This window comes from Monodelphis domestica, chromosome 5, assembly GCF_027887165.1.
Source record: "Monodelphis domestica isolate mMonDom1 chromosome 5, mMonDom1.pri, whole genome shotgun sequence".
Lineage (NCBI taxonomy): Eukaryota > Metazoa > Chordata > Mammalia > Didelphimorphia > Didelphidae > Monodelphis > Monodelphis domestica.
Genome location: NC_077231.1, coordinates 66,441,626 through 66,513,714, shown reverse-complemented (window position 1 = coordinate 66,513,714; position 72,089 = coordinate 66,441,626). Strand labels below are relative to the sequence as shown.

General features: G+C 36.9%; 2 protein-coding genes and 2 long non-coding RNA genes across 7 annotated transcripts in view; 1 reads left to right on the top strand and 3 right to left on the bottom strand.

Moving 5' to 3' along the window:
• Positions 1 to 2,871, bottom strand: part of LOC103095653 (uncharacterized) — a 6,867-nt gene extending 3,996 nt beyond the window's left edge. Inside the window, exons 1-2 of the long non-coding RNA XR_001624709.2 lie at positions 2,685 to 2,871; positions 22 to 335 (exon numbers count right to left, since the gene is read on the bottom strand). This is a non-coding gene — a long non-coding RNA (uncharacterized LOC103095653). The remainder of the gene's footprint in view (positions 1 to 21; positions 336 to 2,684) is intronic.
• A 10,153-nt stretch (positions 2,872 to 13,024) lies between these two features.
• On the bottom strand, positions 13,025 to 46,499 carry ALX1 (ALX homeobox 1). The gene is made up of 4 exons (XM_001364420.4): positions 45,814 to 46,499; positions 42,027 to 42,331; positions 38,403 to 38,531; positions 13,025 to 13,670 (listed from the first exon to the last, which is right to left on the bottom strand). The coding sequence occupies exons 1-4, from the start codon at positions 46,043 to 46,045 to the stop codon at positions 13,350 to 13,352; spliced, it is 987 nt and encodes a 328-aa protein (XP_001364457.3). The 5' UTR covers positions 46,046 to 46,499; the 3' UTR covers positions 13,025 to 13,349.
• A 22,277-nt stretch (positions 46,500 to 68,776) lies between these two features.
• The window catches only part of LRRIQ1 (leucine rich repeats and IQ motif containing 1), a 295,150-nt gene continuing 291,837 nt past the window's right edge, over positions 68,777 to 72,089 (bottom strand). For all 4 annotated transcript variants that reach the window (XM_056798583.1, XM_056798581.1, XM_056798582.1 and 1 more), the window contains one exon: positions 68,777 to 69,806. Coding sequence is in view for 3 of the 4 variants with exons in the window: in XM_056798581.1 (XP_056654559.1) it covers positions 69,688 to 69,806 (119 nt within the window). In the remaining variant the exon portion in view is untranslated. The remainder of the gene's footprint in view (positions 69,807 to 72,089) is intronic.
• LOC103095121 (uncharacterized) overlaps positions 71,477 to 72,089 on the top strand; it is a 21,929-nt gene continuing 21,316 nt past the window's right edge. Inside the window, exon 1 of the long non-coding RNA XR_001624706.2 lies at positions 71,477 to 71,536. This is a non-coding gene — a long non-coding RNA (uncharacterized LOC103095121). The remainder of the gene's footprint in view (positions 71,537 to 72,089) is intronic.

The window sequence follows — 72,089 nt, the reverse complement described above, 5'->3', positions numbered from 1 at the left end:
CTAAGTCAGCCTTTTACTCACCACAGTGACGGCCTAAAAAGATAGCAGTCTGAGGTCTCCTGCACGAACTCCTCCAGGGTCAAGTTCCACAGCTAAGTCCGAGTGTCTGTATTCCAGTCTCTCCTAAGCTCAAGAAACTGATCCTCCAGGCCAACTCCACATCAGAGTTCTTCCATCTATCTGGCCTCTGTGGTTCTTTAAAGATCTTTTTCTCTTGTGTCACCTCCTCTAAATTTCATGTCTACCAATCACAGCAGATGCTCCTCTCCAGGGCTACACATTCTTTCACAGGTGGTCACAGACCTCCACTCAATGCATGAAATGGGTGTTCATACCTGTTTTGGTTAGATCACACCTTTTGTAGTTAAAATGGATAGATCTACTTTAAATACTGAGTTAACACTTTGGGGGATTAAAATCTAAAAATAGATAGGGATTTACAATTCAATTTTCCCAATAAAGGAAGAGCTAAGTACCTTCATTGTAACAATGGGAGATAGCTAAATCCAATCTTCACAAAGTACAGAACTTTACAAATCTTTAAACACAATATGGTTGTTAATTATTATTACTATTTTTTATTAATCACATATCAAAATGCAACTAATGATCTGACAAGATATTTTGTTTGTTTTTTCATAGGCAAAGCAAAGTATGTTTCTGGAAATTGATAGTTCTAGGAAGCATGACTGCTACATTACTCCCTCCATTTTTCAGAGCCTTCTCTAGGGTAGACTAATATGAGTAATCTAATAAAGTGTGTCTAACTAAACTTACTAAGCATTAATGTCATGAACCTCTCAAGTTTTCATTTTTTCTTTTTGAATTTTCATAAAGGCATTTTGAAGATATGATATTTTCACTCTAGTAAAGGTCTGGTACTTATTAACTGTATGAACCAGGTCAAGTCACTGAACCCTCTTTGCCTCAGTTTTCTCATCTGGAAGATGGGCTGGAGAAGGAAATGGCAAACCACTCCAGTATTTTCACCAAGAAAACCCCAAATGACATCATGAAGAGTCAGACATGATGGAAAGAAAAGAACCCAGCAATAAATGACTCTCACGATGGCACAATAGTAAGAAAAATACTTTTAGAAAGCTGAGTCCACTGCCTTGGATGCAGGATCTGAATGGAGCACAAGTATACAAAGCAACTGCTATGGGAAAGCATCATCCTACATGTGGGAATTCAAAGATAGAAACAAAACAGCCATTGCTTTCAAGTTGCCTTGGTTCTCCTGGAAATGAGGAGGTAAGACTAGGTTATCTCTAAGGTCATAGAATCGTTGATTTAGAGGGGAAAGGGACATGGGTCAGCCCTCTATATTATTTAGCTAAATCATTGTTTGGAGTACCCCAGGCTTCCTAAGGTAACTAACATAGGGAACAATTTTGACCCTGTTTTCCTTAGGGTTACATCACTTCCTTTCACAATAAGAATATGTTGAGTAGTTATCTCTGGGAATCTGAACTCAAACAATAAAACTAATTCAAAGTAGACCTATTCGAATTAACTGACCTATCCTCATTTCAGCATTGTGGGGTATCAGATATATATGACTCAGAGGGTTTGTTGCTGTCATTCACTTGTGTCCAATTATTTAAGATCCCATTTGAGCTTTTCTTGGCAAAGATACCAGAGTACTTTGTCATTTCCTTCTCCAGTTTATTTTACAGATGAAGAAATTAAGGCAAACAGAGTTAAGTGATTTGCCCAGGGCCACACAGCTAGTAAGTGTCTGAGATTGAAATTGAATTGAGGAAGAAGAGTCTTCCTGATGCCAAGCCCAGTTCATGGGTAAAGGGAATTCTCAAATATGGAAAAGACCTCTGTTACTGTGAGTGGGCAATTCTCTGGAATGTATATATTTTTTTAATCTTAACCTTCCCTCTTAGTATTGGTTCCATGGCAGACCAGTAAAGGGTAGGCAATAGAGTTTAAGTAACTTGCTCAGAGCCACAAGCAAAGAAGTGTCTGAGGTCCCTTTTGAATCCAGGATCTCCCATCTCTAGGCCTGGCTCTCTAGCCATTGTACCACAGAACTGCCCCCCTGCAATTTAGCAGTAGAGAATTAATTGTCCATAGAATAGAGAAGTTAATTTACCTTTCCATAGTCACATAGCCAGAATGTATCAAGATTAAGACTTGAACCATGGCTTCCTGATTCCAAGGCCAGTGCTATTTCTACTAGGCGACATTGTTTCTTCTACTTTAATTAGTAAAATAAAGGGCAACATATGTATTTCAATGTTTACAAAACCTCAAACAAGTCTCCTATGTATTGGAATAGTCCTAGTTCACCTCCTGGCATTATTGCCAACAGGTTCTTAATTGGTCTCTGGGTTTCATTCCTTCTCCCTTCTTCAGCCCATCCTCCACCTAATGCCCAAAGAAAGGGATTTTCCTGAAAGTCCAGGTCTAACTATGTCACTGTCCTCATCAAAAAGCTTTTGCTGAGAAAAAAAAAAGAAAAAGAAAGCTCTTGGTGGGTCCCTATTGAATGAAACACAAATTTCTCTGTCTGGCACAATGGCTCCCACCTACTTCCCTTCACACTTTCTACATTTCAGCCAAACTGACCTATTTGTGGTTCATCCTATGCTCTTGGCTATCTAAGACTCCTTACAAACTGGCAAGTGGTTATCAAGTGGCTCTCCACAAAGAGAAAAAATACTGCTCACCCACTCTGAAATTCATCCGCATTATTGACATTTTCTGCACCCCAGTTCTTGAGTCTAGACATCATCAACAACAACAAAAGCAAGCCTTGATTTGTAGCGTTTGCCTGTTTCCAAGGGGAAAAATGTTCGCGGTAGAAATGTCACAATGGGTTCTCCCCAGACTATGGGAGCTAACTCAGCACTCTATGCTTTTATGATTCCCAAATGAGAGGCAATGGCGTCCTGCCTCCAGCACTGACTGGAGCAACTAGCTGTCGCCCCCTCAGGTGCTCAGGAAACTCTTAGCACTACAAATTACAGAGAAGGTGCCAATTGGCACAGGTAGAAGTTTTTCAACGGGCACTTCCCACATGAAGAAATCTCAGACGAGATTAAAACCCCACATACTTGGGAGATGGGAATACCGAAAGAAAGCAGTCCCTTTTCTTCCATTTTATTCCAGCAGAGAACTGTCTCAGTCCCACAATGAAAGAGCTTGCTAAAAAGTGAGCCATCCAGTTCATATTGACATCATTTGCCTGTCTGTGTCTGGGAGATGTTAGCCTAAGAAGCTTGACTGGGTTGGTCACAACTGAGTGATTTCCCAACTCATTTGACTTCGTTTTGTGGTCAGTATAGACACCAAACCATGCTCCCCAAGCAGACGGCTTGATAGAAGTTCTCTTGCAGTGGGAAACCTCAAAGGGAATTTAATTCTTGCCTTCGTTATTTCCGGATTGTCTCAGGTAGGCGGCGGACCTGGGAAGTCGTCACAAGGTAGCAGTCAGAACAGCTAAAAACCACTTACTTCCAAGATAGTCTGGGGAGGAAGGCAGCCTCCCCCGAAGGAGTTTGTTTGTTAATTGCTCTGGTCCACTTTACAAGGTCAAATCCATTCTCCTAATGATGAATTTCATCTGTTCTGGTGGAGAAAGAAATGTTTTCTTTCACTTCTACGTGTGGTAAGAGCTCATTCATCTCTGTAAGTTCTGAAGAGAAATCTAGCTACATCAGAGAGAGAAGAAGTATTCAGAGGGCAACTGATGGCCAGGAAGATAGATTGAATTCACTTTCCTGGGACAGACACTCAAATGGTAACAAGTGATAGAAAACAGCTCTATATTTCAGCATGATGTGTGTTCTCTCCTGATGATTAAACCCCCTGTGGGCCATCTGCGTTTAATGGGTTAGAACTACTTTGTAGCTGCAGTTTTTTCCTTCCCTCACTCTTATTTATTTGAGGGGAGACCAAACTGCGCTCTTTAAAAGTACAGCATGTAAGAAACCCTGCCAAGAGAATCAGAAAGAAAAGGCAAATTTATTGCCCAATGTTGTTTTAAGCATTTAGCCGTATAAATAAGGAGTGTAGATAAATGTGTACATGTAGACGCATAAGTGACTCTCTGTTTATCTCAGTTACATTATTTGCCGAAGTCCCAGGGCAGAATTAACCCAATTAGTTTACATAATGGCTAATACTGGCCCTCAGTTAAGCTATTAGGGGACGTGCAGGACTGATATTAGACAGGAGAGGGTGTTCTTTCTCTTAATAAGGTAACACTTAGAGAGGTTGGGGCGGGGCGGGGGGGGGGGGGCGGGAAAGGGCGCTTCCATTCATTCTGAGAAGTGGTTCCTACAGATTAAAATCAGAAACAAGTGTCAGCAGTATTGTACCGAGATCGACTACACACTACTGTTCTTACTAATGTAATTGAGTTGTAAGGCGCACTTTGAAACACTGATGATATTAATGCCCATTTTTATGTGGAGTTACGTTTCCAGGAACCTCACTCTCTATAGACATCGCATTACTCTTCATCTTAGAGAAGTAGGCAGTGATAGGGAGACTCTGTCTGGGCACTGACATGTGAGGTGAGACTGCGCATCGATGGCACATCTGGGAGTAGAAACAGCTGCCTTTTCTGCCAGTGGATTTATTTCAGACAGAATCAATGGGAAGGAGAGCATATGGGGACTTTTAAATCTAAAAAAGCCTTCACACGGTTGCAAATGTTCAAGTGATTTATCTACCTACATCTGTATACCCTAGTGATTCTCTTTTGACACTCATTTTCCACTTTTAAACGAAGAAATCAAGCAGTATTTTTGCTTTGTGTCTGCCATATGTATTAATCTATCCTTTCTCTTTGCATATTTCCAAAGGAAAATTAAAGGGGAAATGTTTCCTTTGCATAATGCCTCCACCCCAATTTCCTCCCTCCCCCCTTTGAATAGAAAATATCTACAACAAAAGGCTCCTTAGGGGCTTTAAAAACATCAATCAGTTTCACAGCTGGAGGCTGTGAAGGATCTAGATAAGAGTACAGCAATTCTTCAATTAAAACACTGTTTGCAACTTGGTTTTTCCATTAGGGAACAATTTTTTATATAAAGGGAAACAAATTTAGTCTTCCTAAAGAAAGGCAAAGGGTTAACTTAAGGAAGCAGCAACAAGTCCACTTCTTTCTTATCTTCTTGCTTTTATGGATTAAGGAGGTTTCTGGCTCTTCTAACCTTAACAGTATCCCCCAACTTCATCTTGGTCAAAGATCAAGGCGGGCAGATGAGGGTAAAGGTTTCTTCCTAATGAACTTAAAAAGTCTTCCCCTTCGGAATTTTTTCTTTGTCATATTAAATGATTGCGGTTCAGGTACCTTGACATAGTAGATAAAAGAACCGTCCTCAGAGCAAAGAAGACCTGTGTTCAAGTTTTGCCTCACACAATGGCTGTGTGAACCTAAGGGTGCTCTAGAAGACTGTGAATTACAAAGAATATGCTGACCTGCATTAGTAGAGAGAATTTCCTCCTTTAGGAGTTCAGTATAACAATGAAATCACAAGCCTAATTCCTATCCTTAAAGCAAGTTCTGCCATTTTTAAGGGTGCATTTGAAGATAACACTAACCAAGACAATTTGGAAAAAATGTGGTTTACATAGTCAGAGATGGATTTTGTGTTTTGTTTTCTTTTCATTTCTTTAAGTGTTTATATTCTATCTCTTCTTAAGAAAAGAGATTGTGCCTTATTCCTTTTTGTATCCTTAATGATTACCATATTGAGCTTGCACACCATATATAGTCAATAAATGCAGGTTGATTTCACTCCCTTCTTATTTTAGTGTCCCCAAATCCCCATAGCCCTAGTTAATAGCCTCATCTTCCATAAATTACTGTGTACTCCTTGCTCTGGGTGTCAGCTGTAGAATCTCTCCACAGTCCCATGCTCCACTCCAAGTAGAATATAAATCCACTGGAGGCAGTGCCAGTTTTGTATTTTTGTCTATTTGCATCACATTGGGGGAATGATTTTTAATTCATAGAATTGGATTAACATAAAATCTCAGAAAGTCATTGGTGGATCCCCATATTTTCAAAAATCTTGAATTTTAGCCATTTTCTTTTTTTTTAAGAGAGCATAATTTACAACTATAGTTTTTGATAAAATTTCTTTTTCTTTTTTTTAAACACTTACCTTCCATCTTAGAATCAATACTGTGTATTGGTTCCAAGGTAGATAGAGTTAAGTGACTTGCCCAGGGTCACACAGCTGGGAAGTATCTGAGGTCAAATTTGAACCCAGGACCCTCTGTTTCTAGGTCTGGCTTTTAATCCACTGAGCTACCCAGCTGCCCCCTTTGATAAAATTCCTTACAAAGTTATAGGTTTGAAAATATTTTCCCCTTCCTGGTAACACCTTCTTTATCTCATCTAGTCTCTTTCAGAAAAAGAGATGTCAAATTACTAATGTTTCAGGGTACTGATTGATACACAAAGGGGAAGAGGTTAGAGGAAACCAGGGGAAATGAACTAAGGAAAGGAGGGAACAATGAAGGAACAGTAGGACAATTCATAACCTTCTAATCATTCTTATTATAGGCAAAATAATAAAGGAGGTGAAATTGAGATGCACCATATTATAGGAGATAGAATATTGAACTAAGTAAAGAAGGGCCAAAGCTTCAAATCTTCCTTCACATAATAGCAGCATGACCCTGGGCAACTCATTTACCCTGTTTCTGACCATCAGCTACCTCATCTGTACAAGGAGAGGATTGGATGTGATGACCTCCAAGTTTCCTTCTAGCTCTAGATCTAGGATCCTATGCTATTTGTCTTAACATGTGCTTAACTTTTAGGGCTCTGTCTCCTAACCCCAGACCAGATACTTTTCCTAGAACCTACTTTGCTTATGTTGCCTCCTGCTAGACTTAGACTTCCCCAAATGATGCTCTATTCATACCTACCTTTCCTAGATAGCAGCTTCTGCTGCATTCTCAAAGCTTCCTTTTCCCCATCAAAATTGACCTGGCCTACATACCAAGCCACTGAGGACCTGCTTTATACCAGGCAACACGTCCCACAGTCTGGCTGTAGCCAGACTTCACATTACTCCTCTCTACATACTTTATGCTCCAGCCAAACTGACTGACTAGCTCTTCCCAAAGCTCAACGTTTGGTCTCATGACCACAGTTCACTTTAATGCTTGCAGACCACTCTGTATATTTTATTTCATCTGAACCTCCCCACAATCCTGTGATACTGGAGCTATTATTTCCCCCATTTTAGAGATAAAGAAATGGAACCTGAATGAAGTTAAGTGACTTGCCCAGGATCATACAGCTATTAAGTATCTGATTTGAATTCATATTCTTCGGACTTCAAATCTAATATTCCAATATTCTTTCTTTTGTCTTTAATTTAATCAGATTGATCTGACAGATTAATTCCTAGTCCAAGTGTGCATAGTATGTGTCCTAAAATTCTTTGGCAGTCTTTTGAAGTCTATAGATGCCCACCCAGTATTGTGTTTTTATATGCATAAAATAAAATACAGAGGATTATAAGGGGAAACCAATTACATTGAAATAGAGTAATAAAAATATTTTTTCAAAGTTCACAGACCCCCTCTCCTAACCACTAACTTATTAGAGAGTTAGTTATCTATTTTCTTTTTCATAAGGACTTTTTGGAAGGAATCTTTTAATCCACAGGAATGTATTTAATGGCAAGAACTGCAGGCACGATTATAAACCAGTGCAAAAGATATTTTTGGCCAGACAGGCCCATCATAACTCCATTTTTGCAACATCTAGGTATCTAGCTTCCTATTCCAATGATTTGGAAAACCTGAATTTGAATTAAAATCACTGCCTCATGTATGTTTAGAAGAAAATAACTAAACTCCAAATTAGGGGAAGATGTATGTTTCTGAGTTCAAATCTGGCTTCAGACACTTCCTGGCTGTGTGACCCTAGGCAAGTCACTTAACCCTGTTTGCTTCAGTACCCCATTTGTCAAATGAGCTAGAGAAGGAAATGGAAAACCATTCCAGTGTCTTTGCGGAGAAAGCCCCAAATAGGGTCAGGAAGAGTTGGATATGACTGAAAAGTGACTGAACTACCAGCACATAAAACTGAGTATGCTGAATGCTCTTTCAAGCCAGGATATAAAAGATAAAGAAGTTCTGAGAGAAAATATTAACCTATCAACCCAATTGGGCCTTCGACTTTGGTTTCCTGAGCTGATATACCATTCCATGTCAAGGAGGGGTCTGAGAATGCCTTCCCTTGGATTAATTAGCACAACTAGAGATTCAGTGTGTCCCTGCCTGAAGTCTCATGGCCCCAGAATTTGGGAACAAATAGATTAGGATCAGAAATGGTCCTACACACTAGTTTATTTTAGAATTTCTTGCTGAAACCAAAAAGAATAAAAATTTATAGTTATAAAATACTTTAAAGTTTGCAAAGTCTTTTATGTACATGATCTTATTTGAAATTAACAACACTCCCTCTTCCTGTGTTGCAGATAAGGAAACTGAGTCTTAGGAAAGGTCACCAACTTGCCCAAGTTCAATCAATCAAAAGGCATTGATTAAGTCACCTTGTGCCAAGCACTGGGCTAAGATGGGACTATAAAGGAAAGTGAAAACAGCCCTCAAGAACCTCATCTTCCAATGGAGGAGGAAACAAGCACAGCACTAATTATATACAAGGTGTAAAGCTTGCAAAAACTGGGGCTCATTTTATGCAGGATAGGAAAAACATAGAAGGGAGCTGGATCTTGTGAGGAATGCACTAGAAGTGGGGAAATTAGGAACGTCCCCAGACAAGGTTAGATTTGAGCTGCCACTTTGAAGGCAACCTGAGAAGTAGAGGTCAGGAGCATGCCAGGAATGAGAGACAAGAGATGGAGTGCTGTGTGGGAGGAAAAGTAAGTAGTTCACACAGATAATGAGTGCAAGATTTGAACTCAGATTTTCCTATGTCTAGGGCAGCTAAATGGTTCAGTGGAGAGAGCACTAGAACTCTTCCTCAGTTCAAATTTGTCCTCAGGCACTTACTAGCTTTGTGAGCCAGGGCAAGTCACTTCACCTTGTTTGTCTCAGTTTCCTCTTCTGTAAAATGCACTAGAAATGGATGAAAATGTAATGGGACTGGCCTGACACTTCCTAGCTGTGTTACTCTGTGACTCCAAGTGCCTCCCTCTTGTCACCCTTCTGTTTTAGAATTGACCTTAAGACAGAAAAGGTTTTAAAAAGTAATTGGGAAATATTTTTTTAAATAAATTGAAACACAATACAATGTAGATAATATTAATATATAGGTTTTCTAAGTCAATATGTACCCAAGAATCCTTTCATACTCTTTAGAGACCCCTGGGTCTAGATGAGTTTGACACCATGACATAGAAAGGTTGCATCTGGTGAAGGAGGGTAAGGGGAGCCATACTATTCATGGTAACATATTCTAGGATGCGCACACTTATTCAGAAAAAAAAAAGTCATTTTAAACAATTCAGAGTACCACAATGACAAAGAAGAGACATTTGTTTGTTTGGAATTTTAGATATGAAATTGTCCATTATTTTAAGGCTAATTAAGACTTCAAGATAAAATAAAACTGGGAAATGTCTAGCAATAAAATCTCTAGAAAAAAATTAAGTTAATTAAATTTATTTTTAATATTTATGCTTAATTTAATTTAAGCTCAAGTTAATTAAATTTTGCTTAGAGGAGTAAAAATTTATTTACACTATGCTATGGGTAGAGACAATGGAAAGACTACAGGGTTTAGAGTCACCCAAACCTTGGTTTAAATCCCAAAATACTTTCTACCTTTGTGGTCTTGGGCAAGTTCTTTTCACCTCTCCAAGGCCTCAGTTTCCTCATCTATAAAATAATAGGATTAGACTAAACAGAGAGAAATCAAATTCATGGGGAAGAAGCTGGCAAAACCTTAGAGTGAACCCCAACCAGATTAAAATGTCAATGAGAAATGTTTAACAAAATAAACAAAAATAGAATACAGGGAAGATAATGTTAAGTTGTGGTTTTCTAAGTCAATGTATAGTGTTATTTATGGTTTAGTGGTTTACTTTCTAATTGAGTTTGCCTGGAGAAGCTCTGGGGTCCCTTCTTGATTCTAAATACAGGATCTCTAGTTTTGTTTACAAAATAAAGAAACTTTCTACATCTTTTATAATAATTGTGATACCATTACTAATAACCAATATCCTTATTACTTATGTGTCTTCAGGCAAGTCACTGAACATCCTTTGTGCCTCAGCTTCTTCATCTATAAAATGACTGAGTTGGACAAGAAGACCTCTGAGATCCATCTTAGCTCTCAAAATATTGCCCTCTAATATGACAATACCTAACATTAGCATTTATTATGTCTAATGCAATAGATTGATTGAGAGGCCGGCAGCCTACCCAATTTCACGCCTGAACATTAGGAAATCATTTGTTAGATTTCAATACTATGTATAATCTCACATGCAGACTGTGTCATGATCTGGTTCTATCCTCAACAACTTACCTAGAGCACGTCTTTGTAGTAAGATTACAAGCAGAGTGAGTAGTGGGCAGAAGGAATGTCTATAGCAGATGGCAGAAATTTCCTGGAGGAAAAGCTAGGGGGAAAGATGAGAGAAATAAAGTATGAATGGCAGTTGTGCCAGTTTTTTAATGAGGGTTGACATGAAAAAAAGGTTCAGAATGAGTCTGTGTGTGTGTGTGTGTGTGTGTGTGTGAATTAAAAAGATCAGCAATTTGACAAAGGTCAGGCAAGATGAAAAGCTGGGAATGAATATGTTTCTGCAATTTGTATACACAATTGCAGGAGTTTACTCAGTGTTATAAGGGTTAAATAACTATATAAGATAATGAGAGTTTAAGAATAGTGAAAGCCAGAATCCCATTCACTTTTTTTTTTGTTTGTGTATTCTTACTTTTAATGAAAGACACCATTTTTAAAAAAAAAAGAACCATCCCATCAAATAACTCACAAATATGTTCTCTAACAATATTTCACTTGAATTTTTGAAGCAAACTGGAATCCTTGCCTTATTGGCTGTTAATTTATGTCTCTTCACATAATCCAAACATGAACCAAAATGATGGGAAAGGAAGTATGTAAAACGCCTTTTTAAAAGGAAGAAAATATTACTGAAACAACTTCGGAGTAAGATCATTAGAGAAGCAAATGGTGAACTGTACTGAAATATTTCCTTTACCAACATTGTAAGAATAATAAACATATGGAAGGAAGGTGCATTATCTAGCATTTCTGGGCTATTAAGTATCTTCAGGAAAACTCTTTTTTTGTTGTTGTTAACCATATGAAATTTGCTATGTAGTTTTTTTGTTAGCTTGGGGGTTTGAGGTTGACGAAATTCAAGAATTAAGAGGGAATGACAAATGCAGAAAAGGCATTTTAGGATATTTAAATTTTTTTGGCAAGTTTTAAGTTGGAGCATTGAGGCAACTAGAAACAGACAGTTTTAATTTGAGAAAGTTCAGCCCTTTAAAAAAAAATTCCAAAAGTTCCATCTTCTCAGTTCAGTTCAATTTCTAGAGTAACACTTTCTCATGTTTTCTCTAATCATGTATCCAGAAAATAACTTCCCTTTGAATCGCAAAACTTTCTAAACACATTTTTTAAATTTAAAAACAAAAGTTATATATAAGAAGAAAAGATTTTCTTATTTTTGATTCGAGGGCAAAAGTTAAGAAGTTCATTTTCGGGTAATACAGAGAAGAAAGCATGAACACCCAGAGCAATAAAGACAAAAGTTTATTATGAAGTCAGGGCATGTTGGTTTAGGATGTCTCTCATCTCGATCATCTGTTTGATTTAAAATTTTATTACAAAAAGTCATTTCTGTTCATTATAAATATTTTCCTAGTTAAGAGGGGGGTACTTGTAGGACTAAAGTATTATTTCTCTGGAATTTAATCTTTCTAATTTTATTCCTTCATGTACTATCAAAAGGAAAAGAGTTCTTTCCCTTCCTCCCTCCCCCACCCGACCCCCATATCCCTCAAAGCCAGTGAAACTAGCAAGAAGATTCAAGGGGCACTGGGAAAGCTGTATCCTGTGCTAATCACAGCCATGCGAGTCCTCTTCAATTAATTTACTTTGCCTTTATGAACTTGGGAGACTGACTGTTACTTTCAAGGAGGCTGACATTTCACTCATCTGAAGGAGCTTGGAATGTGACAGGGGAAAGGGAGGAGAAGTAAATCAAAGGACTTAGCAATTTTCCAGATGCAAAGTTATTTTTCTTCCTTTTTTTTCCCCCAACAGGAATTTGAGTAAGTCTTTTTGGACATTTTCATTCCTTATGTAAAAGAATGGTGACTCAAGGGCCAAAGGTAGGAGAGATCCAAGAGGAAACACAGATTGCACATATGTGGACATATCTGTGCATATATAGATGTGTGTACTGTGTATATATGTACATGTATACATAAACATTCATATATGTACACATATATCTCATTAAATAATCCCAGGGTTCTCTATAAAGCCCTTTAATAAAGAGGTTTACTTTCTCAGTTATACTATTTATTTTACTCAACCTTATTTTGAAATCCTTAATTAGGTAGGTGTTGGGGGGGGGGGGTCCCTTTGATTTGAAGTAATCCAACCACTCAGTTCATGGAAAGATACCATTTGGAAAAATAACTGTATGTGAATTCAGTACTGGCATATTGCAGTTATCACCCTTGACCACATGGGTTCATACAACTGACCCCAGGCAAATCTCTGCAAACGTTGCTCAGTTTTGAGTAGTAATTCTTCATACAGTGGAAACTTTCTAAAACAGAGAGATCTAAAAGCCTCTTTGAAAATCTGAATATCAAATGTCAGCAAGGAGAAGTTATGCCCACGGGGCCAGGGAAGCAGGGGAGGAGAAGAGATATGGGTTCAGTTCTACAAGTGCCCTGTTTCAATATTTACTTGTTCTACTGAAATTTTCCCCAGTGGATTTCCTTCTCTTCTATTGGGTATTAATTTATAGGGAATTCCTTGGTATGTAGTGGTCACATAAATCAATCTCTAGCAAAAGAATTTGTTTAATGCATTTATTCTTTTAGCAGATTTTATGATCATATTTCATCAACTGGTACAATAGAAAAGACTTTACCACTAAACAGGCTTGGTTGAGATCCATGTATGGTAAACCGATTTAGTCCCTCTACAGATTCATTCTTAGATTTTATTGTTAAATAATATTAGTATTCATTGTAAGCTGGCCTCCCCATCTAGCCTGACGGTTCACAATCCACACACACATAGAGACAGCAGCTTACTGTTGCATCCTTTAAATACGAGAAAGAAGAATGTGTTTTTTTTTCACTTTGCTATGAAAAGAAAAATAAAGGGGTACTATATATTACATGGCCCATGAAATATTGGCAGTGTGCTCTTTGGCCTTCATTCGAAGGACTGCGATGCTGGAAGACCTCCTTTCAAATTCTGGCTTTGTTTCGAATGCATGTCCATTGGTGGCTCCAGAGAGAAGAGAGTCAGTGAAAAAATTGTTGAGGGGCACATGGCCAAACTGGTTCTGGTGGTTTGAAAACCCCGTGTAACCGGAATCTGTCCGAGGCGAGTGAGAGTATGGTGTCATGCAGGAAGAAGTGTCGCGTGGCAACATGCAGGAAGTAACCACAGAGCCACCAGTCGCATTTCCTGCCCACATATTGTTTTGAATCTGGAATATAGAAAACAAAAAATGAAGTTACATATAGTTGTAAAATTTTGTTTGTCCTGAATTCATTTTGTCCCTTTTCTATTGCTGGCCATTTTCTTCGAAATATATACTGAGCAATGATTTTAAAATTCAGTATTCAATACTGGCTTCTAAATAATTTTACTTTTACCATTTACTTTACATTTTCTCCTAAGGATATACTGAGCAATGATTTCAAATTTCAATATTCAACACCGACTTCTAAATCATTTTACTTTATTAGCCACCATTAGGCTATGAATTTGACTCTATGAAATATTTAATTCAATCAATTCAGCTTCAAGAGGCTAAGATCATAGATTTAGAGCTGGATGAGATCTATGAGATCATCTAGGTAAGTCCCTTCATTTTACAAAAAAGGAAACTGAGTTCAAAAGAAGTTTAGTGACTTTTCTAAAGTCACACAGTGGGAGTAAGGATTCACAGACTCTAAATCCAACCTATATTCTTTCCAGTGCACTTTTTATAGCTAAGATTTTTAAAGAAACAGAAAATACAGAAAACTTTGTTGTTGTCATTGGGGGGTGGGGGGTGGGAGGGAAGAGTGGCCTCAACCTGTGATTTCAGTAGTATGAGGAATTCCTAGTATCAATGATCCATTCATATCCTTTGAGGTCAAAGGAGGTTTTAAAATACGGCTTTCTAGACAAAATATGAGTGAGCAATTTTGCTAGTTTTCTAAACCAGATCCTCTGTGGGGTTTACTCTGTTAGAAAATATTCCTAGCACAAAACTGGTGTGCTCTCGAAAGGTCTTAGCTACCACAGGCACTTGGCTGAATAAATCTTAGCCTTTTTTCATTATCTTGGGTACTCTATCACCTTCAAGACAGAGCTCCTAGAACCCTTACAAAGTGTACATTTTCCAGACATTTGTCTTATGATTTATTGAATATGCTGTGAAATGTAACTGAAGGTAGAAGGATCAGAAGTGAGAAATATTTAAAATAGTACCAATCTGAACAAAATCCAGAAGAGCAAAGCAAAATAGAGGAAATCATGGTAACATTCTGAAAAGAACATAATAATGATAATAAAGTTTATACACAATTCTCTAGGAAGGAGGACTTGTTACAGAACTCAATGTCCAAAAATTTTATAGTTCAAAGTGTCATTAAAATAGAAAAGTAAAAAATTCTGTACTGCCTAATGAATTAGCACAAGTGGAATACAAGTTTCCTGAGGGCTAAAAGTGATCACTTTTTTTTTTTGTACCCCCAGCATCTAGCAAAAGGCTTGGTCGACACAGAGGAAGCATTTGATAAAGTAATATTGAATTTCATTGAATTGAAGATAATCTCTCTTCCAGCTCTCCTCCCCATCCCTGAAACTGTTAAAAATTAAGGGCAGATGAACAAGCATAGAATGTGGGTAGAATGGAGAATTTAAAGCAGAAATATGAGAGAAAGGTTCAGGGGTATGCCAGCAAATATTTAACAACTGTCTCAATGAAAAAAATGTACACGGGATACATTTCTGAGCTTACTTTGCATTATAAACATTTTCTCCATCACTTTCTTAAATCTAGACAATCAACAAAATAAGAAATCAAGTAGTTGCATTTTGACGATTTGCAATGTAAAGATGTTCACGCTGAAACTTTTACATCAAGCCAGATCCAGCACCCTTCCAGATAAGCTATTAAATGATGGGAAGAAATGAGCCACTCATGTTTACCAGAAAGCACAGAGAAAAGTTTGCTTAGGAAAAAAAGACGAGGAAATGGACAAGTTGCTACCATCAGAGATTTACAATCATTTTAAATGGGAAAATAATTAAGTGCTTACTAAACTTCAGAAACTCTGCTAAGTGTCTATACAAAGTCAAAAATAAGATATCCCAGCCTTCAAGGAGTTTATATTCTAAGGGAACGCAGCATAATAATAATGCCTAGCTTTCATTTACATAATTCTTTATAAAGTTGACAACATGCTTTACATGGATTATCTCATTCATCAACCAAAACTTTATGAGATAGTTGCTGTTATTATCCCAATTTTACCAATGGGGAAACTGAGGCTTAGAATAATGACCTTTAAAAAAAAAAAAAGCATTTCCACATAGTCAGTAAATGTCTTTGTCAAGATTTAAACCTAGGTCTTCTTGAATTCAAATCCAATAACCTAGCCACTGTGCAACCAAAATATTAACCTACCTGTGCACAAATCAATTCAAAAATGTGAAAAATAAATACAAAGTAACTTAAGAGAAGATTCACTGATCATAAAAAATGACCATTATAAGGGGAGACTTCTTTCTGTGTTTGATGTTTGAATTTTTAAAATAAATGTAATCAGAACTTCAAGTTAAAATGTTATTGATTTCCATATCCATATCCATATATATATATGTTTCTATAGAGAGAATAATCTTATTTGAAATTTTGATATATGATATATTCATATATTTATTATATCATCTATAATATATTGTGCTATATCCAGATATATTTTGATATATTGTTATAAATACATATACGATTAGATACAAAGAAAGTAGATGGATAGATGGATAGATAGACTTATAGATATCTACATATAAATACATACATACACACATATACATATCTGAATATGTAATTTCCACACATTGGCTTTGGCAAATCATTCATCCTGCTCTGTGTCAGGGCAATATTTTTTATATTAATTAGTAATCAGTCAACCACAGAAAATCTGTTTAATGATGCTTTCAGTGGAATGGAAATTCCATGAAAGAAAATTACTGGTTCATTATTGTCTTTCTATGCCACCCTTCTTTCTAGCACAATGTTAAGAACAAAGGCAATGCTTAATAAATGATTGACTGCTAATTTGATAGTTCCTGTGTCTCTTTAGCAGTCAGGGAAGACAGAGGAAGGAGCTATTTTACCAATACCATAGACCTGTTAGCAAGAGAAAATGGATTTTATCCCTGCAGGTTTGTGTGTTTGTGTGTATATGGGTGTTATAGCAGGGAGTCTTTATTTATTGGCAAGCTATTTTTTCAATGATTGTCATAATGGATGAGATCAGTCATAGTGTTATTTTTAGAATATTGCATGTTTTTGATTGCTTAATTATAAAGACTATGCTTTAAATTCAATAAAGCTGTCCCATTCCTAGCTGAGATTTTTACACTCAGCTAATTTTTGTGGCATCTTGGGCAATGTTATTTTAATTTAGGCTCACTCTATGGTATCCATTCTCTTCTAAACAGGACATGATGATCAGTGCCAGGAACCACTGACGGATGTATCTCAGACTAACGGGGGAGCTGTTAATGCCATTACCCTGTCACATACATAGTTCCTCTGACTAGATCTGAGTGATTCTCTTCTGGCTTACAATCAAACATCATACTAGATGCCTCAGACCATCCAAGGTCACTTGATTCCTTGACAACAGATTTCAGGAATTGAAAGTGAACCTGTTTCCTTCTATATTTTGTCAATAGAAATAAAGTTTTCAATGTATTATTTCAAAGTATTATCACAGATTTACAGGTGAAAGGAACCTTGGAGGTCACCTCACCCCATTATTTTATAATTATAGTGGGAAAGTCATGTAACTCACCCAAGATCACTCAGTAGATAATGGACAGAATTTGAAGAAAGGACCAGGATTTGAACCAGCAGTGCATTGGAACACTGGTAAACAAGGAACTATTGTTAAATTTCCAGAATGGCCATTTACACCTCAGGAATCAGCAATTGATACAAATTAGGGTTGGACTCATTGTTTTGCAGATTATCTAGATTTAAGAAAGTGTTCATAATGTCAATATATTCTGGTTGTTAAATATTTACCATCACACCCTTGTATTTCTCTATAAATATCACTGGAGCTCAATAGGAGTACAGTAGGACAGAAGAGTCAAACTCTGTGCTAGCTCCTAACAAATCTGAAGTACAAGCCAGAACCATACTAAAATAAAGAAATAACTAAAAGTACAAAATCCAACATAGATAATGTTAATTTGTGGTTTTCTAATACAATACATGTTTGATTTCACTGCAATAGTTGTGCAGAGAATGATGTCATCAACAAATTGGAGACTTAAAAATATAGATTTATAATAATAATACATGGCCATTATATAGGTCTTTAGGATTTGCAGAGTGCTTTATTTATATCCATTATCTCATCTGAGCCTCATGACACCCCTGGTTTGAACCCTGGTTCTTTTATTCCAAATTCTGTATTCTTTAAATTCCACTATATGATCTTCTCTGTTTTAGTAGAGTTAAGGAATTTGCTGCATACTTCTTGTTGTAGATATAACTAGTGGTATTTCATTCCAGAAATGTGAATTCCACATGTTGCTTTCACACATACATACATACAAACACACACACATTTTGTCAGTTTCATTTTATATTTTTTAAATGATATTCACATTCACTAGTTCATTTAAGCCCCCTCCCCCTCATCCAATCCTGGGATCTCTGTTTACCTCTGACCACGACCAAACCTGGAACCACTGGAATTGAGATTGTAAGAGGCTCAGTGACTTGCCTGGGGTCACATAAGTAGCTATTATCAGGGGAGGGATTCAAATTCAGGTCTTCTGACTCCAAAACTAGCACATGTATTTGTTCAAAGAGTTTGGTCTTGGAAGGGTTCTTAGAGTTCATTGGGAGTTCTTAACCATTTTGATGGCATGGAACCCTCTGGCAGTCTGGCAAACCCTATAGACCTATTCTCAGAATAATGTTTTCAAACACAGCACTTGAAATAAGATACATAGAATTACAAAGGAAACCAATTATATTGAAATTCTACTACTGAAATACAATTTTAAATAACACACAAGTTTATGGATTCTGGGTCAAGAACCCCCTAATCTAGTCCAACTTCTTCTTTCTCAAGGATAAAAGAAACTCCTGGAAGGGCAGTGGCTTGCCAGGGTCATTCCATTAATATAGGGTAAAACCAAGTTTAAACACAGTTGACTCAATTCAGAATTTTCCTTACAATATGGTACTGTTTTTCACTGAGATAAAAGAAGGCTTTAATTACTTTATATCTTTGAGATAATCTGAAACGCTGAATGAACATGGGGATAACTAGAATAACATGAAGGTCATGAAAACAATATTGTTTGTCCTTCACTTAGAAGAAGACCAGTGACATTATGGGATGATGAACTGACTCCTGTAATAACTGGATTTTCAGAGTGGCACAAAATCATCAGCTTCATTTATTCTTCCAAAGTTTTCCACGTCTAGTAACAATATAAAAGTCACGACTACTGGTAATGGCCAGTGATGACCTAGGCATCTTACATGCCTAACCAAACTCTAGCTACTTAAGCTGTCTTCATGACTCTTGGAACAATTATCCTCATCTGCCAATTCTGCCAGGAGTTTTCACATGCTTGGAGTAGACATCCCCCTTAATCACCAGTGGTTCTGAGATTTGTTCATTACCCTCAACCTAGTTTAGCCCATCTGTTGAGACAATTTTACTGGAATGTGGCCACTGAACATGTTACAGCCTCTGGAAGCCACAGATGAGAGTTTAGTGAAAAGTAGACACCAGGGGCAGTAAGGTGGCTTAGTGGATAGAGAGTCAGATTGAGAAATGGGAGGTCCTAGATTCATATATGACCTCTGACACTTCTTAGCTGTGTGACCATGGGCAATCACTTGACCTCCATTGCCTAGTTCTTATCACTCTTCTTTTTTGGAATCGATATTTAATGTTGCTTCTAAGACAGAGAGGAAAAGAAAGAAAGAAAGAAAGAGAGAGAGAGAGAGAGAGAGAGAGAGAGAGAGAGAGAGAGAGAGAGAGAGAGAGAGAGAAGAAAGAAAGAAAGAAAGAAAGAAAGAAAGAAAGAAAGAAAGAAAGAAAGAAAGAAAGAAAGAAAGAAAGAAAGAGAGAGAGAAAGAAAGAAAAAGAGAGAAAGGGAGGAAGGAAGGAAGGAAGGAAGGAAGGAAGGAAGGAAGGAAGGAAGGAAGGAAGGAAGGAAGGAAGGAAGGAAGGAAAGAAGGAAGGAAAGAAGGAAGGAAGGAAGGAAGGAAGGAAGGAAGGAAGGAAGGAAGGAAGGAAGGAAGGAAGGAAGGAAGGAAGGAAAGAAGGAAGGAAGGAAGGAAGGAAGGAAGGAAGGAAGGAAGGAAGGAAGGAAGGAAGGAAGGAAGGAAGGAAGGAAGGAAGGAAGGAAGGAAGGAAGGAAGGAAGGATCCATTTTGCTATCAAAGCTCCATTTGAGAGCACTGTTTTCCAAAATTAAACAACATACAAACATGTGATCACAAATGTTTTATAGTGGCCGTTTTAGATGACCAAATGTCTTGAAAATATTTCTCTTTGGGAACTGTTTTTACACTTTCTGGCAGATAAGAAGGTGTAAATGTTTGTGGGGGGAGGGGCATCCCTAAGAAATACATGTTTGCTGTTAAAGTGCTCTGGTTTAAAAGTGCTTTTAATCTTATTACAGAATTTTGTTTATTTTTTTAAAAAACTGGGCACAGATGTCCAATGAATTCCTGGAAAATATGCAAATAAAAAGTCATGGCCCCAAAGAAGTTTGAGCCTACTCTGTCTAAAGCCTTCATGAGGTTTGTTCAAATATCTGAATAATATGATATATTATACAGAGAAAAATGAATATTCAGCAAAGGATTATACTTGTACTAATTCCTCTTTCTTGTACCATCTCAGAGGAGATGGATCTGAATCATGCCTTTACCACTTTCTACCTGTGTGACCTTGGTCAAATTCTCACTTTCCAGGGACTCCAATTTTCTCATCTGAATAAGGAAGGGTTGGGATGAATGATCTCTCCAATGCTTTTTTGCTCTAAGTCTCGGATTCCTTAACCCCCTTTTTTATAACTCACAGAATCTTGGTGTAGAAGTAGGACCTTAGGATTCATATACTCCAAATTCCATTCCAATACAAAAATGCCTCCCAAACATCCCTAACAAACCCTGCTTGAACACATCCAATCCAATGAAAAGGCTCTCACTGCTTCTTGAGTTAGACTACATCAAGGTCGGACAACTTTGTTAAAAAGTTCTTTCTTAACTGTTGGAATGCAGATGGAAGCACATGGTTTTTCACTTGTTTATTTGGGTATGTTTGGGGGTTTGGGTTTTATAAGACTATTCACTTACGAAAATGAATACTATGGAGAGATGTTTTGTGCAATAATGCATACATATCTGAGATTAAATTGCTTGCCAGCTCAAAGAGGGTGGAGGGAAGATGGGAGGGATAAAATTTGGATCATATAACTTTGGAAAACGTATGTGCAAATTTGTGATTACTTTTCATAACTGGCAAAAAGAAATAACATTGGAAAAATATAGTTTTAAAAAATTCTTATAGTGAATTGCAAAATTTCCCTGTGCTTTAAGTCCTAGTTCTCTCTGCAACTGAAGTTACAGAGAATGTCTAGAAGTTTCCTTATCCACACCTTCTTGTAGAGTCTTAGAGATCTACCCAGACTATGGAGAGCTTAAGTGACATGACCTGAATCACATAGTCAGTAGGTATCAGAGGACGATTTTGAATCCAGGTCTTTCTGACTCAGAGGCCACATTTCTAAGCACAATGTCCTGTAGCCTCTCATTCAGAATGATAATCTTTCAAATAACGGGAGAGAGCTATCACAGCCCTCTGGGTTTTGTCTGAGATGTTTTCCCTATCTCCACACACAACATGGCATCCCGATGCTTCTCCAGTCTCATCAGTCTCTTCTCGTGCCCTCTACTTTAGTGATTACTTTAGTGATTTAGTGGACACATTTCGCCATGATAGCGGACCCTCAATTTTCTCTTTTATAAAATAAGCCCAATAATGCCCATAGAATCCACTGCATAGGGCTGTTGGGAATTTCAAATGGGAAATATAAAATCATAGTAATGCCTCATCTCTCTTGATTGGAGACAGTTCTTCAAACTTCAAAAGACAGATGACTCTATCTGTGTTTGCATCCACAGATTGCAACACCCTAGTAGACACCTTTTATAAACTGGTGTGGTCAAAAAAATTCATCTCCTCATGATCAATCTTCTGAAATTGGGCTATTATGAACTTTGCTAGGCTGGCACTCAGGAAAAAAAAAAAAAAGCAAACCTGCTGTCTGTCATGGGGCCTGTACTCGATATTTCTGAATATCACACTTACATCATTAGGCAGCCAAGTAGTGTAGTGGATGTAGCATAGGATTTAGTGTTAGAAAGACCTGAGTTCCAATCCTACCATGTACATTTACTAGCTGTGTGATCACCCTTGGCAAATCATTTAACAGCTCAATGCCTCAGTTTTCTCATCTGTTAAATGGGGATAACAGTACTTAATGCATAGAGTTGTTATAAGGATCAAATGATTTATATATTTTTGCATATATTTAACATATTTTATAGTTTATTATATTTTATTATTAATATACTAAGTTATATTTTATACATTTTATTATACTTATATAATGTATTATATATTTGTGTTATATTTTATATATTACAGAAATATATAAAATAATATATTCAATGCATTTTGCAAACCTGGAAGCACTATATAAATACTAAAAAATTAATATTATTGCTACAGTTGCTTCATCTATAAAAATGAGATAATTGGGTAAGATGAACTAAACAAGAAGCTTTCTTCTAACACTAAAAATCCAGATATATTTTTTTTAAATTCTTAACTTTTCAAACTATGTATATAGAACACAAGCACCCTGATTGGGGCAATTATTATCATCTTGCATTTGTGGTCTACTAATCTATTCATTTTTGTTTGTTTGTTTTTTACTTTTTTTTTCCAATCAAGCCAAGCCTTGCCCATCTTATACTTAGACATTTATTGGGGGGGGGGGGGGTAAATAACTTAAATGAAGAACTGTTCAATTTTTTAAAAAATCATTTTATCCTTTTTTTACTTTTGTGCATTATTTTTTAATTTTCTTCAATTTAAAAACAATATCCAGTGTATATGCCAGGTATCTAAAAAATATTAGTGTAATTTTAGGCTTTAATAGTTGAATAACAATTTGTGTTTGTTGTTGTTCATTCCCATCTGATTTTTCATGACCCCATTTGAATTTTTTTGGCAAAGATACTGGAGTGGTTTGCCATTTCTTTCTCTAGTTCATTTTGCAGATGAGGAAACTGAGGCAAATGGAGTTCAGGGACTTGCCCAGTGTCATACAGCTAGTAAGTGACTGAGGGTGGAGTTGAACTTGGGAAGATAAATCTTCCTGACTTCAGGCCTGACACTCTATCTACTTTGCCACCTGGTTACCCTGTTTAATCACTATAAATAGGTATTAAAAACTTTAATATCTTAAAACTACATCAAGACTTTTGGGAAAGCCTATATAAGTGAGTGGGGAAGGAGTGAACGATTTCATTTTATTCCATACTTAAGGGATCTTTTCTTTTCTAGAGAGAGTGTTAAATCCTAGAATTTTGGTTATTAAGAGTAGGAAAGAGAGACATAGTGGATAAAGAAACAGCTTAGAAGCCAGTAACAGCTGGGTTCAAGTCAGTCTCTGACCTATACTGGCACTGTGATCCTGGGAAAGTTCCTTAACTTCTCAGGGCTCTTGACAGCTCTTTAAGCCTCACTAGTAGGTGGTTCAGTATATTGAATGCCAGGTCTAGAGTCCTGGGTTCAAATCTGGCTATAAGCATTTCCTAGCTGTTTGACCCTGGGCAAGTCATTTAATCCCCATTGCCTCGCCCTTACCACTTTTCTGCCTTAGAATTGATAACTCCAATAGTGATAAACAGAATTAATCCTTAAATGGAAGGCAAGGTTTTAAAAAAAATGGTCCAGACAATAGCAAATGTACTGGTATACGTGCTGCTTCTCATCCATGATGCTCCTTCTAGGTGTTTTGACCCTGGCTGTCTTCTGTACCCAAAATACCCTTTCTCCTGAATCCCTGAATCTTCCCAGAATTCCTGGCTTCCTTTAAGACTGAACTCAATTTCCTAGAGGACTTTCACAGACCCACCATCTGGTAATGTCTTCTATTCTGCATTTATTTTATATATTCTGCTTTATGAAAAGACAGCTGGTGACTCCGTGGAGGAACTGTTGTTGGACCTGGAGTTAAGAAGACTTGACTTCAGGGGAAGCTAGGTAGCAGGGTAAATAGAGTGCCAAGCCTAGAGTCAGGAGAATCTGAATTCAAATCTTGTCTTAGACACCTCCTAGCTATATGATACTAGGCAAGTCATTTAGCCTGACTGTCTGACCCTTACCAATCTTTTGCACTAGAATCAATTCTCATGTACAATGTTCTCCTGGTTCTGCTCCTTTCACTCTGCATCACTTCCTGGAAGTTGTTCCAGTTCCCATGGAATTCCTCCACTTTATTATTCCTTTTAGCACAATAGTAATTCCATCACCAACATATACCACAATTTGTTCAGCCATTCCCCAATTGAAGGGCATCCCTTCATTTTCCAATTTTTTACCACCATAAAGAGCACAGCTATGAATATTCTTGTACAAGGCTTTTTCCTTATTATCTCTTTGGGGTACAAACCCAGCAGTGCTATGGCTGGATCAAAGGGCAGACAGTCTTTTATCGCCCTTTGGGCATAGTTCCAAATTGCCCTCCAGAATGGTTGGATCAATTCACAACTCCACCAGCATGTATTAGTGTGCCAATTTTGCCACATTCCCTCCAGCATTCACTGCTTTCCTCTGCTGTCATGTTAGCCAATCTGCTAGGTGTGAGGTGATACCTCAGAGTTGTTTTGATTTGCATCTCTCTGATTATAAGAGATGTAGAGCACTTTTTCATGTGCTTATTAATAGCTTTGATTTCTTCATCTGAGAACTTCCTATCCATGTCCCTTGCCCATTTGTCGATTGGGGAATGGCTTGGATTTTTGTAAATTTGACTTAGTTCCTTATAGATTTGGGAAATTAAACCTTTGTCAGAGAGTTTTGTTATAAAGATTATCCCCCGGTTTGTTACTTCCCTTGTAATTTTGGTTTCACATTAGAATCAATTTCATGACAGAAGATAAAAGATTTAAAAAAAAAAAAAAGGACTAGTTTGCAGAGAAGCTACCAGTCTGCATTGGTAGAGGGAGTTCACTGTACAAAAGAAATCAAAGGTCTAGTCCTTAAGCAGTGCCTCTTCCACACCTAAGAGCCCTGGTCTTCACTCTGGAATAGCATTAGAGTGGCCCTCCCTTAAGGAAATGACCCAAATTAGATGCACTTTCAGCTTATACTTAAGACCTAGAAATGTATCAGAGTATTCTAACTAGAAGGAAGAATCCAGCCACTTCCTCCTTTCCTCCGTGTGTAGAAAAGAACTGCTTGTCATTACATCTCCTTCTTGATGGTGTTTGAAAGGAATCAGGAACCTCCAAACATTCCAGGTTTTCATGTGCTTTGTAGCATTTTTAAAAGTTCTAGGGATAAATATGTTCAAAGCATTGTCTGGGGAACTTAGCCAACTGACTCTCATTAACATGAATGGAAGTTCAGAGAGCTTACTCTACACTGCTTTGAACATTTGCTTCTTAATGGTTTTTTCTAAGCAAATTAAAAAAAGTTAGCACTCAATTATTGAATGGTTTTGGAAGTTGGGGCTAGACTTATTTGCACCCCACCCATCCAGATTCTTTCTAAAGTGAAAATGAAGTATTTCTAGTAAATATATATAAAGTGCAATACCAATGTATAGAAAGCGAAAACTAATGTATATCATTTCCCGAAGATCAGAGAAAAGCAGCAACTCTCTTCAAAAAAGATGGTTTAGGGGGCAGTTGGATTGAGAGCCAGACCTAGAGACGGGAGGTCCTGGGTCCAAATCTGGCCTCAGACACTTCCCATCTGTGTGACCCTGGGCAAGTCACTTGACTCCCATTGTCTAGCCCTTACCACTCTTCTGTCTTGGAAGCAATATACAATAATGATTCTAAGATGGAAGGTAAGGATTTAAAAAAAAAAAAAAGATGGCTTAGATCAAAATTACATGCCTAAGGTCTTTTCTGTGGAAATATCTTTATCATTAATACTTAATTAATTACTATATAAGTCATAGCTATATTATTTATAAGGGAAAATTTATTTCAGTTACACAATGTTTAATTCATGCACTTTCTCTGTGGTCACTTATTTTACTTTTATGCCTTTTGAGAGGGAGGGTCAGGGTTCAAACTTAATTCCCCCAAATTTCTGACCGTTATCCAAAGTGTTCCAAAAGTTTCAGTGCAGTTTTAAGCGTGGGGACACCTTATATAGTATTTTAGTTTGCAAAATGCCTTATCTGCATTATCCTCACAACAATTCTGTGAGGAGACACTATTATTATCCTTATTTTATACATGAGGAAATTGAGGTTCAGAGCATTAAAAAGACGGCCCAAAGTCATTGTTTTCATTATTCATTCATTTCAGTCTTGTCTGATTCTTCATGACTTCCATTTGGCATTTTTTTGTAAAGGACACTGGAGTCTTTTGTCATTTCTTTCTCTAGTTCATTTTGCTGATGAGGAAACTGGGGTAAACAGTGTTGAATGACTTCCCCAGGGTCACACAACTAATAAATATCTGAGGAAGGACTTTATCTGGTGGGAAGTCTGTCATATGTTGTAGAGTAAAAGTAAAAATCAAATCGATGTGTTTATTTATCTGAATGATAGGATAAACTGAAGTAATCAACTACAGTGTTTATAGTTTTTAATTATTTTAGAACCTTAGTGTCTTAGCTGCTATGTAGCCAATAGCCAGTTATTCAAAGCATTTAGCTTAAAAAAATGGTAGGAGAAAATAATTATTCACAAAACATTTTATTGAGACTCCAAAAAAGAATCAAATTCTCTGACTTCAATTTCACTTTATTGACCTTAAACCTTCCTAAAAACAATTAGATCTGCCCCAAAGTGGAATGGACTGCCTTCTATTTAATGAAATCCCTCCACTAGAAGTTTTCAAATGGACTTGATGGCTGTTCAGGAAACTAATTCCAAAGAAGAGGACTACCTCCACCACAGTTTAAAAAATTAGTCTGCAATTTATAACTTTAAAAAGTTAACTGGGAACACTCAGAGTTAAGTAATTTACTCCTGGTCACTCTGCTAGCATTGACAACTCCTCTATAATGAACAGTTTTAGAGAGCTAAATGGGGGCACTGAGAAATGAAATGATTTGTTCTTAGCACATTGGCTACTAATCCTGTCAGAAGCAGAATTCGAATGCAGGTTTCCTTTCCAATTCCAAGGTTGTCCCTCTCTGTCTTACTCCTCATTGACTGGTACCATGGTGAACAAAACCAGAAATATCTGTCTACTGTTCTATAAAAAGACCAGTGAAAAATCTATCAAAAAGAAGAATTTTCTAGTTGAAAAGTCTAACAAATTTAAATTATGCTATGATACACATTTCTCCATATTGACTCAACTTAAAACAACTTAGAAGAAACCAGTCCATGGAACCAAATGGGAATAAAAGAGGCTTGTGAAACACCTGGAAATGCATCAGTAAACATCTGTCCTTTAATTGAAAAACAAGCTCCAAACCTGGCTTTTTTTTTTTACTATATTTATATTTCCAAAGTGGTCAGTTTGTTTGCTTATTTATTTATTAATTTTTTTAAAAGAAAGGGCTTCTATGCAAGAGTTGCAGATTGAGGGGGGGAAATACCCCTAAGAACATGGTGCCCTTCACACAAGCACGAAAGATTAAAAAATATTCATATAGGTGATTATCTCCTGCCCTACTAATAAGAAAGAATATGAGATACCCAAGATGGTTTCACAAAAACAGTTATCTTATATTAAAGCCTAAAAATAAAGTAAATGAACATTCAGTTTTTATCTCGGCTCTCCTGGTTTAATAGAATGCTTTTACCTCATTTTATTTCTGGTCACTGTTAACCTAGCCACTCCGTAAAAATTAATTAGCACATTATCACCCCATAATATGCATTACCACAAAAAAGTTTATTGCTTTTCTTGAAAAATATTTAAATATGATATGCCTCAAAAACAGCTGAAATTTTCTAATGACCCATTAATGCTCATTTTACTCACATAACCATTTCCTAAAAATTTGAGGAGGTCATATGTTTTATTCTTATTCAGTTCAAAAAGAAGAAAGATTCACATAAAACTTAATTTTTAGAGTTGCATTAGTTTTTCAGAATAGCAGTAAAAATGATAAGTTATTCAGAGTCCAGAAAGAGCAAATGAAAACTACTAAATGATTTAATTCCATTGAATAACCATTGGAGGTTCATCTATACATACAAATAGTCTGAATTAGTTAACAGAGCCAATTAATTCTATTTTATTTATAGCCTGGGGTATAGTTGGGGATAGGAATGGATAGAAGGAGGAGGCACTGTTTTAGCCATGTATACAAATTATGAATTCATTTTCAGTTAAGTCAGTCTGAAATCCAATTACATTCCATAACTCCTTCAAACTGCTTTTTCTTCGAATGTTGTTCCATGGTTAAAATATTCATAATTTATTCTCAAACTAGACAGTGTCTAAAGTCTAAAAGTCTACAAAAACTAGACACTAGAGTCTAAAAATCTACTATAATTTAGTACAGGTTATTTGATTTTCTCCTAAGAAACCATTTGGGAATAGCTATAAGAGTCTACTATTATAGCTACTACTAATAAAAAGAATTATAAAGTGCTTTAAGATTCCCAAAGCACTTTACACATTATCTTATTTGAGCCTCACAAAATTCTTGTGACCCTGTCACTCCTGCATTCAATAAACTCTAGGGGCTTTCTATTGACTCTGGAATGAAATGTTCAGTCCTCCCTTTAGCTTTTTAAAGTCCTTCACCATTTTGGTCCAACCTATTTTTTTCAGACTCATAATACATTAGTCCTCTTCATGCACTCGAGAATCTGGCCAAACTGGTCTTCTCTCTGTTCCTCACTAATGACTCCATCTCCTCAGTTGAATTCCATACCTCACGTCTGGGATGGATTCCTTCATTTCTTCCTCTTAAAACTGCTCAAATATCTTCTACAACAAGTCTTTCCTGACCGTTCTACTTTGTATTTAGCCATATCATATAAATATTCTTGGTATTTATTTTATATCTTCTATATGACATTGTTTTATATATGATTAGGATATAAAATCTTTCAAGTAGAAATCATTTCATTCAATTTATCTGTATCTCGAGTATCATAGTGGTTAGAATACAATAGGAACTTATAAATTCATTTATAGATAATAGAGGTAGTATTTTACCCATGTTACATATGGGAAAAATGAAGTTCAGGGAAATTAAGTAATTTGCCCAGTCACACAGTGTCAAAAACTGGGTCTGCACCCAGGTCTTCCTAAATCTAACTCGTATACTACATCACTCCATGCTTACTCCATGCTATTAAATGGACTCTCCACTATCGTGTGTGTTTGGGAGGAGGGGACAGGTTTGATGTCCTTGCAGAATTGTTTTTTAGCTCTTTGAAATTCAAAATATGTCAAATATTAAATAGAAAGAAAACTAGCTTGAGTGAAATAAGAAATTATACCCATAAAACCCACTGGAAATGTATAATTTATTTTAAATTGAATTTATTCTTAAAAATTCTACTAACCTTACAAACTTCTATTGAGGGGAAAAATTCTCACTATAAAATGGGGGGGAATGTATTTTTTTTTAATCAAAAGTAAGACAATATTCTATAGGGGGAATGTACATGTCTGGATAGTTTCACATGAGATATGGAAATTTCAAAATAAAAGTGTAGGTGAATTTTGCATAGTTACTCAGATATTTTTTCTTCTTTCTGTTTTGTTTTCCTCATTTCACATTCCTGATTCTACTTATTTAACTTTTAGTAATTTTAATAATGAAATTCTTCTAACAGTAAAATTATGCAATTTATTACTTAAAAGAAAAATGTCAAAGTATTTTTGTTAAAAAGGACAAAAATGATAGCATATAGAATTTGTCTTGTGCAATTACAATTTTTATCAAACAACAGCTTCATTGTGGAAATTTTAAATGACACTCTGAATAATTTTTGGACTTAACATAAAATTATGTCATCATCTGTCTTATTTATATCTTAAAAAATTAGTTAACCTTTATATAATGTTATTTACAACTAATTTTGTACATAAATACTACTTCATTTGATCCTTGAGGAAAGAATAAAATAACTTTCCTTGATTTAGCCATACCTAAATCTTACTGATGCCATTCCCCACCAACTTTAATAAAATTCTTGCTATAATTTTAAATATGCTTTTCCTCTCTTGCTAAGAATTTTAATAAACTGATTAAGGAAAATTCAAATTACAGAAATCAAATGTGGCAAGATTTGCCAAGATTGTTATATACTGCATATTCGGATGTTACTTTTCCCTCACCATAAGCTCATTATCCACTCCATCCCATTTCCAATTATATGAGCTTCAAAATCCAGGTTGAGGAGGGGATCTCTTTCCAAATATGTGAATGAAGTGAAAACCTGACTTTATTTTCTAAAGACAACACATCTGGAACTTTATTTTTGTAATTTTCACATAAATCCTTTAATATCTTTAAATATATATCCAATTTCATCTTCTTAGGGGTGAAAGTGAAATACCATATTGCATAGCCAATATAAAGTTGATGAATCACTATGTATATAGTGTTATATCCAGGATAACTTGCTTTCTTTTTTTTTAGAGAATAAAATTGATGACTTAGATCTACATGTATAGCCTGTATAACCTGAAAAAGTCTTGAACTTCCCACCTTATCACAGAGTACTTGTATTCCTCTTCCATTTGGTCTGATTAGCTAATTCTAGCATTTTGCTTACTTGTTTAATCTTTCTTTAATTTATAGAGAATACAAACATTGGACAATTATAGAGAAAATGTTATTTTTTTTTGAGAATCACCTGTAATGACTAGACTTTTCTTATTTCATATGACCATTAACATTTAAATTTATTACCTTCCATTTATTTATTAATTTGTTTCAGATCTACTAAAATCCATTCATGGTTAATTTGTTACATTTCTATAGCTCAATCTGTCACTTTAATAATCTAAGAAATGCAACAAGGTTTTTTCCCTATCCTACCTCCCTTTGGGGGGGGGGTGATACCATTAATATTTTAGAATTTTGTATTCATCAGCAAACTAGAAATTATTTGGCATTGCTGATTCAATACATTTCAAAGAAATACAGTGAAAATTCTGCTTGCTTCACATCATCTATTTTTTTTATTTCTATTTTTCTAAAAAAATCCTTATCCCCTGTTCCAAGTGGGGAAACAACAGTAAGGCCTGGGAAAATGGGGTTAAATGACTTGCCCAATGTCACACAATAAGGTCTGAGGCCAAATTTGAATCCAGGACTTCCAATTTCTACGTTGTCTCTCTATCCACTGAGCCACCTAAGATGCCCCCTTTTGTTTCTATTTTTAAAACAGTTCATCTCACCCTACCATTTAGTAAATTATAAACTGTTCATCATTTTCCCCACCATATTTACAGACAACGCTGGTCCATGGGGCAGAGAAACCATAAAGTGTACTTAACAACTATGTGAGGACATCATTTGTTGCCCTGGAAATTCTGAAACTTTGGAGTCTGAGAAGAATGCCTGAGCTATCACTACTCACCAGACACATCCATGGGCCATTCCACTGGCACAGTTGATAATCCCTTAATTCTTCCCTAAGGCAACTATAGATTTATTGCCAGCCATGAAAGGATTTAAAATTTGACCATTTGCTTTAAATTTTGGATGAATTTATTGGAAGTACACTCAGAGAAAAATGATACTTTCTCCAAATAGTCAAATTGCCCGAGTTTACTTACTCTTTGGTCTTCTAATAAAAAGGGACATAGTAACATAATGACATTCGGTCAAAATTTATTAACAAAAATTAATTAATCATCAAGAAGCTTTTATTAAGCACTTGTTGTATGCTATATATTAAGGGATGGGGTGGTATCCTGACCTTAAGAAGCTGACATTCAAATAGATTCAGTTCAGTTTGGGTCAAGGTGAAGTTTAAGAAAGGTGCAAAAATTCACTATAGAAGAACCCCAGTATGAATGGAGGTGAGGATATGGGAGTAAATTGTTTTTTTCAGACTTAAAAAATATATGAATATCTCTCCATTACTATCCTCTAAGTAGCACTTTAGAATGGAAAACAAAGGAATGCACTTTGGACTGTCTCGATTTGTGTTTTAAATCACTGAAGATGACCTTTGAAATGTTCTATAATTTAAAATTAAAGATTGATACCTCTGCTTTGATCTCTCATTAACAGGTTTTTTAGAGATCTCTGTACAACTTGAGAGAAACTAAAGCAATTGATCACATTTTGCTTTCATTTGACGAACATATTTCTTTATGCTCTCTCACTAGGTGCCCATAAAAGTCATATAGAAAATTTAGGTAAATTAAAGCATTCCTAAGTAATTACCACAACTCTTTCTGAAATTTTGGGGGAAAATAGTATTTTTCTCGTGAGAATAAACCAGGGACAAATTCAGAATATACAGAAACTTTCCCACAGGAACCATATTTGGTAGTCCCAATTCAAGAAAAAAAATATTAAATTAAATTGGATTTTTCCTTTAGTTGTAATGAGCAGGCAGGCTCCCTAGATAGCAAATTTAACTGCATGTTTGATTGGATTTAACTGCTACACATGTGAAAATTGAAACCATTTCCCTGATTCTAGATTGGCAATGGGGAAAGTAAAAAGAAAAAAAAATGTGGCCTTGTAAGGTCATTCTGGCAATTTATGCAAACAAGTCTTCCTTGCTGGATTTTTTTCATAAAACGCCTGTGCTAGAGTATAAAGTACTCTATTCACTAGTATACTGACAAAGAGCAACTAGCTTTTCTAGTTTAGAAATATGTAGGGATCTGATGTAAATGGTTCAGGTTCAATTTTAAACTGTGATTCCATGATTTAAACTATGATGTAATAAATTTAGGAACAAAATGGCCATTTCCTTTTAATTTATGGGCCCAGATGTTTTAGCTGAGGGACAGGAAGGTGTAGTTGAAAGAGTATTGAGCATTTAATAATGGGGAGAACACAGCTCAAATCTATACCCTTTTATCCATGTATAGTACCTACCTCCCCCAGGGTTGTTACGGGAAACAAATGAGATATTTGGAAAGCATTTAGTGACTAGAACAGAGTAGGTGCTCAATAGATGCTTCTCCTCTTCCTTTAATAGCTGTGAGACCTTGGGTAAGTCACTTAATCTCTCTGAGCCTCAGCATTTTGTTGTTGTTTTTTCCAGGCTGTAAAATGGAGACTCTAAGATTTGCACAAGGTCTACTAAGTTCTTTGTAAACACTAAATCACCATAAACAACACTCACATTTTGTAGGCTTGTTCTCTGAACACAACATCTCACATTCTGCTTTTGCATCATCTGTCCCTCATGCTCATTTTTTATCCAGTTGTGCCTCTTGCACTCCCTCCCTTTCTTCAATTTTCTCCTCAAGAACTATCATCCATAAGAAGTTTTTCCTGCTTTCCCCAGGTTGCTTCATCCCTTGGAAATTACTTTGCCTATGTTATGTATTGACTTATATGAGTACAAATCTTTTCCCTGATAGAGTGTAGGAGCTTATTCTTTCACTGTAGTCTTTGTGTCCCCAGTACCTAGCACAATCCTGATCATATCATGCACGCTTAATAAATACTTGTTGATTTGGGCTAAAAGGACCGTGGACATTATCCCCCGTGCCATTTCTCAGTGACACAGGCTATTGCGAGGTCCATAGAGTTGAAGACGTTATTTAAGGATCACTGGTCTAGTTGGCATCCGAAAAACTACAGCCCTTATAATTGGGCGCTAAAAGCTTCGTTTTCCAGCTCTATCTGGGCAAACGACAGAACGGTTGTGCTCTAAAGGCGACATCTGTAGGCACAGATCATGAACACACGTCAATCTAATATTTATGCAATATTGGACATGAGGGAGGCAAAAAAGAGAGATTTAAAGGGGAAAAGAGCCGTTCTACTTCTTAACATTTCATGATGTAATCATTTCAATGAAATAAGTTAAAGTGTCGCCCCAAACGCCTCAGACAGAACGTGTCCAGAGTTCTCACTGGTTTATGGGTAGAATGTATTACTGAAGAAAAGGCTACTCCGAGAGTTCTTTTCTTCCTTTAAAGTGTTACTCAAGCCCCATCTTCTACACAAAGTCTTTCCCCATCCCACTAGTGCCCAGCTCTCAAATTCCTTTGCCTTTCATACTTTGTCTAACTGCACATTTTCAGGATTTAATAGTTTGCATTTATGTCACACATGTATATACGTGAGCATATTCATAAATGGCTGTGCTTCTAGGTGAATCCGTATGTGTCTGTGTTCATGTGCTTGAATGCATGCATACACAAGTAAACCTACATATCCACACATGCCTATCCACCTACATATGTAATGTTCCCCTATATGCATCTCTGTATGTATATGCACACAAATCTACACAAACACACCCATATGTGCAAATGTGCCTTTCCATGTGTACATGAATGTGTTTATAGACAGCTATACATGCACGAATGCTCACATATTCACATATATGTACAGACATAGCAATAGTCTGACCGTATATGTGCATGTGTTCTATAAAGGTATACATACATGTATGCATGCTTGCACAATATACAAGCAGACATAGCATATATGTTTATATATAAGCACAAATATGCACATATATACGTGTTTGCAAATATGTACAGACACATCAATATTTACCTAACCACATATGGGTTATGTGTTCACATATATGTGTATAAGCATGTATAATATATTCACACATGGAAAAATTAAAGCACCTAACACATTGTATGCATGCACACATAGGCATGTATCGAGCATTATTGGTGTGCATGTGTGTTTACATACATGCACATGTGTCTATATTCACAATGTTGTGTGTAGATGCATCTGTGTATGTATGCACATGTGTGTACACACATGCCTATGTACACATGCACACATCTCCTCCATTAGAGTGAGAGCTTCTTGTGCGTAGGGATTGTTTCCTTCTTTTTACCTGTATCACCAGTACCTGAGCAATACCTGAATGACTGGTTAACTACTATATCAGATGGTTCAAAATTTAATTGTCCAATAGGAAAATATTCTTCCTAGGACCATAGAGCAGGGACATGACTTAGACGTACCCTTTTGGTTTAGAGATGAGGAAACTGAGGCCCAGAAAAGTTAAATGATTTTTGGCCAAGTCACATGATAGTGTATGTCAGAGGCAGTACTGAACCCAGTTCTCAGGAGTCCACAAGCTCTTTCCACTGGAGCTTCTCAATAGCCTTCTATCATCCCTTGTTTTCTCAGAAGCAGTGCAAATGGATGAAAAGGAAACCCACTGGCATGGCTGCTCATGAAGAATCATGGATGTTGGAATCCAGAAATTATTTACTCATAATCATATGTTATTAGAGCTAGAAGGGACCTACCTTAGGGATCATCTAGTTCAGAAACAATTTTTTACAAGGAGGAAACGGGTCCCTGAGTTAGTTAGTATAATCCCTCGTCCAAGACTCCCAAGTCATTTGTTCATTGAACTAGAACCCCAGCAGAGCTTCCTATCTCCCTGTCGAATGTTCCCTCTGCTATATCATGGCTTATTTGAACAGTGCTACCAGTCTTGTTGAGCGTAAATAAAGTAAATTTGTTTGGAAAGTATATCCATTGTCCAAATTACCTTAAAACTTCTCTGAATGTTACTAAGATTAAATGCCCTTGCCAGATTTTTCATTCCTTTAGTTTGTTATTCTCCCTCCAACTTTTTTTTCCTAATGCTTAACTATTCTTATAATTAGTCACAGTAATCCGATTAGATTTTGTTGCATTGGATTTTTGGATTCTACTAGAGTTTCCATTATAAACTTCTATTTCTAGGCCCCATGATAAAAGTTTCCTCCAGGCTGAAGTTTGGCAGACAAGAGCTCAGCCTGGGAATGATTTTTTAAACCAAATCAGAAAAAAACAAAACAAAACAAAACAAAATAACTTCAGCTCTACCTCCCTTCCTCTTTTGAATCAGTATAGCATTTTCTTTTGTTTTGTATTTATCCTGTGCATGAAGCCTTGACTGATACATTTTGCAAATTCATATACACTTTGTATTTTAATCTACGCTTCATCCACTAAACAATATTGGAAGTATTTCATTAGACTAAAAATGAGTTCATTTTTGACATAAAACATTATATTTGTATTTGTGGATTTAGATCTTTACTTTTTTGTACTTTATTTTGGTGTTAATAAAATCTATTAAGTCCATCCTGTCGATCAATTGTGTATTTTATTCTCAGTGTCCTCATTCTAAAGTTGGTTATACCGGTAAGTCTGACCAAGCTGAGAATAAATCAGTAGAGAATTTTGGTATATCCATAGCCAGAAGGCAGAAAATAAGAATGATCCTAACTAGTTCATTACCTTTCTGAGGAATTTTTACACTAATCCTACTCTGGAATACAATAACAAAAGAAAACAAAAGCATGTCATACCCCAAAACACTAACTGGTTGTATACTCTCCCTTTCTACTTTAAGTCCCCACTTTATGTTACTCAGGAAACAAGTAAATAACAAATAGACACTTCAGTAAACAAGGCAGCAAAATACATTATTGTGGATATGAAAATGGAGATATAAAAAGGAAAATAATAAATTAAGTAGAGATAAAGAGGGAGACAGAGACAGATAGAGAACATAAAAGAAAATAGTATACAGAAAGGAAATTAGAAGATGAAAGAATAGAGCTCAAAAAAAGTTATATAGAGAAAAAAGGGAAGAAAAGAAGCATAAAAGAAAGATCTAATAACAGAAAAGAAAAATATTTAAGGTCAATGAAAAATGAGGCAAACAAAAAAGCTATGAACTTCTGTGTTCTTCCTTTTAAGAAACATTCTGAATTAAATATATTGCATGTCAAATACTACTTGGATTTAACCCTTTGATTAGAAACTTTAAGAAAAAAGTATGAATAACTATGATACTTATTGGCTTATATAATGGCAGCTGGAAAGGATTTAATAAAATACTGATATTTTGATAAATCCTTAAACTCAAAATGTTAACAAATATATACTTTCCACTTTTCTCTACCCACTCTTTTATATTTGTAAAAGTCCTTACTGTTTATATTGTTTTTGTAAATATATTATAAATTCCTTGAAGGCAGGGCTATTCTTTATATTTCTTAGTTCTCCTTCTCTGCCCCTTACTCACAGCACCTTGTCCTGTATTGGGCACACAGTAGTATAAATATTTTAATTTCATCATCCATATGATGCCAAGATTCAAAATAAAAGGAGTCGCCATCTCTCAAAAAAAAAATAATGTAACAAACTAACACATGTTAAATAATTTTTAAAAATTAAAACAGGGAAGTGATAGAGTTAAGATGCAGAATGAGACATATTTTTGAATGTGACTAGTGTGGCAATTTGTTTTGCTTAAACTCCTTACAAGTGTTTTATTTTTGTTATTTTGTTTTGTTATTTATTATGCCTACATAAGAAGAAAAGAAAATGGTGCTGGTTAATTTTATAAAGAAAGATTTTAAAAAGTTATATGACAAAGGAAACTTTGGCTTTTTCTTATAGCAAGACGCTGATTTGACCCCTGGTTCTCCTTGCAAACTACCTACACTGCCGAGGGAAGAAGACATTTGGGATGGCACACTTCCCACTGAGGATTGGAAATGTCCACAAGCAGAAAGGACCCTCGGTTCTGAAAGCTCACTCAGGAAAAACACAAGAAAACAAAAACAAAAGCAAAAAACCACATAAAGTCAAAAGTCGGAAGCCATGGCCCAGATATGTATCTAATGCAAAGCTTTACCTGCTTATTCAGAATACTATCAAAGTTACTTCACCTTTCATTTGTCTCATCTTTGTATCAAATGCATTCTTCAAACCATGTGCTACATTATATAGAAGCACAAAACTTTGCAATGAAAGATCTTAAGATGTGACATGGTCATTTGTAGGTTGAAGATCACATAATAACCAGTTTGATGTCACAAATGCACAAGAATAGCTTTTGAAAAATAAAATATCCACATGTACCATCCCAAACATGTATGCTTCTGATTAGTATCCAATAGAATCAGGAGTTATATGCATAGATTTATGCATAGATGCCCTTCCATATATGTATATACATATACATTGTAACACGACTGAGAATCAGTAAGGGTAAGGGTAAATCTTTCAAAGTGGTGTGATGAAGAGATGAGCCTCAAATTCAAACTAAGTTTTACAATTGCAGGTCTAGCTACTGCAATTATTTTGGACACTGTTCAAAAGAACTAAAGACAAAAGGAATCTTAGGAAAAATGAGCAACATCATTGGTCTAGAGTGAAAAACAAAGACAGCAAAAGAAAACAGATGCTTTGGCTTGGAGTGATGGTTTCATGGAACTGTTTTCCACACTGGGCTATGGTTCATCAAACCAAGCCCCAAAGGTATCATGCCATACAATGTTTTATTTATTGCAATACTTAACAAAGGAACCAAAGAGCAAAAGTGTACAGTCATGTACAACAACCTCCAAAGGGATAACCTATATAGATTCATTATGAAAGAAAGTAATGAAATCAATTGGGCAAAGATTAAAATAAAAGACTGGTTCTTGAAAAACATTTTTAGATGTAATGATTGTATGTGTTTAATTTTGTATTCCTATATCACCAAATGTGATATCTTCTTCACTATTCCATGTTATTTACCATACCTGTGGGTAGCTGTCTGTCCGTGGTAAAACAGATATATCATAGGTGGCAGCAAAATGGCTTTTAGCTTGTTGTATTTGGCCATACCGTTCTCTTTTTCTCCATTTAGCTCTTCGATTTTGAAACCAAACCTACGTGAGAGAAATACTATGTTGTTAAAGTGCCTGGAACATGGTATTTAGCAAGTTCTTGTTGTCTTCCCTTGCATAAAAGAAATAACTGAAAAAGCTTTGCATAATGTATGACAAAATAGCACAACTACCACAGCAGTTCAGAAACATAGGTCAACGAGGCTTCTTTTCAAAATCTATCTCCATTTCAAAAGAAGACAGAATCAGTCCTAACATTTGTTGCATTGTATGTAAGATCTTATAGTACCCTGCATTCTAGATGTCTCTCACAATATACATTTTCTTTAGATTATGGGAGAGTTAAAAATATCAACATATAGAATGTTCATGCATATTTTGAATAATTCTAATTCTTCAGTTTTCAGTCCATTCTAAAATGAAATAGAAAGAGGACTGGTCTGGATGATCTGGCCTTGTCAATAATTAGTTAGATGACATTGAGTAAGCCTTGTACTTGTTCTGAGACCCAGCTTCTTCAATGGTAAATATTATCAGTGGACTAGATGGCTTCCACAGATTCTTACAGATCTGAAATTTTGTGAATTGTGCAATTTCATTAGAACTCCACATTCAAAATTCTACAAGTAAATATTTTTCTGCCTTCCAGACAAAAGCTGAAACCTTCTGAGAGATTTTTAACCTAGAGTTTTAAGATCTGACCATTAAACATCAACCCAACCTGACTTGTGTATCATCCAGTTGAGTAAAAGAATGCTAGACTCAAACAAGTTATCAAAAGAAGACTCCAGTTATATGGATCTTGATTTAATTCATTTCAGAAAGTGTTGAATATTCAGAGATATTGGAATCAGACAGCAGCCAAAATAGTCTAGTTCTTGACTGAACTGGAAAATAATTGACTTTGGAACTATCTGTAGAATTTATATACATATATATATATATATATATATATATATATATATTCATAAGGTGTATATATTTGTTGGAGAAGTGGAATATATCTCAGAGGTATAAATTTTATTTTAAAAACTCATATACTTTAAAACATTTACAATTTTTTAAAATGAGGCAATAGCATCTCATATCACAAAAACTAAAATTTTACTCTGGTTTCTGTCAACAACTTCATCAATTTGGTCAAGTCATCGATTTATCTTCTATAAATCATCCAACTATTTACTGGAAATAATATTTTTAAAAAACAACTCCTAAAAAATTCCCAAAGGAATATATCATTTTAAGGACAATATGACATGTTTTAGAATAAAAACCTAAAGGCATTTTTATTCTATGAATCTATGATTAATTCACTTATAAGAGATATAAAGGATCTAATTCAATGTGACTAAAAGTTACTCAAATTGATATTTAATACGCACATTTCTAGATTTAAAAAACTGCCAGTGTTCCTTGAACATAGCTGCTTTTAAAATGTGACATGCTTATTTTTTAATGTAAATGGAGATTAAATATGTAAAATGTATAACTGAAAAACCCTCTGCTAAAGCTGACTTAAACTTTTCGATGTGTTTGTGTCTTTGTTATTATTGTTATTTCTGTGTTATTTGTGTGCGGTGTGTGTGCATGTATGTGTGTGTGTGTGCGTGCGTGCGCGCGCGCACTCCTGTCTACTCCTCTTCCAGGGTCTTTACCTTTATGGTCCATGCTTGTCTAAATGCTTAGAGATGCTTTAATTACCAGTTTGATTTTTTTTTTTAGTGCAGATTTCAGATTTACACAGTACTTTGAAAAACTAATGGAGAAATCAAAACAACACACAGGGACGTACCTGTTGAGCATATTTTTTGAAGGAGCTGTTTGGTAAATTTGTATTACCCATCATGCTTGGATCTCAAAAAAAAAAAAAAAAAACCCTTTTGGCTCCACAGGAGGCACCAAGAACATACTAGGGGAATTTATTAATGAGCTTCTTTCATTGAAAAAAAAAAAGACTTCAACAATCTCCTTAAAATGGGTGCCAATTACTACATTGATGAGAAGCAGGAAAGAGAACAACTTAGATAAATTAGGTTCAAGCTGGCTCTCTGCATGGACTCAGGACAAAAAAAAAATTTTTTAAATTGGACCTTGAATCAATATTTAAGGGAAAGCAGGTAGTATGCCCAGCCGATGTGTTTGTTTGTGGACAGATGACACGTGTTCGTTCACATAAAATAATTTGATATACAGTAATCAAAAGAGAAGGGGTAATATGTATATATATATATATATATTTATATTTAATTAACTCTTTACAATTTAGAAAATGATTTTTGCATTGCTTTCCTAGAAATTATCTAAAGATAAAATAACCATTTGTCTCCACAAATGAAAACAAAAATCTGCTGCTTGTTATCCGTGCATTGCCAGATGTTGCCCTTAATGATGTAAGAGCCTTATAATTAATTATTCTTGTGATGGAATTCTGTTATACTCAGGATTGAAATCCCCACTGCTTTTCCTGCATATTCTTTTCCTAATGATTAATCAGAATTGTTAAATTCAGTACTTTCCTATGAAAAGCAGACTGCATATGCACTGCAAAGAAAATATACAGTCTCTGGAGTGTTTGTTGATATTATTTTTTTTTTATAAACCTTTAGTTATATTTCAGGCAACATTGAAAAGGAGGGGAAAAGCCACAACATAAGAAGAGTTAAAATTAAATCTAATGCAAACAATATAAACAAATGAAGTATAATGTTATGCCTGTTTTGATTTCTATTTTTAAAACTATGAACACATTTAGGCAACATTCTTTTAAAAGGGAACATTCAATTTTCCAGCTTGGTGAAAAAAATGTTAAACATTTAAAAGGTAAATTTAACTACATCTAATAAAAATCACTAAAAAACAAAATAATGTTCACTGCCTCTGGATAGAAATAAAGAAATAATTTAATTTACATAAGTTTAATAATTTATACTTCAAATGTATATATTAGAAACAAATGAGATTAGAAAATCTGTACCATTTTGATGTCCTATTTTAATAATATTTTCAGAAAATGGCCCTATGAAAATGCCTGTTTTTATATTTTTCTCTTTGTGATAAGCAACATAAATGAAGCATTATTATTATATATTTCTTTGATAGAATATACAGACACAAACACACATGACAAATAGCTATTCTCCAAAGAATCCCCAAATATTATTAACTAAGAAATATAAAACAATGTATTCCACCTTATAGAAATCTACTTTTTAGGGGTTATTTTATCGTTTCTTTTTTTTTCCTTCATTAGGTACTCTTACTAGCTCCCTATGATTAACAAATTAATAGTCTCTCCTTTAATATTATTAAATTGTTAGTCTAATATTGAAAGATCAATTGCAATATTCATTTTTCTAAAGAAAAAGTGGTTTAACATCTTATTCCTTTTAAAGAGAAAAGAAGTTTTTCTGAAATATACTAGCTTTCTGTTTAAATTTAGTCAAAGAAGATTTTCTTTCTTTGAGATAAAAAACAAATAGTTATTCGATTTTAACAATATTAATTCTTTCCCATTTAAGACTTTAGGCAAGTTTGTACCTGGACTCTGGCCTCAGTCAGCTCTGTCCTCAGAGCAAGCTGTTCTCTGACATACACATCAGGATAATGTGTTTTCTGGAAGACTTTTTCCAGCTCTTCCAGCTGCAAACTGGTAAAGGTGGTTCTATGTCTTCTCTTCTTGCTGCTGGATACATTGCTGTCACATTTATCACCAAGTTCATCCAGTTCTCCCTTTTCCTGCATCCCTTTGACTGGAGACATCCTGAGGCTGTTACAGTTGTCCATGGCTCTATTTAGCTCCGTGTGAAGAGGCTGTCCTTCTACTTTAGTAATCCCATAGTTCACTGGACCCAGGGGGGGAAATAACATGTCTTAAGACTTAATGAGCAAACATCCTTGAAGAAATAACTTGTAGTTTAAAGCATTAAGAAACTAGTGTTGGGGGCTTGGGAAGGGGAGATGTGGATCAGATACAAACCAGTATTATCCCATTTTCCCTTTCTGACTACATTTTGAGTATAGAGATTGGCATAAGTCTGTCAGTCTAAAGATTTTATAATGCACACAACACATGATTGTTTTAGTTTCTAATCAAACTGAAAAGTAAGGCAAATAAGCCCTGGGTTCTGCGTCCAGATAGATCTTCCAACTAAGACCTTTGTAAAATTGCTAATGTTGAGGGGATTCTTTTACAGACACTCCCTGCCCCTGTGTGCTGAAACAGTTCCTGCACACGAACTGTGAGCAGAGGACTAATCTTAAAGGAATATTCAGTGTAAATAATGTCTAATGAGTAAGGGAGGGGGGGAGGGCAAAAGACAAGAAAGACAGAACTTAGAGAAAGAGGAGAGGTGAGTTGGATTTTTAACAAGAGGTGAAACTTTTAAAAATTATCTTTCCCCTTTTGAATAGATAGGATTGAAGTACTTCAGGAAGAAAAAGGAATTTTTAAAAAAATCTATAACTTGACACAGAACTTATAAACTTTTTTTAGGAGGGATTATTTAACTAATCTTATGTGACATCAAACCCTCTGATTTAGATTTTTCCCCCTCACCCAGGATCTACAATTTGGCAATTTAGAACTATTTCCTTAATTTTAAAAATTAATTTCTAATTTACATTCATGACAAATATAAGGAGTACATTTTAAGGGATCTAATTATTTTAAAATCTATATTTTCTCATTTCTTCAGGACATGTTTTTCCTTTAAAAGAGAATGACTAGTGATACAACTTAGGGAAAACATTTTAGCATTAAAAGTAACAGAGTTTGTAGCTTTTCCGAAATAAGTCTCACCTCTGTATAACTCATAACTCATACAATATCCTCTAAAACTTGAAAGTTCTTCCTCATTCTCCATCCCCCACAAATGGAGGAGGGGGTACATAGAAGTTAAAACATCTAGTAAAACATTACGAAGGATGGCATCTGGCATGCTATTACGGGTTGTTTTAGGTTTCTCTGCCATTCTCAATAATTTCCTTCGGATTTGATTCCACACATGTAGCATGATTTAAACCAAAAAATTTTAGACATAAAGCCGTGAAAAGTACATGTACTATTAAAGGAAAAATAAGACCTAAAGCGATGAAAACTAGGGCAGTCCTTTCCTATCTTTATGATGGGTTTTCTATTTTTCATTCCTCTTTTTCAAGTTAGCTATTTCAGCTAGCATTCAAAATTTATCGACCTTAAACTCCGATATAATTCATTTAGTTACTGCAACATCTCTTTTCAAAGCAGGTAATTACATACTACTAATGCAAATAAAATACAGCTTTTTTAAAGTAATGGTACAGCCTAAGGAAGGAGCAGTGTTGATGAGTATTATGTACCTGTCTACAGAAGTAAAAATTAAGTGGAGAATTGAGACATTTAACTACCAGGGGGTACATCAAGATAATAGGAGGGGAACTTTGAATGCCATAGAATTGAAGGATCTAATTCAGCAGACCACCCTTCAGTTAATCTATGTGGAAAACATAACCTTCAAGGTCACTCCCGATACATATTTTTTAATTTATGATTTTTTTCTTCCCACGGCATATTTTAAAATATAAAAATATTGAAATATTTCTGTCCGTTTAAAATATTGAAGGCAGTTTTCTTTTCAATGTCCATCATAATTTATTTTTAATCCTTTTTAAAAATCTCACAATTCAAATAATTGTATGCTTATAGCTAAGAAATGGATAAAAGAGAAATGTGTACTACACAGCTGAAGAAAAAGCTAATGGACCCGGCATTTATTTAATATCTCCATGCCTGGATTATTCATAATGCCTTTTTAAAAAAATATGTGCTGAGGGGTGGAAGATACATATTTCCATAGTTTCAAATTCTTTCGAAGATTTTTTAAGTACTTTCCCAAACTTGGAATACCGAAAATAGAATCAAAACTTCAATCGAATGGGAGCACAAAACCCCAGGAAATGGGACTTCTGCCGTCCAATCTCTTGACAGTTTTGGAACCCTCATTAAAGTGAGGCGGCCGGGGTCGTGGTGTGGAGGCTTTGTTATAAATACCTCCCGTTTAATTGGTTTGTTGTTTTAAAAGAACCCGCAGCTTACAGGTTAACTGTGGTATATATACAATGATAAGGAGAAGTCCTCTTGGAATTGTAAACGTGCCTTAACTGTCACATCTGAAATAATAGGTCCGCATTCAGTTACAAGATAGAGAAGATAGATGATCTGTTTTGATAACATTTGGACTTGGACACAGAATGGCGCATTTGGAGTGGAAATGGTCGCCCCAAGGAGCTAAGCAGTCCCAGAAACTCTTGGTCCTGAAATTTTTAAAGTAGAGTGTTTGGGAAAGAAGGGTATGAAAGCTGGCTTGAACAGAATTATACACTGCGAAATGCGGGCGGGGGTGGTGGTTTGGGGGGGGGGGCATAGCAGTATTTGCTTCAGTGCTGCCTAACTCGATGCTGTTCAGTTTGAATTGTCTGTCTTTTTGTTTGTTTGCTAGAAAGATCGAGAGTTAGATACCAATCTGCATTAATATGTATGCACATATATGGATATATGTATGTATACGCCTGCCAAGGTCTGGTGCACACTTCTTTTGACAAGAAAATAATGTCACTTCCTGGACCATAAAAAGGGAATTTCACCACTAGCTAGCTCAATCGGCCCCAATACACGTGACGACAGCAATCTTCTCTAATGGATTGTGATCGATTTTTATTGTTAGTAGAGGGCTTCGTGGAAGGGAAATACCCTTCCTTGACCCGATTAGGTTACTCTTTGCGCCTTATCTAAGTACTTGGGGCAGCCCCGAAGGAAGATCGCCTTGGATCCCACAATGAAAGGAAAATAAAACAGAGAGGGAAGTGAGTCCGAGAAAGAACGGCCCCAAGAGAGAAACGAGCCGAAAATGAACAAGATTGGAAATCCTTCCAATCTTTCGGCAATAAGTGGAGAGGGTAGAGAGAACCTGAAGACTGAACGTTTGTTTCCTTCCTTAGTCTAAACACGGTTTCCTAAAAGGAGAGTGGGGAAGGACAGCGGAATACCATTGCAATTCTTCCTTCCTTCCTTCCTTCCTTCCTTCCTTCCTTCCTTCCTTCCTTCCTTCCTTCCTTCCTTCCTTCCTTCCTTCCTTCCTTCCTTCCTTCCTTCCTTCCTTCCTTCCTTCCTTCTTCCTTCTTCTTTTATCTCTCTCTCTCTCTCTCTCTCTCTCTCTCTCTCTCTCTCTCTCTCTCTCTCTCTCTCTCTCTCTCTCTCTCTCTCTCTCTCTCTCTCTCTCTCTCTCCGAAGTTAAGTTCGGGAAGTAGACTGCTCTGAGGAGTCAATCTACAGTCGGGAAAGACTCACCATTATTCTCCTGACAGGGAGATGTCCTGTCCAGTCTCACATGATGCTCTGCCCTTTGGAGAGGATTGAAGGCCTGCACACATTTGCTGGCGGAGGTTTTGCTGTAAAAGGTCTCATTGTCTAAAGTTTCCATAACGTGCTCCAAAGTGCCTCCTGCTCCCATGTAAAAGTCACTGTTTTTACTCGGCTGGTTTTTCAAGGCAAACTTCTCGCTCAGAAAATCCATAATCATCTAAGGCTGATGCTAAGCCTCCTTTAGAAACACAGAGGCTGAACTGTGAGCTGGGGGAGGGCAGGAGGGAGAAGAGAAGGAGTGAAGGAGGGAGAGAGGATGAGGAGAGAAAGGAGGAAGAGGAGGAGGAAGGAAAAGAGAAAGCTCCGGAGCTGTTTTCACTCTGAGTCTTTAATTTGTCTTGTCTTGAAAAGTGGGACCAGAAGTTGCTTTTATATCTTGAAACTCAGCAGGGCTCTTCGGGCAGCCTCCCATTCCTAATGAATATGAAAATAGGCAGCTGCCTAACTCCACCCCAGGTTCTTTCCCCCTCCCCCCACTCCAAACCTAGTCCCAGCGCAGAGACGGAAGGAAGATCCAGGCCCCTCTTTAGACAGCTCCATTCCAGACAGACAAACGCCGAGGGGGGGGAGGGGTGGCACAAACCCGCAGCAACTTTGCCCAGTCGCACTGGATTGGCATTTCTGAGGACATTTGTAAGATAGAAACAAATACCGCCCCCCCTAACCTACACACTTTCCATCTGCCTCCTCCTTCCTCCTAGCCCCCCCCCAACTCCCCCCCCCCCCCCCCCCCCCCCGCCTTCTCCTTAGTCACTAGCTCCTGGAAAGATTTAGAGGCATCGCAGAAACTTGAAAGCGAGTAATGCTCTAAAAGGCTTTTATTTCATCAGTAAATCGCTTTTGTAGAAGATCCACATTAATCCAAAGCCCAAGGAACCGGATACATTGGAAGCCATTAGCTGAACAGCAATGGCAAGCGCTACTCCTGCTTCCTACGTAGAGAGTATTCGACATCCTATGGTGCATTATGCATTCACTTTAAGAGTGTGTGTGTGTGTGTGTGTGTGTGTGTGCGCGCGCGCGCGCGCGCGTACGTGCGTTCGTTTCTCCCTTCCTTTCTGGAAAGCTGTGTGTAGATGTGGTGGTAGGCATCGCAGAGAGAGACAAAGAGAAATTGAAACAAGTGAGACGATAATATCAATCGAATTCTCCACTCCACACCTCCTCCAGCACCAGCAGGCAAATCTTCCCGCAATGGAATCTTCGATCTATATTAAGCGAGGCAAAACTCCCTTTGGGAACTCCAAGACTTATCCTGCCCCTCTCCAGTCTCCCGAAATTTTGTAGCGCCAATTGGAAGTATTAGCAAATGCAAAAGGAATGGCACTTCTCGCACGGATGAGGGTGTGAGGAGGCAATTGAGCACAGCTTTTGAAGTGGCGCGGTGACAATTAATCTCAAACACAACCCAAAAAAATTGGCCAGAGGAGGTAGAGAGAGCATCCCTGCTCTCTGGCCCGAGGCACGTGCTGCTGCTAGGGACTCTAACCCGAGCTCAAGGAAAGAGTAAAGAGCCAGAGTGCAGCTGAAGTCGAATGGGGGGGGGGGGGGGGTGCCGGGCTTCTAAGCCCTCTAGCTGGGAGTTTGCCCTGGTGATGTGGAGAAAGTCAGACGCTGAAATGGGAAGGAGGGAGGTAAAAGGGAGGCTGCCTTCGTAGTGCTGGCTAGGCCTGACTCTACTTGTCAACGATTGGATCATGGAGCCACTAAGGAAGCTGAGAGATGGTGTAGAGTCGAAAGCTGGCGCCCTTGACCCAGGACCCAGGTCCCAAACTGAGAGGCGGGTGCAGCTGGGCGCGAAAGCGTTCCAGAGAGTCCCTGGCAAGCAAGCCGAGAGGGGGAGAGAGCTGGGTACCCATGCCTGCCCCTGCAAGGGCCAGGGCTGCCTCTTCCCCCCACAGGGCATCTAAGAGGCTCTTTTCCTGCCTGCCACCGATTAAACCTGGAAGCTTCGGGAGCCAGAGCAAAGAGGGAGAGCAGGGGCGGGGAGTGAAGGGTGAAAAACAGGGATTGGTTTTGTCTGAAGAGGCTGGCTGAAGCCTTGGGGAGATAGAAAAGCAACCATTTGGGCTTCAGGCAGACCCAGACTCCCAGCCTGACAAGGGTTCTAGCCAGGCCTCATCTTGCCATGTAACCCAACTCTTTCAGAATCAAGCAGGAAGGCCATCTGAAGGTCACTTGATGGTCTGTGCCACTTCCACTACCACCACCCCCAAACACACACAAGCCTGCACCCAAAACCCCATGGGGATACTCATGGCTGGAGCTGGGCCCCACAGAGCTTCCCCTCCTGAAGCGAGGGAAAAGAACATCCTGCCCGAAAAGCAAATCAACCCCAGTCCCCGTCAGCCCGAGGGACTGGAGTGGGCATCTGCCAGTCCTAGTCTTCCGGTCCTAGCGTTTTTTCTGCCATCAAAGAGCAAAGCGTTCTTTCTGATTTCAAAAGACGTCATTGACAGTAGTTTTACATCTATCCAGGAATTAGGTTGATGGTAGTGATGGTACGGAAGACAGTGCTGCAGGGTGCATGTGTGATGAAACCCAACAGCTTTATTATGAACGTAGATTTTAAAATGGCTCACAAGCGAAGCATCCTAAAGCGTGAAATGTAAGTGTCCAAAGAGCATGTCCAAAGAGCCTAATGAAATGCTGGGGAAATAAGCTCAATGTGTATTCACAGCAAAAGTCGATTTCTGGAGCTTGCCTTGACGGCTCCCCGAGGACTCTCCCCGCCTCGTCTGCTTGCACTAGGGTAGGTGGACAAATGAAAACAAACAAATAAACCGAAAAGGGGGGTTAACTAGCCAAGGCACACCTACTTAGACAAATAGAACTGCATGCTAGCTTCTCAGTTGTCTGCAGTGAACAAGGCAACCTGTAGAGTCAAAATCACCTCCATTACCCTCAACCCAACCCATGCCATGCTTCTTTGCCTAGTTTGGGATCGGAATGAACACCTTCTCAAGAGTCATCCACCTTTGAAACGGTGTGAGTCCCTTGGGAAGCGTCCCAGGGCCTTTATTGTGCTTCTGCAAGAATGCGTCCTCTCCCTTTCCGGAAGCTCTCATCACCCTCCCAGTGTGGTCCGCTGCAGGGTCTGTCCTGCCCTACCTTTCCGCTCTCGTTTTTCTTTTTTGTTTCCCCTGGCAACCTCCCCCTGATGCCTGATTGCTATCGGTTTTCCCTCTTTTGGATTCCCCGCCCCCCCCCACTCCCTTTTTAAAAAAATCTACAGCAGCAAGAGCAACGTTTATTGCTGACTTAAGGAAATGCACAAACAGTCCCTTGACATCAACGTATTTACGCCATGGAACCATGTCAGATTGTTTATAAATATGTGTCTTAAGAGCCCCAAATTCCTTGAAAAACGTTCGGTGTCTTTTAAATGAAAGACATATGATGCTAGGTTGTGGAAAGCCCGCAGAGCACTTTGATACCAATAAAGGTTCGGCTTAAAGGGAGCTAGGAAAGTGCAGGGGAGCTGGGGAGCAGCAGCTGCCTTGTAAACCAAGATACTCCCCTCCCTGCACCACCCCAGGCCCCTATACATCAACTCCACTTTCGGTGGTGATGGGAGAGGCAAGAGGCGACGAAGGCTGGAGTCGGGAGCCGAGCAACCTCGGAGGGAACTCAAAATCCATTCGCCCGAGATCCTGCTTGTGTTTTGGGACAGGCAACCACATGTGCCCCTAACAGAGGGAACAGCTAATGGCAGACGCCCATAACAAATGCTTAATCTGCAGTTGTTGGCAAGAGGTTGGGGCTCTCGTTGCCAAGAGCTGCGTTAAACGGGGTTTGCAAGTTTAAAACGCTGCTCCTCGAAATGACACAGTTGTGGTCACTGAAGCATTGATAATGCAATTAAAAGTAATCACTCTAATGACAACAAAGGTGATCCCACGATGCCTGGAAGTCACACGGAGAGGAGTCAAATGGGAGACAGTCTTTTCCTTGCTGAGGGCTAACTTGAGACCAACCCAGTCTCCTCTGGCCTGATGCGATGAGGATAAGAAACCAGGAAATTGAATGGAGGGCTGTGCTGATAACTGCCCAGCTTCTCTAATCCTCCCTGACGCGGAGTTTCTCCCCAGGGAGCTTCCTGTAGGTGCAGAGAGGGTAAGGTGGAGATACTGCGAAAGAAACTAAAGTCGGATCCTAAAAAAAAAAAAAAGCTGGAAGGAAAAGCCAGGTTTCGGCTGGCAGAATTCAGTGAGGTAGAAGATCTTGGGAAGATTGATTCAGGCACTTTATTCCCAGGACCCTCTGCCCCGCCCTCCCAACTTCTGCAGAGATGGAAAGAAAAGCGGATCTCTTTCAAAACCTGAGGATCCGACCCCCTGGTCCCTTTCCCTTCCTGTTATCAGGGAATTTCCCTCGCACACCATTCCTCCTTCGCAGGTTTCTCACCGCCCCCAGTTCTGAGTTGTCTTCTTTCATTTTTCTCGAGGCTCACAGATAGCTGGGGACAGAACTTTATTAGGGGAAGGGAGAATTGGAAAGTGATTGGGAGGAAGTCTGGCCTCTGGGTCTTCTCAAGGGCAGAGTTCCAGGTGCCGGGTCATCAATTACCTTGAAACAGAACAAGGACCTCGGAGGACCTTATCACAGATTCCCCAACTCTTTTCAATTACTGATCTGCTTCAGGAAGATCGATTCCACATTGCACCCTACCGTGGCTGAGAAAGAGGCATCAGTGGCCCAAGTGGCCCACCTTCTTGTCCTTCAAGGGTGCAGGAGTTTGAGTAGCCGCTTTAATGACAATTTGATGGAAGCAAGGAAGTGTTGCAAGACGAGAACGACTTAGCTTTAACTGGAGGAAGTTAATTCTTCAGATATTGTCTGACACCCGGTTTTCTTTCTTCTTCGCAAGCCTTAGAACACTTTTCCCAAGACGTTTACTTCCTACTCCCCCCACCCCATCCCAACTATTATCTAAAGGGCTCTCCTAGGGCTCCACACTGGTAAAGATTCATTCAAATGGAAAGGGACCGAATAGCTGTAAGAACATGGAAATCCTGATGTGAGGTCAATGGCGGGGAGGGGGGAAAGAGGGGGGGGGGAGAAAGAAGGGGGGAAAGCTAGTCACTGTTTATTACAGTATTAGTTTAGAGTTCAGGACTAGCAGTCCTGTCCAAGGTAACTTTTCCCTTCTCTTCATAATTTCTCATTAGTTAAAAACTGCTTTTATTGCCTCCCCCAACCCCCGTTTTCTGGACAAACATATATTTCTGGAAAAGAAAAATATTTTCTATTTACTTAATCCAAGCAATAGATGGTATAGTTAGTTCTCGTTGCTCTTTTTTTCAACTTGTGAAAGGAAACCCCACGATTCTACAGTAATAAGGGAATGACAAGTTAGGACTTCAAGATCTGATGAATTTCAAGTGTACCAGGGAGAAAAACTAAGAGAAACTCTTACTGAATAAGATCATGTCAACTGTAAAAAACCAAGGGAAAGAGGGAGGCAGGAGGAAATCTTTTATGAAAAAGTACTAAAATAATTGAATGTCATGTACTTTGGCTATAAGCCAAGAAGCTTAGAATGTGTTTGTGTGCTCCCCCGATGCTGGTCGCTTAGAGCTGGGCTTCATTTCTAACCCCCACTCCCACCTCCTCTGAGTGAAAGGTAAAGATATATCGATTAGGCACCTCGCCCCCAGCAACTAAAGCGGCTCTGATTAAAAGCAAAAAAGAGAGAAAGGGAAAATATTTATTAAATTCGCTGTCGGAAATATTTTAATGCTTTCATTTAAAAATTTCCCTCCCAGCTCCCAACAAACTAGTGTACACTTTTTATAATATGCAATGATAAGGCCAACAAATCTCTGAAGAGTCTCTGAAGTGATTGAAAACAGCGAGCTTGGTCTTTCCAAGAGTGAAATTTAGAAATTCTCGAAGAGGATGGATATTAATTCTCAACTGGGATTTTGATTAAAAAAAAATCTGTTTTCTCCCCCCAAGTTTTTTCCAAGAGCATTTCATATTTTTAGGGTTCGACTAATTCTCTGTATTTGGGGGATCAGGGGCTATACTTTTCTTTCCAAAATCTGGAAGGGGGTTGAAACTTCCAGATTGTTAGGAAAATAGAACCCTTTTAAAAGGAGAAAATATTTGACACTTTCAGAAAAAGGCCATTTTAGAAATGGATCCCAGACCATTTTCAAAGTGTCAAGAAATATCCTAAACTCATCTTCAATATGCAATGGTTTGTGCATTCCTGTTACAGAAATATAACCTCTGAAGATCACAAAACATCCAGTCTTGGAAACATCCAGTCACCTGGCCTTTCCTCTATAGAAGTTTTGTCATTAGAGTTCTTGAAAACAGTGCTCTCTGCAGATAGTGCCCTGGAGTTGAAGCCGGGCTTTAGAGGATATTTGCATATTAACGGAAGGAAGCTGACGCTTATTTGTATATATGTAATATATTATGGCTCTCTTCATTTAAATATAAACTGTCATATTTATTGTTTCCATCTAAATAATTTGTATTCTATTCTTGAGCCCTTGTTTTCATCTGTAAATAGAAATCATTTACCTGTTTAGGTCCTCCTTCCTCCAGCTATTTCCCATTGTCTTTAAAGATCAGGTTAATTTATTTTAAGGTGTGGTTTTTTTTTTTAATTAAAATTCAGCTTTTGAGACTATCTACATCATCTTGGGCTATCAATCGCACATTAGCCTTCTTCATTCTCAGTTTCCTACTCTATAAATGAAAGGGGGCTGGACGATATGATCTCTGAGGTACCGTTCAACTGTAAATCTTGATCCTCTGCCCCTGTTCTTAATGGCAGACCTTTCTTTGACAGGTATGTACTCTGCACACACACAAACACAAGAAAGGCGAGAATGACAATGACCTCGTTTTTCTTCCTTTTCCCTGAAAGAAAACTCTCACTACAAAAGGCTAAGGCTGGTACACGACGTATTTTATAGGAAGAGGGGGAGGGGAGGGGAGCAATGTGAAGTTTCTGGCCTTAACACAGACCCCGCCAAAGCAAAGTCGGAGAGAGTTTCACTGTGGAATGAGAACTCCAAGCGCAAGTAGTCCCCAAACAGTCCTCTCTCTTTACCTTGAGCTGCTCCGAGAGAAGTATCCACACTCTTCGAAGCTTGGTTTGCCGGACCCTTTGTGCAGGTGCTAATCCGACCTACAATCCCCTTTCTCGCTAGGATCTCGAACCCCACACCTCCAGAAAGATCCCAGTGGACTGGGAACCCGGGAGTGCTTGGACAGTAGTCCCTCCAGCTCCCGCCCCCGCCGCCCTTTTCAGCAGCTGAAAACTGTTTGAAATCCATCTTGACTCCTTTGCTACACTAATAAATTCAAGAGGCAGATTAGAAGACAAACATAAATATGTTTTTCACATCAAAGGATTAATCACATAAAACCTCTCCCTTCCCCTTGACCCCCTAGTATGAATAAACAAGCTCGAGAGAAAGTTAAAGATGAACATTTGCCCTGGCTCTCCCCACCCCCAAACTGCTTATTTGGGTGTGCTTTTTGAAAGGGAGGACTTTTAACTCCCTACTTCTCCTTATCTTGAATTTTTGCACTCAAAGCCATCAGTGACCTCATTGCTGGGGGTTGTGGCATCGGGAGAGGGAAGAGGGCGTTACAGTAGCTTCTGTCTCCAAGCATCTCCTACAATCGAGATGGCTGTGGACTGCCCTTTACCCCAAACCCGGCTTGCCCCCACCCTGAACTTTTCCGGAGCCTCGGGGATCCCCAGTCCCAAAGACGCAGGCCATTCCCTCTCCACTAAGTCTCCGTCTCTCGGGGATCTCCTGCCAGCTCACCCAGGTTGTCCAAAAATAAGAGCGATCGGTGCTCGCTTTGCCTTATGGAACTAGGGATAAAGGCGACCCCCAGCGCTTCAGGGCGAATCCTCGCCTCACCAGTTAAGTGTAAGGAGCCAGATTGTTTTGGGTTGCCCAGGGTAGGGTTTTGGTTTTTTTTTTTTTTTGGGGGGGGGGGGAGGGAACAAGAATTTATACAGCGCCTACTATATGCCAGGCACTGAGCTAAACCCTTTACAAACACCTCAGTTGATCCCCTCAACAGCCCTTCTAGGGCTGAGGGATTTAAGGAGGGAAAAGAAGGGCACCCATCCCTCACCTGGCTCTGCCCGGTTTCAGTCTCCCACTTCGGAGGCTACCGCTTTTCAGCATGCAGGGAGACCTCAGGGAGAGAGTGAAGGGAGATCCACATTTAAACCTCCAGCAACTTGGAGCTGCCCCGACTTGTTTGCAGCAAGGGACCCTCCTGACCCCTTTGGGAAGGTTCTATTCTCGGCTGACAAAGGAAAGTTTCGCTTTTACTATCAGCCTGAAAATGCCTAGATGAATGCAGAAAGGACTTTGCGGTTTCCCAGTTTTGCTACTACTATTTCGTCCGTAGCCCTTTCTCCGCTTTAAGCTAGAACTCCTGGGAACACAGCACATTTTAAGCTTTCCACCCAAATATTGATATTGGCAAATCAAATCAGCCAACCATCCCTGCACAGGACAGTCCTCTTTTTGTCTCACTTGTTGGCAAACAAAATGAAGCCACAATATCACAAATTTCTGAAGAGATCCGCGGACTGAAGGCAGCAGGAGGGTGCATAATAACTCTCTTTGACAAGAAAGTTTTTTTTTAAAGGAGAAGCGTTCCCCCTAGTTCTATACACCACCCAATAGTGGGTGAACTTTGCTCTGTATTGGGAAAAGGCTTAAGTCTCAGGAATGTTCCTAAACTGGGATTTGCCAATGCTAAGCAGCCATCTGAGCCACCTTGAAGACGTTTAGTGTACTGCCATTGTCCTGAGAGAAAGAGCCTTCATGAAGCCAGTGTCCAGAGCTTTCACAGCTTCAGGACCAGCACTATTCCCAACACATTGTATCAGGTCTCTGAGGAGCAGTGCTGGCTAGGGATCCCCAGAACTTCTGGGTAAGTCTTAGAATGCCTCGGATTAATGCCAGTACACAATGTTAGCCGGCAAAGAGCAACAGGCAATTTTTCAAACCCATAACAATTTATCTACATGCAAACAAAGAATAGGGGGAGAGTGAATAATGTTATTGAATATATTTTATACCAGATATCATAATCAAAGCCATTCCAATGAGTTAGAATTCCTGAAGTTTGGCTAAGTGTTCAAAGAGAAAACACATGTTTGTTTTTTAAACCCAACACATTACAATTATCTCTTTTAAGCAATTCATTTGTGTCATTTCCCTTATTAGGTTTCTAGTTCCCATTTAAAAATCAATTTTGGTCATTTAACAGTCTCAGTTCTTCACATAAATCTAATTTTAAAATATTTCATCTTTGAGAAGGGACAAACATCCTCAATACAACTAGTCGTGAATGATTTACTAGGAATAGAAGGGGCTGTCCTCCTCTCACCAAATTTTCTTGGAGTCTGTTTCTGTAGTCATCTGCCTGTGTCTTGTTGCCCTTCCCACTAGCAGAATCAACTAATCAATAGATATTTGTTAAATGCTTACTATGTGTCAGGCACTGCGGTGGTAAATTCTTTGAAGGCAGGCACTGTCACTTTTGCTTTGGATTTCCAGTGCTTAGGACAGAAAGGACATATAGTAGGTGCTTAATAAAGGCATATTGCATTGAATTGAAAGGTAGTTCTGAATAATAGACCTGAATTTCTTTATTTTACAGTCTTGATATTTCAGGTCTTCAATCTGTCTTTACTGTGCATTCATTTCCCCCTATATTAAGAAATTCTTAAGAATAAAATAAAATCTAACTAATTGAGTATTCTGAGTTGAAAACAACTGTCCTTTAATCCTGAGTTTTTTCTAATATCAATAAAGTCTTGAAATAGGCACTAAATCTAAGATGAATGAATTAAGGAAAGACATTAGATATTTTAACATCTTTTTTTTATTTTCTTCACATATTTGAATCTATATTAAAATTTATTTTGAAAATGGAGAATAATTTTCCTGGGGTGACATCTTCTATTAATACATATTATCCACTGGTACTGACATTCCAAAACAGTGAAACATACCCATCTGTTTCAGAATCACTTAAGATCACCTGTTACATCATTTTTTGTAAACTATGCAACAATAGAGACCTACTTCTATATATATATACATATATTACATATGTATATATATATATATAAAATAGGTCATGTATCACAATGAGTTCAAGGAGGAAATGTCCAAGTTATTTTGTTGCACAGGATTTTTGTTTTAATAAATACAGTTAAAACCAGTCAGGGACTTAAGTGTCCAGTGCTTCCTAAAGTAGAAAGTAAATCATACAAGCCCTCAGTGCAAGGACAGGAGCTGTCCCATGAAGCAAGAATCCCCAAATGTACATATGGTTGCATCTAGTAGTATCAGATCTTGCAAGGGAACTTAGAGAACTCCTCAAATAACCACTGCTGTCCTCACAAGTCCAGACAGTGTAGCAGAGACTAGGATACCTGAAATTCACCTCTTCTTCCCTCATTCCCTACATCTACCTCCTTTTCCTCTTGATATACCTTGTAGACCTCTAGAAGACCAGATTGAAGGCACAAGACTTGGTGGGGGACCAGTAATTTGAAATTTATGATAATTCTCTTTGGGTTGGGTTAGTCTACTTTTGCATTTCTGTAAAGAAAGGGTTTGTTGGGTAAATTAAGAGTGTAAATAATAAGAAGACCACAGAATCTTAGCCTACTTAAAAGAATTCACTGTCGTAAAGGGCCATAGGCTTTTTTTTGGTAATATGCAAGTGAAAAATGCTAATTTTGAAAATTAGCCATAATCAATTCCAGTCAAGCAACTCCTCTCCTTAGAGAATTTAGTTAAGCAGTTAGCTTAAGTAACTGTAGCACATGATAAAAACAAAGCTGAATTTTGCAGGAATATTTTATAATTCAGAGTTCTTTAACCAATTCTGGCCAATTTTCTCAATTAGTAAACATGCTGTAATTCAGGACAATCATTTTTTGTTTATTTTTTACCTTTGTTACTATTAGTAATTGACATCCAATTTCATTCAATTTAGAAATGTTAATTGAGAACTTACAATATCCATGTACAAGTGTGCTGTGATTGCTGCCTACAATAGGTTTTCTGAAAAGTTTCCTGATCCCAGGTGAAGAACCCTTGGGAAGGACATAGAGATGGGGTTGGGGAGAAGGATCTTCAATAAGAATAAATTGGTTTCCACCGTGAAGAATGGAAGGGAACAAAGTAAAAAGTATTAACCACTTACTTTGTGCTCAATGCATTATGATTAAACAATGGGTAAACACACAAGTAAGAGGTTTTTTGTTTGTTTGTTTTTTGCCTAGGGGTATAAGAGCAATGATTTACCAAAGAAATTGACCCAATCTGAACTATTCTGCTATATTATGTCTTTTCCAAAAGATTTCTCTAGGAAACCTCCTCACTCCTACTTTTAATGCCTAATTTTCCCCTGCCTTCAATCCAGAGATCTAAGCTTCTCAATCAGTCTTATAGGTGATGTATATAAATAAATCAAAGCCTTTTATACTAAAAACAAACAAAATGAAACAAACAAGGAAACAGTGAAAGGAAACAGTAGTCCCTGCCCCCAAGGAGCTTACATTCCAACGAGGAAGGAATACAGCACATAAGAGGAGGTTGGAAGGGTGAGAGAATTCCAGGCAGAGAAAAGTATTCACAAGGGAACACGAAAGTAAAATTGGGAGAGTCAGAAACATAGCTGGCAGAAAAACAAAGCTTGGTAAGTCAGGCCTCTTCTCCAAAAAAAGACTCACCAAAGGGAGGAGGGAGGCAATATAGCAAAGGGGTGTTCCTAGGCAAGAAAGCTCCAGGTAATGAAAGGAAATTTCAGGGTCTGAAGGCAGTTGAGTCATGGTAAAAAGAATCAACCAGCGATTAGTATAAATACTGCAACACAGTAAAGTCACAATGTTATGATTGGTGTATATATACATATACATATATGTATATATACATATATATGTATATCCCTCATATATAATATATAATATTTATATTATATATAAACTTATGTTTATAGAAATTTATACATATATATTAGTGGACTAAATTAGTGTCTTTTTTTTTATAACTTTCTCTAGCAGTAACTGCTGTGGTGAGAAAATAGAATATTGAGGGTAACTCGGGATATGGGGATTAGTAAAATAGAGAGCAGGTCTTGGAAAAAGGTGACCATGGGATTGAAGTAAGCAGCATTAAGGTGGGTGGGTGGGGAGAGAAAGTGGAGAGAGATGTATTGGGAGAATAGGGGACCTATGACTACAATGAGGCTACAAGGAGATTAAACAACATATCCTATTGAAATACAAACCCAGAGAAATTGAAGAACAATTGTCATTGCTTCCTTCTGGCTTTCCTACCTCCATTTTCTAGATGGCTCTGGGATAGAGTATACCTGGACTCAGGACCCTTGAATTCAAATCTAGCAGCAGATATTTACTAGCTGTGTGACCCTGAATAAGTCATTTAAGCTCTGCCTCAGCTTCCTCAACTATAAAATGACTATAATAATAGCTCTTAGCACAGTGCCTGGCACATAGGAGGTACTTAATAAATACTTATTCTGATATTCCCCCCCCCCCCTTTTCTAACCCATCCACCATATTACTGCCCCTGTAGGTTTCCTAATGAAATTCTGAATTAATTTTTCTGTTCAAACCCTTCAGTGGTTCTTGTATTAAGGCCCTCTATAGACAGTCTCCAGGTTATCATTCTACTTTTGTCTTAAACTATTTCCATCCTCACTCAATATCCTATTCTCATATTGTCTTGGTTCCTACTGTGATCCATGGTAGAACAGATATACTATCCTACCCTAACCCTCCTACCACTCATTGCACGCACTGAAATATTAAGTTTCTTAAGGGAAGGAACTATGTTGCTATTCTCTTTTCTTGATGTTTTCTTTTCCTGCCCCTAGGTCTTAGCATCATACCTACCACACATAATACCTTCCTATTAAAGTTGAAGAGCCAACACAGATCCATCATTAAACAAATATCTATTTGATACTTACTCTGTGCCAAGAACTGTGAACAGCTCTGAGGATACAAACCCCCAAAAGTCAAAATAATCCTTAGGAGTTTACATTACTATTCTTCAGAAAGATTTCTCTAATCTTACCACCTGGAAGGGATTTCTGCCTCCTGAAAATTGCATGTCCCCTTTGTACTTAACGTGCTATGCTTTATATATTACTTATTGATGTGCATTTTTATCCTACTTAGATATCATTAGGGCACGATATGCCAAGGATGGTGGCTTCTCCAAGGGAAGCTCTGGGACATACCATGATGTTAGGGTAAAACAATGAATCCAGACCTGTATTTCAGCTGTATACATCATAAAAAGATCAATAATTCTGAGGGGATTGTCACCAAATAAACTACAGGATGATGTTTTTGTTTTGTTTTGTTTTGTTTTTTAACCATAGCATCTCTTAGATTCTAAAATATGGCTGGTTTTCAATCTGCTTGGAAGGAAGGAGTATAGACTCATTAAATTGTAAGCCCTTCAGAGGCAATGACTATATCATTAATCCATCTCAGCATTTAGCATCAAAAAGATAACAAATGAATAGATTTGATTAAATACTAATAAAATATATACATATTTTACTTAACCTGATTTTATTTGACAAAAGATTGTGGTCAGAAAGGGGAATTTCAGAACTCAATATTTGGAAGGCAGAAGATGAGTTACAATGAATGATGATCATGGTCTTCTGCAATTCTTCTCCACTTGACCTTTACCATCATATCTCACATTACTTCAATGCAGACCAACTGGACTATTTGATTTGGCCTTCTCAAACATGCTCTGATATTCCCTTTTTTTACGCATTTATTCTTCTCTATCTTGGAATGTTCTCCTTAGGCTAGTATCTGCCTATTGAAATCCTAGCCATAAAAACATAAACTTCTGGGGGAGCAGATGGACAGCCAGACCTAAAGACAGGAGGAGCTGAACTCCAATTTGGCTTCAGACATTTCCTAGCTGGGGGACCCTGGGTAAGTCACTTAACCCCATTGCTTAGCCCTTTACTGCTCTTCTGCCCTAGAACCAATACACAGTATTGTCTTTAAGATGGAAGGTGAGAATTAAAAAAACAAACAAACACCACCATAAAGTTCTTGAGGATGGGAACCATCATTTTTATCTCTGTATTCATAATACCCTTTCATAGTATCTTGCACATAAAAAGTGTTTCATGAATTGAAAAATCAAAATTAGTCTCCAAATATTGAGGCCTTCACTGACTTCCCCAGCTAGATATATGCAACTAGACATGATTATGAATAATCATATGTCAATCCAAATTCTATAAGACAAAAATATTTTAATGCCCTAAGGAAACTTTTATTTCAAATAACATTGTAAGGAACAGTTTTGTCAAATGAAAAATTTATTAAAAAAGGTTATTCTCTTTTTGAGATTGGGACTCTTTATCTTGCCCAGGCTGGAAGTTCAGCAGACACTGGTAGACTCTATTATAGTTCTGAATGGTCTGGAGGCTTTAAATTGCTCTTTTTGTTGGACCTGGACCAAGCTGTCCCTCCCTGGGCAGTCTGGTAGTCTCCTTCTCCTTGGGGAGGCTTACCATGTTGATGCCTAACAGGGATGATATCAGATCGGCTTTAGCCCTACTGCAGCTCAAATCTCCTGAACTCAAGTGATCTACCAGGTTCATTCTTTTCAACATCACAGTTTTGTATCATTGCACCTAGCTGACCTCTTTTCAGAAAAAAAAAAAGTTTTAATATTTATAAAATGAATTACACAGTTAAATTAAACAAAAAATTAAATAAAAGAAAAAATAAGATATAGTTATTAAGTACATTTTAAAATGTACATGGAGGGGGCAGCTAGGTGGTTCAATGGGTTGTGAGCTAGGTCTAAAGATGGGTGGTCTCGAGTTCAAATGTGGCCGCAGATATTTCCTAGTTGTGTGACCCTGAGCAAGCCACTTAAGCCCTACTACTTAGCCTTTGTTGCTCCTCTGCCTTGGACTCAATAAACAATCTAAGAGAAAAGGTAAGATTTTTTTTAATGCCCATGGACTCCATATTAAGAACTTCTGATCTAATCTGAGAGATGTAAATTCTTTAGGAGTCAGAGTAAATCTGAAGTATCATGTTTAAATCTAGGTATCATATGTTAAAGGGGACATAAACAAACTAGGATATTTCTAGAGTTGGAAAACTAGCAAAGCAAGGGATTTTGAAAATATGCAATATATATTAAAGTTATTTGAAGATGCTAGTAATATTTAGCCTGAAAAAGAGAATGATTTAGGTGGGATATAATAGTTTATCTTAAAATGCCTGAAGACTAATTATAGCTATCAGACATCAAACTTTATTTTCATGTGCAGTTCAAAGGATGAAAATGGGAGAGCCAGGACTAGATATGGAAGGTTCTGAGTTCAAATCTGAATTCAGAGACTTACTAGCTCTGTGACCCTGGTCAAGTCACTTAACCCCCATTGCCTAGTCCTTACCACTCTTCTGCCTTGGAACTAATACACAGTATTGATTCCAAATGAAAGGTAAGGATTTATTAAAAAAGAAATGGATAATATTGGTCAAAGTCAAAATAGGGGTGCAAATTGGGATTCAATATTTTAATAATTCTAATTAATTCAAAAGTAACTGCCTAATTAGAAATCACTTTGTGAAACCATAAAGGGCTGGTTCAAGAACCAAGGAGCATTTTTCTAGTCACTGGAAGTGTTCTAGGAGAATCTAGAGCAGGCATCAAAAACACACACATGACTCCTGGGAAGGGACCATCTCAGATTAAAATGTTATTGGAAAATACTTAACAAAACAAATAACAATATAATACAGTATAGATAATATTAATTAAGTGTGGTTTTCTAAGGCAATGTCACCCTCAGGATCCTTATATACATATTAGTGATCCCTGTTTCTATTTGATTGTAACATTACTGGCTGAAAGGAATACCAGTTGCAGGTATTGTAGACAATATATATACCTGTGATGGATAGGAGGCTAGATTCATGTCACCCATGTAGTTTTTAGAACACAGAATATTTTATCTTGTTATTACTTTGGAAGAATATTCTCCATATTCCTTTCAAATTTTCCCTGTTTTTCCTTAGAAACTCAGGGGTGCTATTCACAATGGATGATTGAGAGATATTATGTGTTCTGAAAAGATTATTATAAATCCTAGAAAGGATACAAGATTAATGATTAGCAACATTTTAGCATATGTTCCAGAAATGCTGGAAATACACACCATTTTGCTAGAATAAAAACACATCCCAAAGGTATTAGTGAAATTGTTTTTTTCTCATTTCTAAAGTGTTTTCTAAAGTATATATACCAAGAAGATTTTGGATTCATCAGTATATTGATATACTGTATGCTCAGTATACTGATATATATCTATATGAATCGTAGATTATTAGAACAAGAAAGGACTGAAGGTATTAGTTATTCTAATTTTATTTATTCCTTTATTCATTCTAACATTATTCCATTTATTCCCTCGTTTTAGAGATTAGAATTACAAAACTGAGGGAGAAACTTACCAACTAAGTCCAAACAACACAAAAATAATCAGTTGGAAAAGGAAGAATATATTTTATTCAGTTTTTTAACTTAATCCTATTAAAGTCTGCAATTTTATATGTATAGCCCACAGGTGATAAAAGGCAGAATTAGGACTTAAAGTTGAGTTTTGATTTAGGACTTCAATCATCTTTCTATTACTTGGATCTTTTATTTATTTATTTGTTTGTTTGTTTGTTTATTAATTTTTAGGAAGCTCATACCTAAAGACTTTTAAAACATTATAATGCAAATACACTCCAAAAATGTTCTGCAAAACTGAAGAAGTAGGTATTGGCACAGAGAAATTTCTTATCTTGATTTCAATTTTAGGACTTTGGGTTGAGAAAACAGATTCCTAGGAATGATTTAAACATAAAAGTACCTGGCCATGAAAATAAAAGTCCTGTGCCTATTACTGCTTTGCACAACACTGAGCTATTCCAAAATATGGGCATCCTTTTGAACTCAATGGGAGTTCCATGTTGAGATCAATTCTGCTTAATGCAGATAAAGATGAGAAACAGACTCCACCATATCTATATCTACTTGTAATCCTTTGTTGGATGCATAAACACAATGACTTTCAGAGAGCATCACAAATCTATTTCATAAGTGCAATGCAGTGCATTTTGCATTTTCTTAAAATTTAGAACACATGTACCCAAAATATTCCCCAAGGACTGCATATCTAGAGATAACCAAACACTGAAAATCTATTATTTTCTCATCCATTTGTCTCCTATGTTTGCCATTTCTGGGAATATTTCAACTGAAATTTCTCTTATGAGTCAATAAGTACAAGTTAGATTATAATTACTTTTATACAGAGTTATTTGGGGGGTTCTTTTCAAACAATAAAGTAAATTTAGAAAAGCAATCACTCTGTGATCTGAATAATTACAACTGAGTCCCAAACAGCAGAAGGAAAAGGAAGAATATGTTTTATTCAATTTTTTAACATAAATTCTTTTTAAGTCTGCAGTTTTATATGTACAACCATTCAATCAGTATCTATCAATCAAGCATTTGTTAAACTTCTGTTTTTGCCATTATGCTGTTAAAAATACATTTGGGCTTAAAGAAGAGGAGGACCTAATTGTAAAATGACTAGTTAGCACATGGATTTAGATACATCACAGGTCAAAAACTCATGCCTTCACCTGGCAGCAATCACAAGTCCCTAACAACAATGTTGAATATTGACTACAAGAGAATGTAACATCAATCAACAGATGAAACAGGATGTAACAGCTGGATCACAAATTTGGGTTTAATCCTGTTTATCATTACTAGGATTATAAAGGACTCTGATCTATTTTACAACCTTGACATGATCACAACATTATACAGTCTTTGAAAACAGAATAAAATAGATGGTATCTAAATAAAGGCTCACTCAATATAATTTTAAATAATAATGGTTTCTTTTTATAACCTATTGTTTAGACTTATAGAATTTTATCCCATAAGTTCTATAACCCATCAAGAGTCATACTTTTCTTGTTTTCTTTTGCCTTCCCCCCCCCCCACCCCTACAGGTGCTATCATATCGCCTCCCTGTTAATCTTTTATTCTGCAACCAACTCTTGGCCAGTATTATCTCCCTTTTGGGTGGTTAAGTTCTTCACTGACTGAGAAAGCTGGATTTTTTTCTGGAAATAAACCATCACTGGCATAATCAGTATCTTCTTATTCCAGAGGCAAGACAGTAGAGGAGAAAACCTTTATTCTGTTGCAATTTTTAGATGAGAAATTTTATTTTACAAAGATAGCTTAAAGAAAAGTTTTGGGAGTTTTCTTTGAAAACATTTTGAAAGGACTAACATTCTCAAATTCAGTGTGTATACCAGGGAGCTCAATTATTTTGATAAATATATAGTAAATATAAATAAATATACAAATATAATTTATATAGTTTTACTAAACTATATAAATAATAGATTGCCCAGAGTTGCTATAAATGTTTTCATGACATTTCTCATCAGCCCCAAAATATTAGTTATCTCCTACTACATAGCTCTTTGTTCAAAGGTAATTTCCTTCACATATGGTTTTATTTTCCCTTTCCGTATGTATCCGTATCTTTTTCTCAAAACTTATCTCTGCCAATCCACATGCTACAGTTTTTTTCAAAATGTGGTTCCAAATTAATCTCTAGAATACTTTATGTAGCATCTAGGGGTATCCTTCCCTCAACTTACACATGGATTCCTTTGAATTTTGAAACTCCAGATGAAGGCACTCTGTGGATCCATATCTCCTTAAAAATATAGCTTAGGATCCCCCTTCTTTTTTTTTTCTTTTAGTCAATTAGTGGGCATAAGTCAAAGTGGGGAAAAACACTTAATGAAATAGCCTAATAAGTAGAAGAATAGCATTCCTCTCATATGTATAGAACATGATTACTCCTACAAATACACATAAAATGGTAACAGGGATCAAATCTAGGCTCTACACATGAAGGAAAATATGTATAGGGGACACCTGTGAGGGGCAACTCCACCTCTGAGGCTGCACTGCTCCACTGTTCCTAATAGGCCTGTTTCTCACTGGTCTTACATGGTACATTATCTCTTCTGGGAATTGTTCCCACTATTCTCTTATAGCCAATATTCAACATTGTTGTTATGGACTTGTGATTGCTGCCAGGTGAAGATAAACTAGGCATGAGTTTTTGAAGTTGCTCTCAGCTTCTAGCTTCTGGATTCAGCTGGAATCCTTGGCAAAGGTGCTGTTTCTTTCTCTCAAGCACATGAATTGACCCTGAAATGATTCTTTTAAAGTCCAGAGACTTGATTGCCACAGCTCCATTAAAAAGGGGAAAGAAAACTAAACTATTGGACTAGGGGGGAAAAACTCTCCAGTTGCTTTTATTCCATATAAAGGTTTGAGTTGGATTTTTTCCCCCCTGTTTCTCTGAGCCTTAGCTGGAGTGGATGTTTGCTGAGAGATTTCTTACTTCAGGTCAAGCTCTTTAGCACAGAGTCAGAGTCACACAAGCTAAGTAGTACTTTTGGATTTAATTCTATTTTTTAACCTACTATTTTTTATTTATTACTATTTTTATTAAACCTAAATGTAATGAACAGCAGAGTGTTAGACAGTAGTATTTCCTAATTATTAAGGGCAAACCACTTAATGGGTTTATTCTGACTTAGAATTAGAAATCCCTTATGGAGCTCTATTTAATTCTCAGTTACTCAATTATATTTGGCTTGTCAGTCAACCAACACTGTTTTATTTGTTTGTTTGTTTGTTTGTTTTTAATTAATTTATCTATCTAGCGCCAGTTTTAGAGGTTGTCTTCCCAGTGAACTGAGAGATTCTACACCTTGAGGTTTAGGTTCTTTAACTGCAAAACTCTTTTCCCACTCAAATTAGTTGGGTGGCAAAGGGAGGTAGGAAGTAGAAGAATTAAACCAAGCCAAGGACAAAGTCAATGTCTTCCCCCTGACAGTGATTTTTTTTTTTTTTACTTTTCATGTGTATGTTTGGCTGGTAAACATTTTCAGGCTTTGAGTTCTGCTCTTCTATGACTAACTTTCTGTATTGTGGTTTGTTTTGTCTCTGAATCAGTATCATATATTAAACCTTGTATAATATATATTTTGGGACTTGTGTCATTATTCTTACTCTCTTTGGTTCTTTCCATGTAGATCTTTCTTTCCAACTAGAATTTTAGCTCTTTAAGGAAATGGGGAATTTGTTGATTAATTATTTGGCATGTTGTCCATTAGTTAATTGACTAATTTTTGAGTAAGGAGAATCTGTGTGGTCAACATTTTCTGTGTCCATTATCTGAAGATATCATGGAATCACTAGGATCTCTGAGCACTCTCAGATAACACTTAGATCATTTTCTTTCATACTTCTCTTGTCACAAGTTAAATTTGCTACTGTGCCCAGAAGCAGCCACTTAGATGGCATGGAAACAAAACCAATCTCCCATAAATGTGAACGTAAGTACTAACTCACCATATCCCACATGTAGAAAGCTGAGTTTCTGGATACATAGCCAGAAGAACTCACTTTCTTTGCAAGGCTGAGAGGGACCATCTAGCCTCCTTGAGTAGGAATCGCCTCTATAAAAGACTTGATAAGTTATTATCTAATGATAATGATACAGTGCCTGACATTCATATAGCACTTAAAGTTTACAAAGTGGTTTACATACATTATTTAATTTGGTCCTACAAACCAAATGATAAGGTAGGCATTACAACTATTCTTTACCCAATTTTTCACCTGATACTGAAAATATTGAATATATTGAGTTCTGAGGACTCCATCATTCTCTGACACTGCCCATTCTACTCAGAGATCATTTTAATTATTAGGAAGTTTTTCCTTAAGGTAAGCTGAAATCCACTGCCTTGTTCTGTCTTTTGGAGTCTAGTAAAATATGTCTAATCTCTTTTCCCCATGACAATCATTCGAATACTTCATTCCAGCTATCATTAATGATAGAGTAGAAAGATTTCTGACTCAAGACATACTACTTCTGTGACTTTGGGCAAATCATGTACACTCCTTTCCCTCAGTTTTTTCAACCATAAAATTATGAGACTTGATCAAATAGTCTCTCCCAACTTTAAATTTGTGATTCTTTGATTCACTTAATTTTTTTTTACTACTAGTCATATTCTGTCCCATACTTTCTAGTTCCTTTTCCATAATAATTTCTTCTCTTAGGGTAGATTCTGGCTTGTCAATGTGTTTTGCAGAGAACTGGGCAAAAAACCATAGCTGTGGTCTGATCAAGGCAGTGAATAGCAGCACTAGCACCTTGATAACTCTAGATAGACTGTTTCTATTAATTCAGCTTAAGAGGCCATGAGCTTTTGGGGAGGGGGGCTTCCATAGCTACTGTTGATTTGTATTATGTTTCCAGTTTATTAAAAACTCTAGATCTTTTTCACATGATCAAATGGTTAGCCAAATATATTCTATTCAGTATCTATGCTCATTTTTTTTAAAACCAAGTCTGAGACTTTATATTTGTCCTATTAAGTTTCACATTATTGTATGTGACCAATTGTTCTGGCTTGTTGAGATCATTTTGGATGTCAGTTCTGTCATCCAATGTGTTATTTACCATCTACAAATTTGATAAGTACACTATCTACTCCTTCATCCAAGTTACTGATAAAAAAAAATGTTGATTTGGAAAGGACAAAAGTCGAAGATCCTTTTCTAGATGGTCATTTATTCATTAACCATTACTCTTTGGGTGCTATCATTCCACCAGTTCTGAAATCACTTAAATTTATTATTTGACTCAACAGTAATCTGAGTAAGCAGGAGAAAGAGTATCATTTGATTTGAACCCTTGACTATATTTATTCAATTCTAAAAACTTAACATTATGTGGAAAAATTAGCTATCTTCATAAACAAAAATAAAATGATTAAATATATTAATATTAAACTATTAATTCAAAATAACACTATCAGTATAGCATTGTATTCTTATTTATATATTATATATAGGAAAATATAGGAAATACTACCATCATCATCACCATCATCATAATCACAAGTCACCCATTACCTAAAAATGGAGTAGTGTCAGCACTATCATTTCTCTTATAATTTAATCTCCCATAGCAATCAAGCTGGTTACTGAATAAGGTACTATATTTTAAAAGACCACTTTACGGACTGAAGCAATTTAATAGTAAGCATCTAACTGAACAAACTAAGACTTTCCACTTCACTGATTTTAGTATATGAACCATAAAAGTCTCCATCAATACCAACTTTAATGTGGTTTTCTCCTACCATTTTCAAAATAAGTGGAGATTCAATAAAATATTTCCAATCCTATTATATTTCTTTGTAGATGCTGTTAGTGAAAAGACAATAATGTAATGGCCTGTTGCACAAAACAATTGCATATGGAGTTTATGTTTCTAAGCTCAATTTCTAGGCCACAACATATGCATCTATGTTTTCTTTATTGACTGACATCTCAAGGCTCATTGACTTTTCCACCTCAATCACAGTTTAAAGAGATTTACAGTTTTTAATGGGAATAAAGTCCAGAAAAATGGTAGTGATGATGGGGACCCAAATGGAAAGGAGCAAGCATGTAAAGAAGGGCATCCTAGAAAAGTTTAGGCATTTCTTTTCTCCAGCTGAAAGCTTTCAAAAAGGGAAGAAACTAAAAAGAAAGTTGACTCGATCCTATTATTCAAGTAACACTTAGATGGAAAATCACTGAAAACTAAGTAAGGAATGTTGCTTTGTGAAAACAGTTCTGGACTCAAGGGAGCAATAGCATCAAAAATATATTAAAGGTAACTGTGCAATTTTGCATATTTCATTTAATAAGATGTCACTACACTTTAGTAGACAGATAGGAAGGTTGGACATCTGTAACATTGGGAAAATCTGAAACATAACAAAAAATGCTTAGTTTGGAAAGACTTGAAAGGACTGATCATTTCAGGGGGTGGTAATTTTATGAAAATCTAAATTTCTAACAATTTTTTGATTCATAACAGAAGAGTAAACACTTATTAGATTCACATGTACTTTCATATGTCAAAACAATAAATATACTACATGCTCAAATAATAATACTGTTAAAACATCCAATTTGTTTTAATTTATCAGGTTTGCAAGACCATCTCTAAACTGTATTTTGATAAATAGAACCATTAAAAAACATTTAACAAGAACATCACAAATATGAACCAATTTGCCATTGAAAATATGACAGTTCTCCATATTTAGTTCATTAATCTCAATTATAAGACTAAAAACTTCTTAAGACCAAATATAAATTCCCAACATGCAATACATTAAATAGTATTGACTAAAACACACATAATCAGGATGTTTAACTTTCCAACATTGTTACTTACAGATTTATTGTTATTGCTAAGAAAAAATTTATTTTGAAGTTACGTATGTTAAAATGTTTTTTAAAACTAAAGATATTGGTTCTATAAATTCCTCCTTACAATTATATTAAGGGTTAAAGTTTTCTGGAGGCCATACCACATGAGCAAAAGAACCATTGCAAAAACTGTATTTTACTGATGGGGAGTAAGATAACTCCACCAGAAAGCTAAATTGCAAAACATGTATAGTAAAACAAATTAAATGCAGTACTCTAAAACTTTGTATCCAATTGGTAACATATAACCAGATATTCACAGACCTCTTGAAAAGAAACAGTTCGCCATATGTTTTGCATGTTGAAGTTTGCAAGATTAGTTGAAAGTTTTCGCCTTCCTTTTCCCACTTTCCCCTCCATCGCTGAACTGTGCTGGATAGTCTCGAAGTGATATACATTTTTTCTTAGCAATCCCTGGAGCAGCTATTTCCTTAACTGAAAGGCAAAAATAATAGCATTAAATATAAACCTTTACTTAATATGATCCAAGTAAAATCGGTTTGAAAAAATAATAACAAACATGATTAGGTCAACAGTATGTACTTGAGGGTCATTGACATTTTTCATTTATTAAAATTATCTTTTTGGTATTTGGGAATGAAATTATTTACTGAAGGCCTGGTAGATTTTTATGCCTATTTTAGATGAAAAAAAATGTAGTTATTTGAAAAGTGAATCACTAAATATAGTTGTTTCCCAACTTCTATGCCTAATAATTTTTATAAATAAAAACACTCTAATGATTGGGTATTTATGAAATAAGTAAACATTCTCAATTTTCCTGATTTACATATTGTTGTTAGTTTCTTTTTTAAAAAGTATAGATTTTAATATATTGGAGAAAATCTTGCAAATAGCAACTATTATCAGAGATGGAAATTAAGATTTGTGAGATCAAGGTTGAAAGCGGTCATATCCTTTTACTCTGGAAGAGAAAAATAAAAGTTAATAAATTAGGAATATTTTAAACAATATTTTAATCACTGATTTTTCATCATCCTTGGAGACAGAACAAGTAGAGACAAGCAAACATTAGTGCAGAAGAGTTGGACCAGCCGCAGAACATCAAACATCAAGTATAGTTCAGCCTGGTAAGCAGAAGACTAATCCTGCCTTCTGAATCTGAATCTGGGGACAAAGAGTCAGAAAGAGAGGTAATCTTGAAGATGTAGCTTAAGGAGCAGGGAAGTGGGTCATGATATATCTGATATTAACTCATAGGCTTGTGGATATCATGTATCAGACTCAATAAAGCCCTTCTTGACAGTGTGTTGTTGAACTGCATTCAGTTAGCAAGAAGCTGTTGACTATAATCAATGACAGGATAAACAATCCCCTATCATGTTAATTTATGTAGACAGAACTTCATAATGGAAATAGATGAGATTGGTTGACTTTTCATAGTCCTTTCCACAGCAACAGTTTTTACAGAGAAAACAAAAATCTTTCTTGCTCTGGGTATTAATATTTAATTGTCAACTTAGATATTTAGGCATATTTTAATAAAGAAGAGACTAAATAAAGGATTAAGAAACTTTAGAGGAATCATTCTCCAAGTTCAAGTTTGGCATAAGAGGTGATTAATATCAGTTGTGAACACTTTTTCCTATTGCACTGTTATTTTTAAAAAAATATTGAGGAACTTGCTCAAGTTTCAAGGCCACTAGGGGCAACAGAAGACTGAAGATATGGGATTAAATCTTGGTTCTGACACAATTCATTTGGAGCCTTGGACAAGTCATTTGACTACTGATTGTCAATTTCCTTATCTGTAAAGAAAGGAAGTGGATTGAATGACCTCTGAGGTACCTTTCAGCTTTCAATCTATGGTCCTATGACTTGGTAAGTCAGTGAACTTCATTACTCCAGTGCATTTGAAAGAGCACCTGAACCCCATAAAGGTGAGCAGATTCTATTTTGGGGCCATACTTTCTGATTTCTCACCACTGCATTCCTGAAAGGCAGGAAGAATAGATTCTGTTATTCTAGAGGGGGAAAAAAACAAGCAATGAACAGAAATGTTGAATACTTAAAATTACTCAGACTGTTAGAAATAGATCTGCATCTATGAATTGTGATGACCTCACAATTGGTATGCATGTCAGAAATCCCAGCAGAGACCAACAAGTAAACTGAGACGGTGACTGAATTGGACTTTTAGATGGGTAAGTTAGATTTACCTACTGTAAATTTGCTCCTTGGAAATCAGTTAGGCACTTTTTAAGAAACTGTATTAACCATTTCAAGTAGCTACAGTGACCAAGGGTACTCATTATTTTCTAGGTGATAAACCAAGGGCCAAGAAGAATTAACGGAATTCCCTAAAGGATTTATTTTACTTAGCATAAAACTGGCATCCTGTAGGGAATCACAGATCCTAAGGGTCTAAAAAGATCATCTAGTCTAACCTCTACTCAACATATTTCTTCTACCAAGAACAAATGACCATTCAGCCAGTGTTAAATCCATTCCATCAATGAACAGCCTCGCAAAGTAGGTCAGCAGGCAGTCCTATAAATAACTTTTCATTAATACATTGGCACATTTTTGCTATTTGTGATTTTTAAAAATTTGTCTCTGGTAAGAAAACACGTGGTCAATAAACTGCACCATGGATGAACTACACCCACCTATGGACCCATAATTTGGATATGCTTTGCTTGATGTTGTTTTAGAGAAAAGATTTGGAAGGATAGGGCAGTTTTATAGAAAATCTAT

What these genes read in the sequence shown, in the direction of transcription:
- ALX1 (XM_001364420.4), bottom strand. Translation starts at nt 46,045, where the DNA reads ATGATTATGGATTTTCTGAGCGAGAAGTTTGCCTTGAAAAACCAGCCG. An exon ending in TGACTGAGGCCAGAGTCCAG is followed by an intron (nt 38,532 to 42,026) that starts GTACAAACTTGC and finishes TCTCTCACGTAG; the next exon opens with GTTTGGTTTCAAAATCGAAG. An exon ending in GGACAGACAGCTACCCACAG is followed by an intron (nt 13,671 to 38,402) that starts GTATGGTAAATA and finishes TCTATATTCCAG; the next exon opens with ATTCAAAACAATATGTGGGC.